This window comes from Lynx canadensis, chromosome A2, assembly GCF_007474595.2.
Source record: "Lynx canadensis isolate LIC74 chromosome A2, mLynCan4.pri.v2, whole genome shotgun sequence".
In the NCBI taxonomy this organism is placed as follows: domain Eukaryota; kingdom Metazoa; phylum Chordata; class Mammalia; order Carnivora; family Felidae; genus Lynx; species Lynx canadensis.
This window is the reverse complement of record NC_044304.2, coordinates 57342148-57414236: the sequence shown is the minus strand read 5'-3', so window position 1 is coordinate 57414236 and position 72089 is coordinate 57342148. Positions and strand designations below refer to the sequence as shown.

Here is a 72089-nt window from a genome sequence, read left to right as displayed (position 1 = left end):
CCAGCCTGGACCGCTCGTGCGTGTTTGACCTCAGTACCTATCTGTGGGTATATTCAAATCAGTGGGTAGAATCAGTGAGACCCTTGCTTCTCAAAGTGTGGTCTGTGGACAGAGCAGCATCAGCATCACCCACGAGCCTATTAGAGGCGGACGATTTCAGGATCCCCCACCATCTACTGAACAGAACCTATATTTTAACAAGATCCCCAGGTGATTGCAAGACGTTCAAGTCTGAGCAGCCCTGCTCTTAAACTTCAAAATGCTAGGGGTGCCTGCGTGGCTCAGTCAGTTAAGCATCCGACTTCGGCTCAGGTCATGATCTCTCGGTTCGTGAGTTTGAGCCCTGCGTCGGGCTCTGTGCTGACGGCCCGGAGCCTGGAGCCTGGTTCGGATTCTGTGTCTCCTCCTCTCTCTGCCCCTCCCCTGCTCATGTTCTGTCTCTCAATAATGAATAAACGTTTAAAAAAAATTGTTTTTAAAAACCTTGAAAATGCTGAAGGACGAGCCCATGTATTCCTTATTCCGGGTCGATGCACACAGGAGTAGGCAGGAGGCATAAATGAGTGAGGTGGCCTGTATGGGGCACTAAGGAGCACTGGGCACCATGGCTAATGAAGGGCACCACAGGCGTGGCCCCGGCCGATTCTGGCCAGTCGGGATCCGAACCCAGGGACTGCCAGAGAGTCTTGTTCTTCAGGACAATCCTGAACTTCAGGGTTTCTTTAGGTGAAATCTGCAAGTTGGTCACAGCTCCCTGCCCATTCTGCTCCCCTTTCCAATGTTTTCATACAACACGTTCTTCACGCTTTCTGCAATGTTCTTATTTGCTACGCTTATTGCTTATCTGCTGTCCTTCTAGAAGGTGGGGATGGTTGTCTCTTGTGTTCACTGTTGTGCCCCAGGAACTTGGAACCAACTATCTCTGGCAGTCTCGGGGTCACGAGTTCAAGCCCCATGTTGGGCTCCGTGCTGGGCATGAGGCCTATTCAAAAAAAAAAAAAAAAAAGAACTATTTCTGGAAGGTAGTAGGTGTCAACAAACAGATGTGGAAAGAATTTACCGTGCAGGACAAGCCAGAGAACGTCTGTGGCTGACATCTAGCTGGCGGCTCCGTGGCTTTGCACAAAGGAAGCTCGGCCATGGTCCTCTAGCAATGGCGCCCGGCCTGGAAGGCCTAGAACCTCGTCCTCAGGAGGATCTAAGAAGCCATCCTCCTGCTTCCCTGTGGGATCATAGGCGTGGAGGAGGCCCTGGGAGGGAGGCCTGTGGGACGTCCCCCTGTGAGCCTTTGAAGAACACTCTGGTGAGAAACCAGCCAAAAGGGGTCTGTGAGGCAACCCAGAAGAGATCAGGGACCATTTTATCTAAGCTTTGCTTTCATGAAGAACCTTAAATTTAGACTTTTTGATATTGTCTCGAAGTAAGGTTACACCTACAAAAGGCTTTTTTCTTAAAGGTATTAATCTGTGCAGTGGAAACACTTCTAAGATCCCTCAGTCGGCCACGATGCTATTCTGTCTTGTTTTCATTGTTTAATATTCTAGAAGGTTCTCTCACTTCTGGAGGGAGAGGCCCTGGACAGAGATCATAGGGGCCTAAGGGGGACACTCTCTTCCTTGTAGGTCTCTTCTCCCTGCTGAACAGGCCATCCCTATCAGGGGACCCTTGGGCCTTAATGTCGTGCCCCTGGGGCCCGGTCGGGAGCCCCTCGAATTGCTGTGAGAGAAGTAAATGCACGCGAGTCATGCTGAAGTCTCCTTTTTGGAGGAAGCCCTTTCCCCAAACCACTGCTCCTTCAAAAGCCACCAGGGCTGCCCTGGACGTAGAGGATAGGGCCCAGCAGTGCCCTCGGGGACCTGAGCTCCTGGCCCACAGCTGCACTGGAGCTGGGCCATCTCTTCCCTGAGCAGTGGCTGCCCCCATGAGGGCAAAGATGGCAACCAGGCCTTCACCTTTGCAGGGAAGCTGGCCGAGGCGGTTGCCAGTGGAAGAGGAATGGAGGACGTCTGGGGTGGGGAAGCTGTGTGCAGCCTGCCAGGATGTGTGGGCTCCAGAGATTCCCGTGGGATTTATGAGGAAAGGCCCAGCCAGATTGCCTGTGTGAGGGGAGGCCTGTGGTGGGAGAAGGTGAGCCTTAGGGGGACCCTCCACAGGGGGACAGGGAAGGGGCCAAGTCAGCTCTGCGAGAAGTGTTATGTTTTTGGTATGTGTTGTTCATCTTTTCGTCTTGTTACCTTTGTTATCAAAAACTTCAAGCTTTTACATAGTAAACAGAGTGCTCCAATGACCCCTCGCATACCCATCAACCCATGTCCAACAAGTATCAACCCAGGGCTGATGTTCTTGCCACTTGCTGACTGACTTATCACCTTTCCATATTACTGTGCAGCAAATACACATCATAGCATTTCACTTATACATATTTCAGTATCTTTCTCTGGAGGAAAAGGAACTTTTAGAATATAACCATAATACCATTATCATACCTTTAAAAGATGAACATTATTCCTTAATATTACCAAATATCTTTTTTTTTCTTTATTAAAACAAAAGATCAGAATGTGACCTTATTTGGAGACAGGGTCCTTATAGAGGTGATCAAGTTAAAATGAGGTCATTAAGGTGGGTCCTGATCCAATCGGACTGGTGTCCTTATGCAAAGAGGGAAATCTGTCCAAGAGACAGACCAGCCTGGGGAAAACATTATGGGAAGAGATACAGAGAGAACGCCAGGTGAAAACTGGAGATATGTAGTCACGAGCCAAGGAGTGTCAGGGGCTATGGGAGCTGGACGAGGCAAGGAAGGACCCTGCCCCATTGCCTTCAGGAGGAGCATGGCCCTGTCAACACCTTCATCTTGGGCTTCTGGCCTCCGGAAGTGCGAGACAATGAATTTCTGATTATTACGCCACCCAGTTTGCCATACTTTATTAAGACAGCCCTAGAAGGGGCGCCTGGGTGGCTCGGTCGGTTAGGCGTCCGACTTCGGCTCAGGTCATGATCTCGCGGTCCGTGAGTTCGAGCCCCGCGTCGGGCTCTGTGCTGACAGCTCAGAGCCTGGAGCCTGTTTCGGATTCTGTGTCTCCCTCTCTCTCTGCCCCTCCCCTGTTCATGCTCTGTCTCTCTCTGTCTCAAAAATAAAAAAATTTAAAAAAAATTAAAAAAAACGTTAAGACGGCCCTAGAAAACTACTCTTGTCAGAGTTCAAATTTCCAATTATCTCACGAGGGTCACCATTTTTTTTTGTTTGTTGAAATCAAGATCCAAACAAGGATCACCAGTTGTGACCAGCTGATAGGTCTCTTAAGACGTCTCTTAAAACAAGTTGGCAGTGTATTTGTCAAAGAAACTCATGTTGTTTGTCCTGTGGCGTTCACCACAGCATGGATTTTGCTGTCTGCATCTCCGTGTTGTTGTCTAGACCTCACTTCTCACGGGGAGCACGTCTATAGGTCAGCAGCAGCTGCCTCACCTGGGAGCTTGTTGGAAATGAGGAGGATTCCAGGCCCACCCCAGACCTGCTGGACCAGAACTTCATTTTCACAAACTCTCCATAATTTGTGCACATGCTGGAGCCTCAGAAGCCCATGATTCACATTCTTCTCTCTGCCACCTTTCCTATAATTGGTTCTTGGAGCTGAGCGTTTGATCAGAATCAGGTTTGATTTTTTTCACCAAGACTGTCACAGGTGGTGATTTTTCTTCCATCAGGATGCATACCATGCCTGGCTGTCTGTTATAATGTTAGCAGAAATTGACCACCAATACTTAAGCCCATTCCTTCTTTAGGGTTGCAAATGGTGGCCTTCTTTTTTTTTTTTTTTTTTAATTTTTTTTTTTTTCAACGTTTATTTATTTTTGGGACAGAGAGAGACAGAGCATGAACGGGGGAGGGGCAGAGAGAGAGGGAGACACAGAATCGGAAACAGGCTCCAGGCTCTGAGCCATCAGCCCAGAGCCTGACGCGGGGCTCGAACTCATGGACCGCGAGATCGTGACCTGGCTGAAGTCGGACGCTTAACCGACTGCGCCACCCAGGCGCCCCGTTTTTTTTTTTTTTTTTTTTTTTTTGCAAATGGTGGCCTTCTATTCCCATTATTTCTCTTCATTCATTAGTAGGAATGCATCCATAGAAGAAAAGTTTCTCTCACCTACTATTTGATTACCCAGTGGTATAGAGATATAGGAGATATAGGAAGGATAAATGCTAAATTCTTTTCCTCTCATGGGCCATTTTGCAAAATGGCAGGTAGATTCCCAATGGTGATGGTGAGTTTTGTTATTTTGGTTCTGTTTTTAGCATTGAACTCACGGATTTAAGCATAAGTGTTTACGATCCATTACCATTCTTATTCTTATTGATGTTCATGTGGTTGTCCCATTTTTGGCTACTGGGAATCATTATAGTTGGCTCCTGAGTCTTTTGAACAGAACCCTACTAGTCTTGGATAACATAGCAATCTCGTGTGACCAGATGTTCCAAACTCATCTTGGGCATCTCCTGCCCTAGCACTGGAATTGGTTATTTCTCCATAGACCCCTAGTTTCATTCAGTGAAGAAAGGTAGTTAGAGACCACAATTTGAATGTAAGGGTGCTCACTGCTATGGGTTGCCCTTGATTTGGGGTCTTTCATTGAATAAAACACATTTAACATTTTAACATAAAATACGTGAGTTTGTACTTCCAACCAAATTCAATATCATGGGATTTTTTTAAGTTTTTTTCAGTTTCAGATAAGTATTGCCTTTCTCCTAAGCAACGAATCCAAGTTCACAGTGACACTGGGTATGACAGAATTAGGATATCCCATATTTGCTCATTTGCTTTGCCCCCCATGGCACGATCAGTGATACCACGTGAAAGGATCTCCAGTCAGGGTGGTGCCCCAAGTACTCCAGGAGGAAGCTCTGCAGACTGGCTGGGAGGGAGGCCCGCAGGATGACACTGTTGGGTGAGTTGGGACAAAGTGACATGAGACCTTGAAGGTCACAAAGGGGACAACAGAGGGGAGGGCCATCTCAGGACTGCACAGAATGGGAAGCTTGGGTAGGACACCACGGGAGGGAGAAGGCCCAAGGGGTGAGACATCGCCAGCCTATGAAAGGGACTGAGGGTGGAGCCCCTCATACTCGACTACCACTAGCACATAAAAATTTAAAGAAATACCAGATCGCCTAGGTGGCTCAGCGAGTTGAGCGTCCGACTTCGGCTCAGGTCATGATCTCGTGGTTCGTAACTTCAAACCCTCTGAGCTGTCAGCACAGAGCCTAGAGACTGCCTCTGATTCTGTGTCTCCCTCTCTCTCTGCCCCTCCCCTGCTCACGCTCTGTCTCTCAGAAAATAAGTAAACATTTTTAAAAATTACAGAAACGCCAAAACATGGTTACATTAATTAGAAGATATTTTAAGTGTTTCCATTTAACTAATAATTAAAGCTCTTACAATAAAAGCTATGCCATCATGTCATTATACTCACACAAGATAATTAGGAGATTTATACAAATATGTATATATTAATCTGGAGACTCTATAAGGAGTGAGAACAATGGTGAAGCACAAATTTAAAGCCAAATGAGGAACATCATCTTCTTTCAACCCTGTCACTGGAAAGTTCCCCTATACCCCCTGCCCCCACACATACATAACCCCACCAGAGTGGTGCATTTGTTACATTCAGTGAGCCTCCACTGACACATCGTTATCACGCAAAGTCCATAGTTTACATGAGGGTTCATTCTATAGGGGTCAACAAATGCATGAGGATATGTATCCACCATTATAGTATCACACAGAGTAGTGTCATTGTCCTGAAAATCCCCTATGCTCTACCTATTGATCCCCCCCCCCCCCCACCAACAACCCCTGGCTGCGGCTGGTCTTTTTATTTCTCCATAGTTTTGCCTTTTCCAGAATATCATATAGTTGGAATTACACAGTATTTGAGACTAGCTTCTTTCTCTTAGCAATGTGCATTTAAGTTTCCTCCGTCTCTTTTCGGGGCTCGGCAGCCCATTTCTATTCAGCGCTGAATAATATCCCATTGTCTGGATGGACCACAGCTTCTCCATCCACCTACTGGAGGACAACTTGGTTGCTTTCAAGTTTTGGCAGCCCTGAATAAAGCTGCTATAAACATCTGTGTGTAGGCTTTCGGTGGGCGTAAGTTTTCAACTCCTTTGGGTCAAATACCAGGAAGCGTGATTATTGGGTCATATGGGAAGGGGATGGTTAGCTTGTAAAAAACCGCCGAATGGTCTTCAAAAGTGGCTGCGCCATTTCGCCTCCTCACCAGCAATGGATGAGACTTCATATTGCTCTACATCTTTGCCAACATTTGGTGCTGCCAGTATTCTGGATTTGGGCCATTCTGATAGGTGTGTGGTTAGAATCTCATTTTAGGGGCACCTGGATGGCTCAGTCAGTTAAGCATCTGACTCTTAACTGACTGGGTTTCAGCTCGGGTCATGATCTCACAGTTTTGTGAGTTTTGTGAGTTCAAGTCCCACATTGGGCTGCGCACTGGCAGCAAAGAGCCTGTTTGGGATTCTCTCTCTCCCTCTTTCTCTGCCTCTTCCCCACTCACACTGTCTCTGTCTCTCTCAAAATAAATAAATAAACTTAAAAGAAAAAGAATCTCATTTTAATTTGCATCCTCCTGATGACATATGATGTGGGGCATCTTTCCATATGCTTATCTGCCATCTGTATACCTCCCTGGTGAGATGTCTGTTCAGGTCTTTTGCTCATTTTTTAATTGGGTGGTTTGTTTTCCTTTTTTTTTTTTTTTTTTTGAGAGAGAGAGAAAGAGAGAGACAGAGCACAGGCAGGGGAGCAGCAGAGAGAGATAGAGAGGGAGACACAGAATCCAAAGCAGGCTCCAGGCTCCAAGCTGTCAGCACAGAGCCTGATGCAGGGCTCAAACCCACGAACTGGGAGATCATGACCTGAGCTGAAATTGCACACTTAGCCAGCTGAGCCACCCAGGTGCCCCTGGGTGGTTTGTTTTCTTACTGCTGAGTCTTAAGAGTTCTTTGGGTATTTTAGATAATAATCCTTTATCAGTTATGTCTTTGGCACATTTTTCCATGGTTTGTCTTTTCATCCTCTTTCTGTCGACTTGGTTTTTTTTTTTTTTTTTTTTTTTTCAACGTTTATTTATTTTTGGGACAGAGAGAGACAGAGCATGAACGGGGGAGGGGCAGAGAGAGAGGGAGACACAGCATCGGAAACAGGCTCCAGGCTCTGAGCCATCAGCCCAGAGCCCGACGCGGGGCTCGAACTCACGGACCGCGAGATCGTGACCTGGCTGAAGTCGGACGCTCAACCGACTGCGCCACCCAGGCGCCCCTCTGTCGACTTGTTTTAAGGAGAATGTTGAAGTTCTGAGTTTGAGACCTATGCACGTGCAACACCAGTGGGACCCCCCACCCTCTCGTGCCCCATGCGTGGCCCCTGAGGGGAGAGGAAGGGTCCATGAAGGAAAGGACCAGACCTCACAGGAGCAAGGAGGAGGAGGCTCGTGGTTGGCAATCTGTGAGAGGCTCCTCTCCAGAAGGAGACGTGGACATGGGGCATGGAGGGGAGCTGCGTATGGGAGAGCCAGGGTCCCCCCTGAGAAAAACCTAAGTCTGAGAAGGAAGACATTCAGAGGGTGGGGGAAGTGAGGAGACACTTGGAGGCAGCCAGGCACAGGCAGGGAGAGCCGGTGGGAAACAGACTTCAAGTAAGGCTATTGTCCCCGAGGCTGGGGTGACAGTCCTGGGACGTCTCGGAGGCAGATCCATGTGGACTTTCCTGTGCCAGGGCAGGTGGACCCTCGAGCCAGCCAGCCAGCCAGCTGGACCGAGTACAGAAGCGGCACAGCCCCAATGTTGTCACCAGGGGTCCTTCCTGAGCCACCCCAAAAGCTTGTTGTCTGCCCTAGTCAATCCATTTCTCACACAAGAACCACCCCCCCCCCACTTTCAACAGACAGATCCTTAAAGAGCCAGTAACCAAATATGAATGTCAGGCTTTACTATGTTCACCTGGACATCCTGGGAAAAACCAAGACTTTCTAAAACACACACTCCAAATCCAAACCCTTCCCAGTGCCCCGCATCAGGGAGTTGCATTCTGGAGAGAACCTTCACTGAAATATTCCCTGACTCGACAAAACAGGCTGCTTTAAGGGCACGTCCATGACATTGTTAGCATTTGATTTCCTTTTGCAAAACCCACACCACGAAAAATACTCAGAGAGGTAAATATGACACGAGGCTGGAGCCCAGCTGGTCTCTTCAGTCCTGAGTTGTTGCCAAGTTCACACAAATTCATCAACTGTCAGAGCAGAACCGTAGCTCTATCCCCACCGCCCCAGGAAGAACAGAGGCTGTCACCATGGCCCCTGATCACAAGATCTCAAATCAGAAACCTTAGCCAAATTCTCTCCACTCCCACCTACCTGGAAATAACCCCAGGAAGGAACCTAAACTCTAATAGTCTGGTTCAGGATGACCTTTTCGACTCACTAATGCCAGGAGATCCCCACAGGATCTCAGATTTGCTACCACTCGACGGGTAGGAGGGTGGGAGGCAGGGAGGCTGGAAAAAGTGAAAGGCAGAAAGGAAGTAAGATTGATATGGAACAGCATTCTGAGTCACCAACCTGCAAATGTCACGGGTAGGAAATGCACTGACACACACAACCCCGTGACGACTGGGCACAGTGACTCCCTGGGCCTCAAGGACACTTGACTTCTGGCGGTCACATATGCTCCAAAGAGCACCGGGAGCCCCTGCCCCCACACAATTTCTCCATGCCTGTCGCTGTAGCTGATGTTCCACATAGGACAACTGGAATCAGCCTGAATGGACGTAAATAAGAGACTTGTGATAAATTACGGCACACCCCTTGCAATGGAGTACTATGCAGCTGTAAAAAAAGAGGAAAGAGAATCCATCAGTGGATCCCTAAGAGACACTGTTCAGGGAGACAGACCAAGGTGCAGAACCCATTATTATTCAGCCATAAGAAAAAAGAAGGATATCCTGCCGTTTGTGACAACGTGGACAGACCTTGAGGGCATTATGCTAACTGAAATAAGTCAGACAAAGACAAATGCAGAATTTAAAGTTAAGACACACATGGGGCACCTGGGTGGCTCAGTCGGTTGAGCGTCCGACTTCGTCTCAGGTCACGATCTCACAGTTCGTGGGTTCGAGCTCCGCATCAGGCTCTGTGCTGACCGCTTGCTCAGAGCCTCGAGCCTGCTTCGGATTCTGTGTCTCCTTCTCTCTCTGCCCCTCCCCCACTCATGCTTTTTCTCACTCTGTTTCTCAAAAATAAATAAAATGTAAGAAAAAAAAATTTTTTTAATTAAAACACACACACACACACACACACACACACACACACACAACTGAGCTCAGAGTTACAGACTGGTGGTTGCCAGAGGTAGGGGGGTTGCAAAATAGGTGAAGGATATCAAAAGGTACAGACTTCCTGTTATCAAATAAACAAATCCTGGGTAGTAACGCCCAGCATGGTGACTATAGTTAATAATACTCTAATGTGTGGGCACCTGGGCGGCTCAGTCGGTTAGGCATCCAACTTCAGCTCAGGTCACGATCTCGCGGTTTGTGAGTTCAAGCCCTGTATCGGGCTCTGTGCTGACAGCTCAGAGCCTGGAACCTGCTTCGGATTCTGTGTCTCATTCTCTCTCTGCCCCCCCCCCCCCCCCCCCCGGTGCTCTGTCTCTGTCTCTGAAAAATAAATAAATGTAAAAAAAATAATGTTTTTTTAAATAATACTGTAATGCGTGTTTGAAAGTTGCTAAGAGAGTGGACGTTAAAAGGTCTCACCCCAAGAAAAATGAATTCTGTAACCATGCATGGTGGTGGATCATTTTGCAATATACACCAGTGTCAAAGCATTAGGTTGTATACTTAAAGCGAATACAACATTATATATCAGTTACACGTAAATTTAAAAAGGAGGAGGAAATAAATAAATAAATATTTAAAAGAGGGAGGGGGAAAACTTACATGCCTATATGCTTGTCCAGGAAAGCCGTCTCCAGAAGGATTCCTGAGTAACTAGAAACACTGGCTGTGTCTACACACAGCATAACTAGGACAGGGGCAGTGGAAGCAAGGGGCTTTCTACCTTTCGGATCTTAAACGACAGGAATGCATTATCTTTTACGATACATTTAGATTTAGGGGACGCCTGGGTGGCTCAGTCGGTTAAGCGTCCGACCCTTGATCTCAGCTCAGGTCTTGATCTCAGGGTCATGAGTTCAAGCCCTGCATTGGGCTCCAGGTTGGGCATGGAGCCTACTTAAAAGAAGAAGAAGAAGAAAAAGAAGAGACATTTAGATTTAGAGGAGGGGAATGAAAAAGATCTAGATATGGAGACCTGGAGAGATACACAAGATCATGATTAAATGAAAAACAGTTGTTGACAGGGGGTCTCACGGGAGTCGATCTGTGTTGGGTTTTTTTTTAATGTATATTTATTTTTGAGAGAGAGACAGACAGAGCATGAGAAGGGCAGAGAGAGAGGAGACACAGAATCCGAAGCAGGCTCCAGGCTCTGAGCTGTCGGCACAAAGCCCGACGCGGGGCTGGAACCCACGAGCTGTGAGATCACAACCCGAGCCGAAGTCAGACACCTAACTGATGGAGCCACCCAGGTGCCCCTGTGTTTTTTGTTTTTTTTTTTTAATTAAGAGGAACTTTCATTTAGACTTGTAAATACAGAGAAAAAGACTTGAGGGGTACACAGGAAAACAGAGCTTCCCTTGGGGAGTCTGGAAAAACAGAGAGGTCCTGTGATTTCCATTGTGTCCCAGTAATGTGATGGTTGAGGCAAATGGAAAGGTGCGCGGACATCACATGGTCCTGAGCCAGTCTGGGTCCCACCACCCCAGCAGGGTGATGATGCCAAATTTCACTCCACGGTGGGCCGCCCGTGTAGACCTCCAGGGCTGCCGAAAAGCTCAAATAAGGAGCCCGGCACCGGGAAGTCCGCCACCTACGAGAGCCCGTCATTGAACCCCGCGCGTGCAAGGACAACCGAGGAAGAGCCGTGAATCCACGATCACGTGAACACAGATTTCCAGTTTTAAAAGTGCACATGCGTCTTGCAGCTTCAGAAACTTAGCCTTGGTTGGGAGAGAGTTTCTGAGTGTCAAGGACACAGGCCAGATGGGATCAAGGAGACGAGCCCCCGAAAGACACAAGAGGACAATCAAGGCGTCACCAGCCCTGCTGTCGCGCAGAGCCCTCCGAGGAGGCAACAAAGGAGCCAGGGCGGTGCCCTCCCTCGGTGGCACAGGGAGCCGGGAGACTGAGAAGCAGGCCTCAGTTCCGGGAGGCTCGGTCCAGTGGAACGGAGGGCGGGGGGGGGGGGGGGGGGGGAAGGACAGGTGCCAAGGAGCTCTTTGTCCGCTCCCTTGGACAAAAGTGGAAATTTCGGGGTCTCCCATCTGGGAGGCAGGCCCAGCTTGAGCCCTGGGCACACCTTCACCCTGCGGTCTCTGCTCTCGGAGCCTCAGCCCGCCTCGCCAGTCTCGTGGGGTCTGCACGGGGACCCTGGCAGTGTGCTAGGGAGTTAATGACACACAGGGCCAAATATTCTAGGGGCATCTGGGTGACTCAGTTGGTTAAGCGTCCAACTTCGGCTTAGGTCATGATCTCGCGGTTTGTGGGTTCGAGCCCCGCGTCAGGCTCTGTGCGGACAGAGCCTGCTTCAGATTTTGTGTCTCCCTCTCCCTCTGCCCCTCCCCTGCTCACGCTCTGACTCTATCTTTCAATAATAAATAAAAATTAAAAGAAAAAAAATAAAATAATATAAAAGAAACAAATATTCTAACAGTGTCTGCTGAGTCCTCAGGGAATGTCGTTTCTTTCTCCTCGGAAAGCCAGAGTGATGGAGCAGAGAGTTCTGTAGTCTTCTGAAGGGCATCCCTCCCACCTGTTCCTTCCAGCAGGAATCACACCCGGAAAGACAAAACGTGTGTGTTTGGATGCCCAAAACACCAGCAGGGCATCCCTTCACAAGAGATGCTTGGCTGGGGCAGGAACCCTTCGTCCTTGAGAACTTGCCCGCGCCCCCCTCCCCCCCGCCCCCCGCCACGTGCGAGCACCAGGCTGGGAATGGCGGTGTGTCTGGCCTCTGTCTCCTTCAGGCTGTGTGACCCTGGGCAAGGCCCTTAACCCATCTGTGCTTCTGTTTCCTCATCTGTAAGCTGGGGCCCAGGATGATTAAATGGAGATGATATAGACGAAAGGGGCGTGCATTTGCCATTATTATTATCAGTCCCTTTGGTTAAAGACTGTTATCTCCTGTCCTCTTGCTGCCACGTGCCAACATGGACCGACGTCCCAGTGGATCCAATATGTAGGGGTGATCACAGGTGGGCAGGGTGGACCCTGTGGGTGCTGGCCATTGCCACATGGAGGCCAGACAGTGCTGTTTCAGCCCCCGGGGGAGCCAGTGATCCAACCACAGTGTGCTCTGTTAGGCCTAAGCCTCCAAATACACCTGAGTCAGCATGTAAATGCTGAAGGATCACACATTTTTAAAAAATCCAAATTTGGGGGGTGCTGGGTGGCTCAGTTGGTCAAGCATCCGACTTTGGCTCAGGTCATGATCTCACAGTTCATGAGTTTGAGCCCCATGTCAGGTCCTGTGCTGACAGCTCAGAACCTGGAGCCTGCTTTGGATTCTGTGTCTCCCTCTCTCTCTGCCCCCCCCCCACAAAAATAAATGAACATTAAAAAAATATTTTTTTTAGGGGCACCTGGGTGACTCAGTCGGTTAAGTGTCCAACTTCAGCTCAGGTCATGATCTCACAGTTCGTGAGTTCGAACCCTGCGTCGGGCTCTGTGCTGACAGCTCAAGGCCTGGAGCCTGTTTTGGAATCTGTGTCTCCCCCTCTCTCTGCTCCTCCCTGACTCACACTCTATCTCTCCCTGTCTCCCTCTGTCTCTCAAAAAGGAATAAACATTAAAAAAAATTTTTTTAATCTAAATTTTTGATTTCTCTAGGGAAAAAATGGACGGTCTGCTAGCCCTGGGCCCACATCCCGCATAGCACCCATCAGCTGGAGCTGAACAACAGTCACCTCCTTATACATTCCCTATTGCCACCAGGACACAGAAGCTGCAATACTGTTTTCACTTCTGAAGGCCTTTATGCCGTTGCTCTTCCTATGGGTGAGACACGGCTCTTCGTATCCGTGTCTGGAAAGTAAATCAAAGAGCCATGGGTTTTACTTTATGGAAGTGAAGAACATTCCTGTGGAGTCAATCTGCAGACACGTGTCCTGTTCACTCATGCGCACGACCAGCTGGGCAGGTTGTCAGGGTCGTGCACTGCTTATCTCCAGGGGGCCCCACTGGGCCATAATTCGCCGTGAATGGCACCTCCTGTAAGTCACAGCCTGCACAGCCTGACATGGCAGTGGCCCAGCACTCAGGTCACAGGGCCCTCTGCCCCTCTTCAATCGTGCGTCCAAGATTGTCCTCCTGTGTGTTCCATACTCCCCTTCTGTGGTGTGCACCCTCTCTCACAAGAAAGCCCCAGAGCAGGGCTGTCTGGGGCTGTGTCAGTCTCTCCCAGGCCTTCACACTTCCTGCAAGTGCTTTTGATAATGCAGTGAAGACCGCCAGAGATAATGATGCCTGGGAACTCAGTGCTTCCCAGAAGCCTCTGAAAAGTGATCTAAGATATATCTTCTGATCTGTGAAACCCCCATATTCAGCCTCCACGAATGGGAATTCCCTTGTTCAAGATTGGGCCTCACACCATAGCTACCACAAACCATTAAAAAAAAAAAAAAAAAAAAGTAAAAAAAAAAACAAAAAAAAAATCTTACCCCCTTGCCCCACATGTCTATTTCTGGAAATCTAGCCTCAGAAAGTCAGAAAACAAGAGAAAAAGAGAGAAGGAGGGAAGGAGGGAAAGAGGAGGAGAGGAAAAGTTATATCCATGAAAATGTTCACGGGGCATGCCCAGCGAACGTGCCTAATTGATCACCATGGGTAGTTTAGTGGAAAGATTTTGTTCGTTCATTTTGTTTTCGTTATTTTGAAAACTTTCTGCAATGCTATATTAGTTTGATAATTCAGACTAAGCCAATGGAACCTTAAAACTTGAGGGATCTCAAGGGCTCCAGACTACCCCCAGTAGCCCCTTTTCCATGCAGCTGGTGGCCAAGAGCAGACCCCAGAGCCAGAGTGCCCAGGGTTTCTTCCACTCCCCTGCTGAGTGTCGCTGGCAAGCTCCTTGAACTCCCCCACCCCCGGCTCCATTTCCTTATTTTTAAAATGGGTGCTGGGGTGCCTGGGTGGCTGTGTCAGTTAAGCATCCCGACTTCGGCTCAGGTCATGATCTCACCGTTCCCAAGTTCAAGCCCCACGTCAGGCTCTGTGCTGACAGCTCGGAGCCTGGAGCCTGCTTCAGATTCTATGTCTCCCTCTCTTTCTGCCCTCCCCCTGCTCTGTCTCTCTCTCTCTCTCTCTCTCAAAAATAAACATTAAAATAATTTTTTAAACTTTTTAATGGGTGCTATAATAGTATCTATCTCATAAGACTGTTGCAAGGACCAAATGAGTTAATAAATGTAAAAATGCGTAGAATAGTACCTAGTAAGACCTTAGTAAGTCCTTCTAAGTTGCTATTAGTAACGATAACAGTGGGTTGTGCTACCACTTCTTACTCAGCAGCGAAAACCCCAAACCCCCACTACTCCCAGCATCACCTTGACCATCTTCCTCGCTCAAATGTACTCCAAACCCAACTCTGCCCTGGACCACCTGCAGCATTCACCTCCAGCTCCAGCAGAGGAGGAAAGATTGGGTGCCAAAAGGCCACCCCCACGCAGCCACCCTGCACCCCCGCTGCCTCCTGCTGGACCCTCTGGCCCTCTCTGCTCCCTCCAACCCCACCTCCTCAGCTCCCCTGTGCTCTGCCTTTGACGAGCCCTCTGTCTTCGGAGCCACATCTTCCTCGCCCTGTCCTCAACTTTATGACCTTCGTCGCGAAAGGACTGACGTGAAACTCTGATCCAAAGTTAAACAGCAGAAGGAAGCTTTAGTTCATTTTATTTTTGATTTATCGTTGAGAGAGAGAGAGAGTGAGTGGCAGAGAGAGAGGACAGAGGATCCGAAGCAGGCCCGATGTGGGGCTCGAACTCACAAACTGTGAGATCGTGATCAGCGGTGAAGTCGGACACTCAACCGACTGAGCCACCCAGGTGCCCCAATTCATTTTATTGTTCATGCTGACGTGTTTCAAAGTAAATCACAGATCTCACATCACCCCACCCCTGTGTGGTATTTGAAAACAATACCACCTTTTTGGTACATAGTCGAAATACATTATCACTAGCAAAACAATATTTCACTGCTTTGGAGGCTTTAACAAGTTCCAGGAAAACTAAATGCGGTCCATGACCCTCCACTGGGTCTGTCTGGAGGCAGAACTGTCAACAAGGGACACTATTGGCTCAACTAGTGGGACAGGATCACAGCTAGTAAATTAGAGAAAAGTACAGCCCTGAGACTAATAACTGTGTTGTGTTCAGGTAAAAGATCCCTACTCTTAGGAAACATACACGGAAGTCTCTAAGGAAATCATGATACATACAATATATTCTCCAGTGCATACTATATATGCATAATTTGCATTATATATAATACACATAGGGAGGAAGAGAGAGAGAAGGGGGAAGGGGAAAAATGATAAAGTAAAACCTAAACAACGGGGGCACCTGAGTGGCTCGGTTCATTGAGTGTCCGACTTCGGCTCAGGTCATGACCTCACAGTTTGTGGGTTCGAGCCCCGCGTCGGGCTCTGAGCTGACAGCTCCGAGCCTGGAACCTGCTTCCGATTCTGTGTCTCCCTCTCTCTCTGCCCCCTCCCCCATTTGTGCACGTGCTCTCGCTCTCTCTCTCTAAAATAAATACATGTAAAAATATTTTTAAAGAAACGTAGACAGTGGATGAGCTGGAGTAAATTGTATACAGGCAACTTTTACACTACTCTTACTCTTTTTTCTAGGTTGGAATTTATTCCTTTTTTTAATGTTTATTTTTGAGAAAGACAGAGCATGAGTGGGAAGAGACAGAGAGAGGGTGACAGGGGGGTCATCCTCATTTAAAGGACAAGGAAAAAGAAATGGGTGTGAGGACTCAGCCCTCAGGGACTTGACAGAGGGACAGGAGTCCTGGGTTCGCTGGGACCATCCTGACTCCAAATGTTCCTTCCACCCCTTGTTAGTGCCCTCAGACATGGCCAGCTGGGAGTCTCGAGGTGGGGCTTACAAACTGTGCAACCATAGTTTGGGCATGTGGCCAGACGGCCCCTGCCAGCCCTGTCCTCCCCTCAGCCCTGAACAGGAAGGACAGGACTAGTCTCCCAGACTCAGGACCTGGAGCCCCTTTCAAAGCTCACGGGCTGGGCCACCACCAGGCCTGGCTTTCAAGGTCTTTGCGGCAACCCCTTCTCCCCGCTACCGGGTGCTCGGGCCTAGCCTGGCCAATGCTGCCTGGTAGCATCTTGCTGAGCAGATGGCCCGAATCCCGGACCCTTGTGGGAAGGATTTCCTGTGCCAGCCAAGCCCAGGCCCCACTATCGCGTCCCTCCCGGGGCTGGGGCCTCCTCACTGGTGGTCGGTGGGAAACCTGCAGAGGAGGAGATGTGATTGGCTCCTCCAATCCCTGCCCTGCTTCGGGCCCTCCAAGAAGGCAGCTTCCTAGAGGAAGGGCCAAGACTTTTCAGAGGATTTTAGGGAGCAGGAAGCAGAGTGGGGACCCCTTGCCCTGCCAGCTTACACCACTCCCATCAGTTGGGGCCAGAAGAAGAGAGAAGCTTCTACCCGTGTGCCTACTCTGGTCAGTTCATAGTGCTTCCGGGCACCGTGAGAGAAAGAACCTGAGGCCCAGTCCAAGCTTGAAGGAAAGAGTGTACCGGTGACATATTGGCCATGTCGGCACGACGTGGCATGGGAGACTGGCAGGGTACAGACTGTGTATTTGTCATCCCGGAGGTACGGTTTTTCCTCTCCCGAAATTGTAGGCATCCCCTCCACTAGAGAGAGGTGGGAGAGGTTATTAGCAGACTAGCAGGAATGCGATTACTACCCTCCTAGCTAACAATATCTAGCACCTACTTTTAGCCAGGCACTTCGCAGATGCTGTCCCTGGAACAGTCTTAAAAGCGTGGGGACAATTAGGAAGGGCTGGAGTCTTACTGACCTCTGACACTCTGGAACTGAGGGGTAGGTATCATAACCCCATTTTATAGCTGAGCTGAAGCATCTGAGGCTTACGACATACTCGCTGAGGTCCCAATGCTAGTAAGTGATAGAGCCAAGAATGGACCCCAAACCCAGGCGCTCTTGAGCCCCCCCCCCTTCGCTTCCCCCCATCCACTCTTCCCATCCCAGGGCCCGGCCTCCTGCTGCCTTTCCTGAACCGCCCTCCTCCCACAAGTCCCCTGCAGATATGGGGGGCGTCAGCCTACAAAGCTGTGGATGCTGCTGGGAGGGGCAGCAAGGTGGGCAGGGGCTCACCACCCCCACAGGCAGCGGACAGGGGCCTCCCTGCATCCGTTATTCGCCCCCCAGCCCAGGCTCTGCCCACCACACAGCAGTGATAGATAGTTTGTGAAATACCCCAAGCTTGCGGTTGACCAGAATTCTGAAATAATTCCATTGAGACCGGAATTCATGCAATGTTCTGTATCCTGATGTGGTAAAGAAGGCAGCCCGCAGGGGGGCGAGGGGATGTGAAGTCCCGAGGATGGTGAGGCAGCCTCCAGGCCCTGAAGCAGTGGCTCCTGCCAAAACCCCCCCCTTGCCCACGGGCTCCGGAAGGCCCATCTGACAGGAGCGGAACCCTGATAAGCACCACCTGACCAGGAGGCCCCAGGCAGAGAGATTAATGCACAAATTGTCAACAACCTCCCCACGATGCACCCCCACAGGGGGAGCAGGGGCAGATGGGGGGGAGCACTGGGAAAGGAAGGACAAAGAGGCCTCAACCAGAGATAGGCAACAGGACAGCTCAGCCCACCCCAATCCCTCGGCTTCGGACTCGCTCCCCAACCTGCGGCACCCCAGCCCTGGGCACCCTGAGCTGGAAGGGGCCAAGGCGTGAGGCCAAGCGAGCATCATGGCGGCCCTGGGGCCTGAGCAGGCCCTTGTTGTGCAGGGTGACGGGTGGTTGTCTGCGGAGGACCCCCGCCTTGGCCTAGAAGCTTCCCATAGCGGTGACTTTCAAGCCCCCATGCCCACGACTGAGCCCGCGGGGCCCCAGGGGTTGGGGGGGTGCTCCACCTGGCCCTGCCTGCCTCCTTGGCCGTTGGGCTAGATGGGGATGTGGGCTTCTCCTTGGCCAGCCTCCTCTTCATGTTGTAAAGCATCCCTCCACTCCTGTAGCTGGGCAGGGACTCCAGACCCAGACTCGGTCGTGTGGGGTCACCGCAGTTCGGGGTCCCCCCACCACAGGTCAATAGGTTTAGGCCAAATGAAGTTTCCTCTCCTCACCTGGAAACCAGAATCCTGAGGGCAACCTCACAGGCTTTCCATAAAGCAAAATGAAAGGACTACCATGGTACATTGAGATTATGAGACCCCCCACTTTTTAGGGGGGGCAAAAAAGCGAAACCTTTTCTCTGAAGAAATGATGGTACGAGCCAATCAGACACAGCAGAGTGAAGGCCCACGGCTGCCCGGCGTTTGCTGGGTAGCTGGGTTTAGGTTGTTATTTCCAGCTTTGTTTAGAAGCTCTGAGCCGCATGCGTCCCCATGTGCCCAGGCCCCAGCCCTCTCACTCGCTCCCTCCCCCTCTTCCCTGCAGCAACCCCGAGTTACGCTGGTTATTTATGATTCACACTTTGTGTCACGTAGAGTTAGCCATGCCGCACGGCTGTCCCTCACCATGGCAGCCTGTCCCTAGCCCGTGTGTTCCAAGCCAGGGGGTTTTGGCCCCTGACCCATCCCTCGCCCTGGAACGCCTCCCTCGTGTGTCTGAATCCCTCCATGGGCGAGGTACGCCAGGGTCCACCTGTCCAGTGCCCATGGCATCCACAGCGGGACAGGCTGAAGGTGCTACCCTGCGTTGTACCTTGCATGTGCAGAGGGTACTGCCTCCAGAACAGCAAGGACCCAGACTGTAAACCCCGGTGCTGTCCTGGGCGGCACCAACCTAGAAGAGAGGCTCCTGGGGAGCCTGGGGACCGCAGACAGGCATGGCCAAGTCCAAAGCCACAGACTCAGGGACCTTGGGCCAGGCAGGGGGTGCGTACAAGTGTATAGATGGAAGTGGGAGGTGGGAGCACAGTCAGTATGGACCGGGCACACAGGAGCAGCCGCCGCTCTAGCCCAGGGCCACCAGGCAGGGGCACAGGCCCCCCCACGGCCCGATCATCGGAATTTTTTCAAGAGACGTAAAGAAGTCAGATTTTTAGGGGCGCCTGGGTGGCTCAGTCGGTTAAGCGTCTGACTTCGGCAGTTTGTGGGTTCGAGGGCCACATCGGGTTCTGTGCTGACAGCTCAGAGCCTGGAGCCTGGAGACCCAGAAGTGTCTCCCTCTCTCTCCGCCCCTCCTCTGCTGGTGCTCTGTCCCTCTCTCTCTCAAAAATAAATAAAAACATTTTTTAAAAAATTTTTTTAAATTTTTCACTGGGACGGCCAGTGAAAACACAAGGCCAGCCTGGGCAACATCATCCAGGTGTGTTTTCTGGGCCTAGCCCAGGGCTGGCTCTGGGCAGCCACCTAACTCAGACCTTATCCCAGGCCTCATGGAGGTAGACATGTAGATCATTAAAGTGCAGTGAAGAAGGGCAAGCATTCTTGTACAGGCATAGAGTTTTCTGGAAGCTCACAAAGAATTGCCAGCAAAGTTTTCCTTTGGGAGAGTGGTTGGCCACTATGGGCAGGTAGGAAGGAAACCTTTTACAGGGTTTTTGTTAATTTATTTTGAGAGAATGAGAGAAAGTCACACATACACATGCGAGTGGGAGAGGGACAGAGAGAGAGAGAGAGAGAGAGGGTTAGGGAGAATCCCAAGCAGGCTCCACGCTGTCAGTGCAGAGTCCCACACGGGGCTCGATCTCACAAACCGGGAGATCATGACCTGAGCTGAAATCAAGAGTCCGAAGCTTAAACGATGCCCCTACTTTCACAATTTTTAAAACACAAGGTGCACTTCTAATGAATCTGTCTGTAAAGCAATGCAGTGATACTTGTAACTCACATTGCAGAACACCCAGCAAGGCAGTAACTGTCCTCATCTAGGAGAGGAGAGGAGGATGGCAGTAAGCCCTCCCAGGGGTAATGTTGGCAGCTGGATTTTAGAGAAGAAATAGGAGTTTTTTCCAGGCAGACGAGGAGGGAAACTTCCTTGCAGACCAAGGAAATCAGCGTCTGTCGGGGTTGCTGGGGAAGGTTTTATGGCGTGGCACAAGCACGGACATGGAGGGAGAAATGAACTTGACACATGTCAGGGACCTGGAATCGAGCTGGAAACCACAGAGTGGTTCCAGAGTAGGGCCTGCAGCCTGAGAACGGCCCTGGGTCCTCACAAGTTCTGGCCCAGAGCTACCTCTCAGAGGTCCAGGAGGACCTCGGTCCTTCACTGGAGGATGAACAGCTGCCTCGGGCCGTGCGGGTTCTCAGGGAGCCTGGGCCCACCCACTGGGAGTCGCAAAGGCCCGAGCAGCATAGCGTGACTAGCCGCCAACTAGGAGCCGGTCACCAGGTCTGAGTCTTGCTGGGACCTTCCCTCACCACAGTGGGACCTTTAGCTGTCTTTCCTAAGCTCCAGTTTTCCTTAGTAAAACCTCCAGCTGCATGGTAACTGTGAGGAACCAAGGGTATGAGGATGCCAAGTTCTCACCACTGGTCCTGACTTGCGGTGCAGAGCGGAACTCTGGGACAATTGCTGATGTCTATCCGACACCCACTTTTCTAAGTGCCCTACCACCATCGATTTGTTCAGTCTGCGCAAGAGCCCTAAGCGGCAGTTCCAGCGATAATCCACATGACAGAGGAGGAAACTGAGGCAGGCAGGGTGACACACAGCCAGGGAGTGTGGGAGCTGGGATTTGAACCCTGACGCAGCTGGCTCGGGCATCCCGGCTGTCACCCGCCACATACCTCGGGCTGGTGCCATGTGACTGCGTCATTCCAAAGTAGAATTTGGCCACCATCAACAGAGGTCCTCTGCGCCAGAGCACAGGCCACCAACTGGCAAAAGCAACCCAGAGCCGGGGCCAAATGCCCGGGCCTGCCTCCTCCAGGCGAGGAGAAGAGTGGATTTCCTGGGCGGGAGGTGCCCTCTGGTGGCGAAGGGCTCAGAGTCCCCGCCGCCTGGGAGGGTCTTTAGAGCAAGGGGAGGCGGGTCCAACTCTTACCTGAACCTGGCTCACACTCAGGGGCCAGAGCCCCGCAGCCCCACTTTGCAAAGGGGGAAACCAAAGCCCTGAAAATGGAGCAGTAACTTTGTCCGGGGCCACAGAACAGTTCATGGAAGAACTGCAGGAAAAAAACAGACTTCTGTCTAGCTGATCAGATACACAGAGTGGAGGATTCTAGCTACAACTGGATGTTGCAAAAGAAGACAAAAGCCCCAAAGTCAGGGCCCAGTTGAGGAGAGACTTCAGAGGAGCCCGACCAGAGTTTGGTCAACCATGGGATGATCCCATTCTATGGAGGAGACCCAAGGCTCAATGTCAGGCTGATTCCAAAGCCACCCTGCAGGCTAGCCTCCCAGAGGGAGGCCCAGGGGGCATCTTAATGGCCCCCGTGTCCCAGTGGAGGGTCCAGTGGAGGGTGGCATAAGTCAAAAGGGACTCAGTTTCCCCTCTGAAATAGGAGCTGAATCAGATGGGTGCCTGCCAGCATTCCAGCCCCACCGTCACACCCTGTGTCACACACTCCGGTCCTGTAGTCTGTGTTCCTACAGGGACAACAGACCTACCTCATGCCCCCCGTGGGCCAGCGCCCGCCCAGCCCCTGCCCGGTCATTTGAGCCTCACACCAATGACGGCTCTCAGAGTTAGGAATTACTATTGCCCCATTTTATGGATGGGAAATTCGAGGCTCAGGGCACCAGAGTACCTTGCCCAGTCACACTGCTCGGAAGTGGCAAAGCCAGCAGTCCACCCCAAGGGCCTGCCCAGAGGTCACCTCCCTGCTCATGGTCTGTCTCATGGTCTCAACTAGCTGTAATGAAAATTTGTAATCTACCATTTCACTGGCTTAAGTAAAAGATACTCTAAAAAAAAACCCAAAGAGAATGTACATCGAATGAAGGGATTCCATCTGACTACACGGAATCGCGAATGGAAAGCCTGGCGTTTGGAAGCAGCCCTGATTTTGTGAGATTACATGTTGGGGGGCTGTGATATTCCAAGCTGCCCCACCTGGCAGACCCTCCAGACCCGCCCTCTGAGTCATTATGTCCCATCTCTCCCAGGGAACCGCACTGCCTAGTACCTCCTTTCCAGGCTGTGCTCTGGGGGCACAGATACCTCAGAGCGGATTGGAGCTTAAGACCAGAGCTCCCATCTTGCCCCAGGCCGGGCACAGCCCCGCTGCCGTGTGCGCGGCACGATGTAACCACCATTCTGCAACCAGACTTGCCCGATGGCTGTTTGGCCCCAGAAGAATCACTCATCTCTGACTTCCAGTCCTCACTGTAAATGGGAAGAAATCGCCCCCACTTGCCAGATTTGCTGTAGGGACGAAACAGAACCCCAGCCGAAGTCAGCAAAGCAGGGTGACACCACCGCGGGGGAGGGCGGTGCACGCTGGTGACCACCTTGCCAAGCCTGTGTGACCCACCAGTCCTCCCACCCCAGCTCCTTTGGCCAGGTCTACTCCCTGAAGCCTCCTTTGGGACAGAGGGAAGATGGGGGTGTGGGGGTCCATCACTGGGGATTCGAGGGTGGGACATGGGGGGGTGTGGCACCCATCACTGGGGGTAGACGGTTGAGGGGTGGAGGACGCACAGTGAAATAATCTGGGATAGTACGTTGTGGATGCACACAGAGCAACACGGGCAGACCCCCAAAACTGAGCCAAGTACGGTCAGTAAGAATCAGAGTATGATCTAGAGCCAAGTGGACACATCCGCATGAAAACATACCACATGCTTTCCCAGGACATGCACTCTACACAGTGGGGCTGTCTACGGGGACAGAGGAGGGGAAGAGGGGTCAGGATGAAGGTACTTCGAGGACAGAGGCAGTGTGTCCCAATCTGAGAAAAAGAAACAAGTAGGGATTAATAACAGAACGCCCAGCCCAGAATCTAACCTATCAGACCATGGTTAAGGACTAAGTACCCGTGTCCGTGTCTAACAGATGGGAGTCCGGCGGGCAGGAGAGCAGGTGACTGTGGGTCCTGGGTAACAGATGCGCAGTGCCCCTAGAATCACAGGACAGCCACATTGGGATGGGGCCCTCAAGACCAGCTCTGCCAGGACCTACAATTCACAAGCCCTAAAAGGGCCCCCAAATCCTCCCTCTCCCCCTCTCTCTCTCACACACGCTCACACACACACACACACATACGCGCGCGCGCATACAAATTGCAACTACTATGTGTTAGGCACACACGTTCTTTGTGCTGGGATGTTTACTTACATGTTTTTCATCCTGTAACATCATTTGGCCCACTGTTCGGGTGGAAAAGTTAAGTGACTCCCAGAACCAAGTGATTCCGGGTAGATCTGGTTCCACCCTCTTCCAGCTGTCCCAGGGCTGCCTCCCACCACCACACACACATACGCAAGCATGCGCACGTGCACGCGCGCGCGCACACACATACACGGGTCACAGCATGGCAGAACACTTTCTTGGAGCTGCCTCTTCCCCTCCTGCGCCTCGGGTGTGCACAGATACCCTGTCCCAGTCCTCACACCCCCAATCGCCCTCTCTAGCTCTCCCAAATTCAAACAGGTCTCCTCCTCAGGACCCAGTCTCCATCCCTGACAACATCCCCCCTCCCCCCCCCCCCGGCCATGCTGCTGGAGTCCCTCACCTGGGTCTCCAGGGGCCCAGTTCCATCTCCTGCCCAGTTCCCTCCTGGCTCTGAGCTTCCTGCTCCAGTGACCAGGCCTCATAAGGGGGAAGCTGGGCTCTCTGGAAGGGCTCTGTGGGTGAGAGGCTGTGCCTTTGTGTAGTGTCCCTCAACATCCCCTAAGCACAAAGACCCACTTCTACTGCAGGCCTTGTGCTCAGCACAAAACCCAGGGCCTGCCCTGGACTCAGCCTGGTGGAGCGGGTGGCCAGGCCTGGGGGCTTCTGTGCCAGCCCCTAAGGGGGATGGGCCAGAGCCGCAAAACCAGCTTCTGAGACTAAGTAAACAGAAAGATGCCCTCCGAAGAGAAGCCCATGTGAGTCAGGACGGAGGAGGGGGTGTGGAATAGCTGTGTGATGGGAGGGTGCATGGAGAGCCCCACGCAGCAGGCCTGAGGGTGCAAAGAAGTGTTTCTGCTCATGAGGGTGCCCTGGAGCAGCCTACTTGCCTGGAGGAGAGAGTCTGTGGGTGAGAAAAGGCCTAGAATGCCAGGCCTGCCTGTGCCAGCCCCGGGGCTGCAAAGTGAGGCAACAGTGCCCATCGACAGAGTGACTCAGGGTTAACAAAGGTGGACAGGTGCGTGCCCTGAGTGTCAGCGGTCATTATGACCGCGACTTGGCCTTCTAAGGTCCTTAAGGGCGGAGACTTTGCCCACTCCCCACCTAGCACACGATGCACGCCCCGTGAACATCTGACACCCTCGACCCAGCCCAGCAGCGGGTGTGCATGTCGGTCTGCAAGTCTCGGTGAGAACCATGGTGAGGTGGGCAGGTGCTCCCAGGTGCTGGATGGCCGCACGCCCGAGGCCGTGTGCCTTCTCTGCCCCCCATGAGGGTACACGGGAGACAGAGATGGAGAGAAAGCCCTCACCCTGCTAGTGCAGGTCATGAGGAGGCTCGGGAAGGATCTGCTTTGCTCACGGTGCCTCCAGAGCTCGCTCACAAGGCAACCAGGAGCCAAGACGGGTCCTGCCTCAGAAAACCAGGCTCGGCCTCTCCCCTTAAGAGCCGAGCCCAGCCCAGCACTGGGAAGAAGCTGGAATGGGGAAAGAAAGCTCTGTGACTCTCTCCTCAGCTGAGGCTTCTCCCTGCCTGGCTGGCCCCAGCATCAGGTGTCCATGGTAGGAGGGCCCTCAAACACCCATCATTGTGCAAGACGACTTGAGTCCCAAAGGGGAGAGGGAGCTGGGACCCAGGCCCCCGTCTGCACCTGAACCAATGAGCAATGGATGCTCATAAAGGCACTTTGTAAATAGCTAAGCTCTTCGGACAAAAGTGTTAGGCTGATCATTCCAGCAACTGTTGAGGAGAGACTCCCATTTCTTAAGCCACTGCTCAAAAAGGGTTTCACTTGTGCCATGTCACTTGGTCCTTACAGACCTCCAACCATATGGTCCCCGATCTCCATATGAGCAAGGTGAGGCTCAGAGGACAGGACAAGCCCTGGGTCTGGAGTGGGTCACACGCCCAGTCAGGAGCCCGGCCTGGAGCACCAAGACAATGATGGCCGAGGGCACCAAGACCCGGGCCTCAAGGGCAGGGAACAGGGAGCCAGGAGCTAAGGATCTGGGCTGCCCTGGAGAAAAGGGGTGCCATGATACCTGACTTGGAGGCAGGAATTTCTGCAGCCACCAGGGCCCAGCTGGGACGGGGCAGGGCAGGGAGGGGTGAGGTGGTGGGACTTGGGGTGTTCACTCAGCCTTCCAGTCAACACTCTGCCATGCCACCCTCCAGAGCTCTTGGTTCAGCGGTCTCCTCCCAGGGATGCCTCCCAGCCCTTCAGACTAAATCCAGTCGTCACTGCATGCTATTTTGTCCCTCAAAACATCCATCGCTACCTGCCAACATTTTTCTAGTTTATTTTTTTTTATTAATGTTTATATATTTTTGAGAGAAAGAGACAGAGCCCAAGAAGGGCAGTGGCAGAGGGACAGGGAGACACAGAATCGGAAGCAGGCTCCAGGCTCCGAGCTGTTGCCACAGAGCCCAATGCGGGGCTCGAACCACGAACCGCAAGATCATGACCTGAGCCAAAGTCGGACGCTTAACCGACTGAGCCACCTAGGAACGCCTTTCTAGTTTCTTTCTGAAAGTCACACGCAGGACGACTGGGCGGCTTGCTCAGTTAAGCATCCAACTTTGGCTCAGGTCATGACCTCACCATTCAGGAGTTCAAGGCCCCCATCAGCCCGTCTGCTGTCAGCACGGAGCCTACTTTGGATCCTCTGTCCCCCTGTCTCTCTGCCCCTCCGCCCACCAAAAAAAAAATATTAAAAAATAAGTAAAAACTAAAAGTCACACAAGACTGTGTCCTACGTGCAATGTCCCTGGTGTCTTTCAGGCACAGTGTCTGACACACAGTAAAGCTATGTGTCAAGTGAATCAGAAGCATCGGGTGTGACACTTGACTCTGCTCAGAATGAGCTCCCAGTCTAGGGAGGCAAGCACCTCAGAGAGCAATGCCAAATTCCCAGGGGAAATAGGGAAGGCGGCCCAGGCCTCAGAGGGCACTGGTGGGAGGCACAGCCAACGGCTCACAGATCTCCCCAAGGTCTCCCCCTTCGGCCCTCAGTCCCATCCAGTCCTGCTCTTCAGGCTCCCTCTCTCCTAGATCTGCAACCTTTCCCTCCCCATGACCTCTTTCCTTCTCTCAGCATTTAAATGGGCTCCTTTCCATCACCCCCCACATGCAAATGCTTCAGGCCCCATTATTACTCCTCTTGACTATGCCCCCATTCTGTTTTGTCTCATGCCCGGTCCCCTGCATTTCCTTCTGGGCCTACCACAGAAAACACAGAACCAGTCACCTGAAGGAGGTTGGGAATTTAGAGGGCTGGGTTGGAGGCACCATGGAAGGACTGGCCACAGGAGGGGAGAGGCTCTGGTTCACGTCCAGCCCCATTTGAAGGTTCCCTCTTCCCTCTCTGTCATCTTCCAAGCCCATCCAGGCAGGTGACAGACGAGTCAGCAGGTCTCACGCCAGAGTCCGAGAGTCCAGCCCAGCTTCAAAATGGCGCCAGGGCCAGGTCCAAGGCAGCAGGCCTGTGCGGAGGCCATGGGCCCTGGGGTACGCTTGGGGGCGTTTCCTGTCTGGGCCTGCGGCCCCCAACCGCTGGCAGCGCGGTTTCCGGCAGGGCTGCGGCCGGGGCCTGCACTATCAGCTTGGTACCAGATGCCCGGTCAGGATACTTGTGGTGAAACTGTGAGGGTGCACTTGGTCCTTTGGGGTTTTCTCCCGTGTCAGCCTCCAAGACAAATGAATGAGGGAAAGTGACATCCCGCCCTTCTTCAGCCGTGTTTTCCCCCCTCTGAGCCAGGGGCCGGGCTGTGGGCAGCCGCCCAGGGCTGGGGGCCTGCCACCCAACCAGCTATGGCTGCAGGGACAGCTCAAGGCTGGGGCAGGGAAGGAGGCCAGGGCCAGGTCACTGGGGTCAGGAGTCTTGGCCAGGGTTGGGGGTCTCAACAGTGGCAGGGAAGCCCCAGGAGAGCACTCCTCTCCGCCAGCCATGAGGGCCACGGAGAGGGCAGGCTCAGTCTGAGACCAAATGAGAGTTATTAGGTGTCTGGGGCACCTTACCCTATACCGGGGGGGGCTAGGCCTGGGCCAGGGCTTCATACTCAGGACCCCACTTTACTGCCCATCCCAGGACTTGTAAGGAGAAAATTGGGGCCCTGTTTGCCACTAGGGAAATCAAGGACCCAAGAGGCACAGGGCTGTCAATGGACTAAGACGCTATGCCCCAGAGCTACGAATACAAGGAGGGGCTAGTGGAGAGTGTGGGGTGTCTCATCTGTGGTCCCCAGCCCTGATGCTGGGTGAGCTATGGGCCAGTTGGCCCCTAAACCCTACAGGGCATCTGGGAGCCCAAGTCCTCATTGTCCTTTGACAGCACCGCGGCCCGGCTTGCACGTAGACCCCAGACCCAGGTGTAGTCCAGGCCAGGGCTGTGGTTCCCGACCTGCACCCCTAGATGGCGCCACAGCCGGAGCATTGGCTTTGGGGAATGTCGGAGCTGCCCAGCCCTTAAAGCAGCTGCAGCCCTGCACATGCGCCGCTTTTCAACCCCAGCGGGCCCTCTGCGCCTGTGCATTCCACCTTACTTCCTGGTGCCCCAGTGACGTGTCCACAGCTTCCACAGAGACAGAAGGGCGCAAGCGCAGCTCCCTCCCCAGGTCTGGGAGCAGCCCAGCAGCCCAGCAGAGGGCGCCGGGCGACAGGGACCTTTGGTTCCGGCCAAGTTGTCTTTTCCCGCTCTAAATTGAGAAAAGATTTCATCAAATGCAAAAGGATGGGGAGGGCTAGGAAGAAACTAGCCCAAAGGCCTGAGATGGTACCCACCCAGGGTAACCAGGTCCCCACTCTAAGACACACAGCTGCCCCTGGGGCTTCCTTAGAGAAGTAGAGGCAGCGCGGGGAGGCAAAGGAGAGGTCAGCCAGCGCAGGGCTGCTTGCTGGGCAAGTAATCTGACAATTCCAGGGGAACAAAGGGAGGCCCAGCTCGGTCCCACCGAGGAGCGCCAGAGACTGGGCAAGTGTGGGGCCAGACCCACGAGAACACAACTGTGAACACCAGTCAAGTGCCGCCTCTACAGTTTCCAACCCTTGAGGCCACAACACCCCAAAGACGCACCCAGGATACTGCCAGGAACATTGACTGGAGGAATGGAAAGAGATTAAGCGATGGGACGAAACCAATAGTTAATGTTTAACGAGCAGCTGCCCTATGACACTCCATGTTTATTACCTCACGTGATCCATCCTATGAAGCATTAACAAAGCACTGTTCCATTTTACAAATGAGGGAATGGATGCCTCAAAGACTCACCTAAGGTCACGGTGAGTGAGTGGCCTTAATATGCAGTCGGTCTGGGGTGCCTGGGTGGCTCAGTCAGTTGGGCATCCAACTCTTGCTTTCAGTTCAGGTCAAGATCTCACGGTTCATGAAATCGAGCCCCGCGTCAGGCTCTTGGGATTCTCTCCCTCTCTCCCTGCCCCTCCCCAGCTCGCACTCTTTCTCAAAATAAACTTTAAAAAAAAAAAATGGTGAATACGTTCTAAAAACACTATGCAGTCTGTCTGACTGCACGCCCCACTCTTGAGCCAACATTCTCGTGCACATCCAAGTCCTCTCCTTCCACTGTCCTTTGGACTCCTTATCTTCCCACCGCCGGAAAAACCTCTCACACTGCCATGTCTTCTCACCTCTATATTCAGCCTCTCATTTTCCACCGGACCCTTCCCACTGGCACTGAACACACTTGAGTCTCCCTCCCCGCTCCCTCTCACAGCCTCTGACAACATTCGAAGGAAGCCTCAGCCTCGCCTGGGTCCCATTCCCATTCCCGCCGCTCCACCCACACAGCGCTCAAGTCCCTGAAGGCCGATGTCGGTGATCTGCTCCCAGCACAGGCTGACCTTTCCCAGCCTTCCTGTCACATGACCACTCAGCAGTGCTTGCTCCTGCTCCTCGTAAAGTCACCCCTTCCCTTAGTTTCCATAACCTCATACGTTCTTGTTCTCTTATTTCACAGGCCAGTTCACAACCTGTGCACAGATGGGGGGCTCCAAGTGGCCACTGTGCTTTGGAGCCCTATGTTGACTTCTGGGTCTCTTCTTCTTGACACCCTTCCTAGACACCCTCACCCACCACAACCTCTTACCTCGCTATTCCCACAGCCAGCTGCATGTTGAACGAACCCCACATTTATCATTTCCACACCAGGCCCCTTGGAACTCCAGGCCTAAATATCCAACTGCCCAGACATTTCCATTTGGAAGTCTCAGGCACGCCCACCTCACCGCCTCTGAAACAGACCTCATCATCATCCTCCTCGAAACTGGTCTTTATACACCTCCCCCTGTTAAATGAATGGCACAACCATCCCTCAACCCACCCTGCCAGTATGTCACACGCTATGTCACATGCTGATCTGTGTGTCTGGCTGATAATAGAAGAGGCCCTTATCAGGCAAAACCCTCGCCCCATCAGAGCTAGTCCAGTAATTATGCACATCCCAACTGTGATATGATGTGCAGACAGAGTAGAACAAGAGGGGCTGGCTGGGTGTGGGAGGTCATGAAAGGCCTCCCTGAAGCTACTACCTGAAAGCTGAGCAGGAACTACCTAAATGAAGACAAGGCATAAACCTCAGGCAGAGGGGCACCCGAGTGGCTCAGTCGGTTAAGTGTCCGACTTTGGCTTAGGTCACGATCTCGTGGTTCGTGGGTTCGAGCCCCGCGTTGGGCTCCGTTCTGACAGCTCGGAGCCTGGAGCCCGCTTCAGAATCTGTGTCTCCCTCTCTCTGCCCCTCTGCTGCCTGCACTCTGTCTCTCGCATTGTTTCAAAAATAAATAAACGTTAAAAACAAACAAAAAAAAACCCTCAGGCAGAGAGGAGAGGAGAGGAGAGAAAGCATGGCATTCATCTCACACTGTCCATTCCCCCACCTAGATCTCTCAGCTACACCCATGTGGGCACATGGCCACCCTTGCCCAAGGTTCTCTCCCACACCCATTTATGGCCTTCAGCAGTTTGTTCTCGGCCAAAATGCAAATCTAAGCATGTCTCATACAGTGGTTGGTCTTCCCTTGGTTTTAGCGTAAAACCAAAAGCCTCGCCAGATCTACAAAGCCTGATCTCATCTGGGCTCTCCCACCTCTGCAGCCTATGCCCTACGCTTTCGGATTCCTTTCAGGTCCTCAAGCCCTAGCCTGTCCCAAGGCCTTTGCACATGCTATGCCCCCTGCCATCTATGTAACTCCTACAGAGCCCAACTCCAAAGTCACTGCCTTAGGGAAATTGCCCAATTCCCCTCTCGACCCAGATTGTGCTGGGTACTCTCCTGTAAATACTCAGAGAACCCTGTCCCTTTTCTTCATGGGGTTTTGTCACAGTTTGTGATTATGAATTTGTATTTGATCATCTGTCCTCCATAAGAACCACCTCTACCTCATCCATCATTGTGTCCTTAGTGCCTAATATAGCATGGGATGCAAAATAGATTTAAAAAAAGAAGTTTAAAAGAGCATTCATTCCACCACTCTGTTCGATGGTTACATAGTCCACTTTACCTCTGTGGCCTTAAGTGTTCTAACATGTAAAATGCAGCCAACACTTGCCATGCAAACTTGGTCTAAGGAGCAAATCCACTATTTTTCAATGAATAAAAAGCACCTGATAAAGGACTATCCTCAGAGTTAATAAGTTACGAGACTGTCACCAGAACAAACAAAATGTTCACAGTCCCTGCTTTATTTTCATTTAGCCACACACGCTTTTAAAAAAAACAAACATACACTTACAAAATACCCAAACATCAGGAATTAGAGCAAAAAACAAGGGGCTTTGGGCTGAAACAATACCCTAGGTTTCAGAACAAAACAAAATCAATCACTACTGAAAATTTCTTTGTTCAAAACACAAAAATATTTTGTTTTTAATGGGATTTAAAGTGTTTTTGTTTCGTTTTGTTTTTGAAAAAAGGAACCCTTTAAGGACAAAAACTAAGTTTCTTGTATTGCCTGCAGCAGGGCCTGGCTTCACTTCCTTGAAGGCCTTTTGTAAAATACAGATGCCAGCATTCAGTGGTCTTGATGATCACCTCCCCCTCTTCGCCCCCAACCTGTCATCTGAAAGTGCAGCGCCCCAGGCCCACCCTGATGACGATGGGGCTACAGAGCATCTAGGATGTGGTCGATCTTGGTGACCAGCTCCTGCCGCTTTCCAGAGATGAGCTTCTCATTCTCAATGTATGTGTCTTTCTTGAGCTTGCCGGCCACCAGCCGCTCAGCTTCCACCGCAGACTTCAGCACGAGCTCCTTGACCTGTGCATCCAGCTTCTGCATCTCGCTTACCTGGCCGAGGCAAGAGCAAGGCAGAGCTTGAGAAGGGTCCTCCCACCCTCCCTCAGCAGGGCCACCACCTCCCATGCCTACAGACCCTGGAGGCCCAGGGCAGACGGGCTGGCTATGGAAGGAGACAGGCCTGGCTTCAAATGCCAGCTCCACTCTCTACTCCTTCAAGATCCGACCCTGAGTGTCAGCTGTAGAGGAGAGTTGTGAGGATCAAGTGGGAACAGATGGGTCACCCCCTGGCACGGTGCCAGGGACACAGCAGGTACTCGAGGTACACTCCTCCTCTTCCCTCTGGCTGGCCAAATCAGGTCCAGGGATTCAGTTAGACAAGACCAATGGCAGCGATATGGCAGAGAGACTGAATGTGATCTCACGGTCACAATCATTCAACACGACAGTTATGTAGTGAGCCACAGTCCCAGGCACACTTCGAGGCTCTGGAAAAGAGCAGCAAGGACAGACTGGGCATCTCGCCTTTGCAAAGCTGCCAGGTACTCCTTGAGCACATAAAGAAAAGCTTCAGAAAGAGGGAGGAGCCATGAAGAACACAGCAAGGAGACTGCGTGCTGGGGAGCGGCATGTGGAGAGGGGGATTGTGGGACACTAGGAGGGGCACCTCTGGCAGGGAGGGAGACTCGTCTTCATTTACAGCCAACAAGAACTCACTCACAAAGCTTGTCCCAGGCACGGTTCTCAGCACTTGACGTGCACTAACTCATTTCACACTCACAACACTGAGAGGTAAGTACTAAGACATGAAGAACGGAGACACAGAAATTAGGTAACTTGCCCAGGTTTACAAAGCCTGAATCAGAGCCCGAATTCAAATGCGTGATTCTAAGTCTAGGTTCTTCTCAGCACACGCGAGCGGCCTGGAGCCTTGCCCAGGCTGGTCTCCAGCAGAGGAAGCAGCCACTCTCCATGCCGGCCATGTGGACAGACAGTGAAGTGGAGGCTAGAAGAGCTTTCTGATCCCAGCCCACAACCAACACCCCCAAACTTCTTGTTCCACTGTGAGGGTTGGCACCACAGGACCAGCCAGCGGTGAGCGGGAGCTGCCTGGTGTGTGCTCTACACAGAGCAGCCCCACGGTGCTCTAGCAGGTGGGGGACAATCCCTGGAAGTGTGACCAGGCAGGCAGAGAGCCGAGTGACTCCGGCATGGCAGACACTTACTTTGTCGCACAGGTCAGAGCCCTCTGTCTTCAGCCTGGACTGCAGCAATGCAATCTCACTGGTCAGGGCCTTGTGCTCTGTCTCCAGGCTCTTCTTGCCGCTGTTGAGGGTGGACACGTCCCGGGACTGCTTGTACCTATTGATGGTCTCATCAAAGTGACGGTAGAGACCTATTCTCTTATTGACCAGGGTCAAGACTTGCTCTGTGATGCAAGCCACCTTCATCCTGGCCTCTGCGGCCGGATCCTGTGGGGGAGACATTGTGCATGACAACATCCAGGCCTGAGTCTGCCCCAACCTTCACCTTCCAAAAAGCACCCACCACCAGCTGTGCAAACAAGAAAAACCATCTGAATCAAACCTTTGCTGACATTAAATCCACTCCAGTTCCGCAAAGGGCAGGACTGGGGACATGAGAATGAAGGAGACATTCACTTCAAAGTCCGGCAGGGCATACAGAGGGATGTGAAAAAAGATACTAATGCCAGAATACACCATGAAAGGGACAGGTGTGGTCCCAGGTGAAGAAAGAGAAGTCTCAATGCAAGTCAGGGAAGGCTTTCAGGACATTTATTATGTCTCTCTCCTTAAAACCTCCAAGAGTTTCCCAAGGCCCAAAGAATAAAGCCCAAGCTCTTTATCCTGCTATTCATGACCCTTTAGATGCGGCCCTACATACTTTCCAGCATTCTCTCTCACCATGAGTCTACTTCAAAAGTCCTAACTTGGTAGCTCAAAGGCTGAATCTGGTCTACAAATGGTTCATCTGGCCCACGATTATTTTTTTCTCAATGAATTATCAAAGCTTTAAGACAGGGAAATGTATACATAAGAAACTGATCGAATAAACTGACCCATTCATTCAACGAAGTACTCTGCAGCTATACAAAAAATAAAAAATTTTTTTTAAAAAAGGAGGAAGCTCTCTATGAACTGGTATGGGTAATTCTCAGAATGTGTTTAGTGAAAAAAAGAGGTACAGAAAATATGTACTAGTGCATGCTTTGTGCAAGAAAGAAGAAATGAGAATTAAAACATCTGCTTATTTTTGCCAGATAAATCAGGGAGGATACCCAGAGACTGATGAAATTGGTTATCCACAAGGCAGGGTTTTACAAATTCATAACCAAAATTAAATACTTAACAGTGACAGAGAGGGAAACTACAGCAAAATTCAAACAAATAAATGAACTTAGTTATATTTCAAATGAGTTAATACAGGAAAACTAAGCCAATTACCTTGGGAACACAGTACTTTGATAAGACGTTCTCAGTCTAAAGACAAAAAGAACTACTAACGAATCCTGGGACTCTACTTGGTAGATCTGGTGTTTGTGGCAGCATGACTGCAGCAATTCTGAAACTATTTTGTGTGTTTACACAATTCAACAAATGAATAAATATATTAATGTTGGGATCCAGGAGAGAAGGAAACATGGTGGAATGAGGGAGTACGGCAAGAACCCTGTGGCTTCAGAATGGAGTGAACATCGGTGTTAACTGCTATTTTAAATACGTTTCTCCCCTGGCTCTGTCTGCTGAAAGGCCCAGACCCAGTGATACTCCAAAAGCAATGATCACACCTAGCTCACAGATCATAGTCCCCACGTACCATTCCACACTAAAAGGAACCAGGGCTGCCTGGAGAAAGTGCAGGATATGCCTGGAACATGCTGTTGTGCCTGACAATAAGGAAGTGCTCAAAAAAATGATGAGACAAGAAAAAAAGTCCAATCAGGAACAATTAGAGCATCAAAGGAAGTAGTGCCAGTGGACAGCAGCCCATAGAATAAGGTAAGGCGCAAGTCGACACAAGCAACTAGCCAACCAGGAAGAAAAGCCTTCCCTACAGCACAGTGCCCGCAAAAGGAATCACAGTTTCTCAACCACCACATAACAGACTCAGACAAGAATCAATGGTAAATGCTCTAATGGGTGAATGTATATGAGGGTATTTACATAGCCTCAAACAAATCATATATTAATTGCAAAGAGAAAAACAGTAACTTTAACATGAAGAAATCAGGCAGACATCAACTTAGCCCAATAAGGAGAGTTAACATCCCCAGCACTGGGACCAGCTGACATCAGGTACCCCTGATGTGATGTGCCGCAGACACAGCAGCACTTAAGTGCATTCCTACCAAAAATGCAGGGCCTGAATTTAATCAGGGAGAAACATACGATACACCTAAGGGACGTCCTACCAAACTGGTCTCTACACGCCAAATACGTCATGGTCATTAAAGACAAAGAGAGGCGGTGGAGCTGTTCCAGGTTAAAGGAGTCTAAGGAAATGTGACAACTAAATGCAACGTATGATCCTCAGCTGGATTCTGGAGGAAGAAAAACAATTGCTAAAAATGTCACCGTCACTGGGACCATCAGCCAAATCTGAACAGAGCTTGCATGCTGGTTAACAGTGTTATGGCAATGTAACATTTCCTCAATTTGATCATCATACTGTGGTTCTATTAAGAGAATACCCTTGGGGCGCCTGAGTGGCGCAGTCGGTTAAGCGTCCAACTTCAGCCAGGTCACGATCTCGCGGTCCGTGAGTTCGAGCCCCGCGTCAGGCTCTGGGCTGATGGCTCAGAGCCTGGAGCCTGTTTCCGATTCTGTGTCTCCCTCTCTCTCTGCCCCTCCCCCGTTCATGCTCTGTCTCTCTCTGTCCCAAAAAAAATAAACGTTGGAAAAAAAAAATTAAAAAAAAAAAAAAAAAAAAGAGAATACCCTTGTCCCTAAGCTACACGCACACTTAAGTACTCAAGGAGGGGAAGGATAAAAACGTCTGCAACTTACTCTCGAATGGCCCAGGAAAAATAATTATATATAAAGAGACAGGCCAACGTTAATTGCTAGGTCTAGGTAAAGAGTATACAAGTTATTTTTACTACACTTGCAAAATTTCCCTAACAGTGGAATTATTTTAAAGCAAAGTTTAAGAAAAACAAAAGCAGGGGCACCTGGCTGGCTTAGTCAGTGGAACATGTGACTCTTAATCTCAGGGTTGTGAGTTGAAACCCCATGTTGGGTGGAGCCTACTTAAAATAAAATTTAATATATATATAAAAAAAATCAGCTTTTAAACTTAAAAAAACAGGGCTATTTTGTAATAAAACCTAGACTCAGCCCTTCCGTCTGACAAGATTTGCTAGTAGCTGCCTCACTGGGCAGCCTCACCAGTCTATGGACCAGCCAGATCAACATCTTTGCTGCCCCTCATGGGTTCCACTCAAGCCCTTCCTGTTGTCGCACAAACTGTTCTGAATGCCCTTCTCCGCCTTCTCTGCCTGTCACCGCCTCAGGGTAGTCCCACCACCGAAACACATACCTCCAGCTGCCCTGTTTCCACAGTACTCACCCGTCAGTAGCACCTGGCTCATTTAACACAGCGCGCTGTGATCGCAGTAAGAACAAGGTGTCTCTTTTCATGGTAAGGGTTAGCAGAGGCCACAGGCAGGGACAAGGCTTCTGGGGGACAGGGTTCTGCCTTGAACTTGTTCAAAGGACTGGTGCTCAGAAAAGCTAATGAAACACATGACCAAGGGTGCAAGATGACTAGCAAATGTAGGGGGAAAGCCAAAGGGTACCTTTGTGATGGAGAAGTCCAGCCTGACATAGATGATGACGGTGAAGAACAAGATGTAGAACGCAGCCACCACCAGCAGCGGCTCCTGCAGCATTAGCACCTTGTTGAATGTGTAGTGGACCTAGAAGAGAGAACGAGGAAGACGGGCTCTGATAGTCTGCATGGACGCTGGGGACAACACAGGGGCCTCAGCAGGCCAATGATCACCCAGGCTGCCCCACCTACCCACAGAGGGGACTGTGCTCAAACCCCTACAGCCCAAGGAAGGAAAGATAAAGACAGCAAGTCCCTGGCCCCCAGGACCTCACACTCTGAGGAGGAAGGCCCAGAAGGCAGAACTGTGGAGCCACTTACCACGATGTCCTGAATGTGCTGTTCCACCAGATTTTTCTTATAGGCAACAATCACAGGGCGGCCAAATGTGTCCAGGTAGGTGTAGTGCAGCTCATCTGGGGCACGGCTGATTTCATAGGGACTGTCAACTTGGATGTTCCTGGACGCAGGTAGGAATGAAATACAGCCTTAGACAAACTGCACTGATCTACGTACGAGGTTTATTTAGGGTTGGAGAATTCTAAGGCTCAAGAGGCCTTTCAGGGTCATGAAGTTCACACTCCACTCTGCTCCCCTCCCGGCACCAGGGACCACCAGACCTCCCGAGACAGCTAACCCACTGCCAGAAAACCCTGAGTATCAGACCACTTTCCTGCCAAGGCAACAACCATCCCCCTGCACCTTGTACTCGCTAGTCCTCGCCAGTGCTGGCCAACCCCTCGGAGTCACATAGCCCACACAGCCCTCCTGCTCATTCCACCCAACAAGAGCCTCGCCGGGACTTGAAGAGGCCCCTGAGAAGTTACTTCGAAGTACCTTCTCTTCACATGACTGAGAACTTCTTATAAGGTATAGTGGGACAGGCCCTGTTTTTGTCTGCCTGGATCCATTCTCCCTCCTCCAGGCTCTCACACTCTAGTTTTGCTAAAACTCCCCATCCCCCATGGAATGTCTTCCACAGCAGGAACAATCAAGGTGACTCTCTCTGGTGATCAGAGTGGACACATGACCTGAGAGGCCAAGCAGATGCTCCCCTTTGAAATGAACCCAGAGCAAAGTGACACAAATATGCACATAGGTATTTGTCACTCATGCCAAGGGCGGGTCCCCTGTGAACATCCATCATCCATGGATGGATCCATCCACCCGGTTTCCACCAACTGGATTCCCAGAGACTCTCTGGATCTGCAACTTACGCTGCCATTTTATTAGAGATGCCTTACCCTTCAAATGCAGTCCTTTCTGCTTCAACCGGCCAACGACTGCCTACCGTTTTACGCACAGAACCCTAATACACCACCAGGACCGCCCTTTCTGAACCTGGTCTGATGGGCCCGGGATAAAACAGAGCCATTACTCCATTGCTTTTTTTTTTTTTTTTTTTAATTTTTTTAATGTTTATTATTTATTTTTGAGAGAGATAGAAAGACAGAGTGCAAGCAGGGGAGGAGCAGAGAGAGAGGGAGACACAGAATCCGAAGCAGGCTCCAGGCTCTGAGCTGACAGCACAGAGCACAACGTGGGGCGTGAACCCACGAAATGTGAGATCATGACCCGAGCCGAAGTCACATGCTTAACCGACTGAGCCACCCAGGCGCCCCCACTGCTCTTCTTTTTTATAGTAACACAGCACAAGCGCTACCTGGCTGTCCTGACTCTGCATTTTGTCCTCTTATAGATCATCCCATCCCCTCTGGAGGCTGCACCTGTCACACACAGGGACTCTGTTTGGGGAATAGGTTTCGTAAACAGGGGCACCTGGGTGGCTCAGTCGGTTAATCGTCCAACTCTGACTTCAGCTCAGGTCATGATCTCACAGTGCATCGGGCTCAATGCTATCAATGCAGAGCCCACTTCAGATTTTCTGTCGCCCCCCCCCACCTCCCCCCCGCCTCTTCCTCACTTGCACTCTCTCAAAATAAATACATCTTTAAAAAAAAAGAAAGAGGGGCGCCTGGGTGGCGCAGTTGGTTAAGCGTCCGACTTCAGCCAAGGTCACGATCTCGCGGTCTGGGAGTTCGAGCCCCGCGTCAGGCTCTGGGCTGATGGCTCAGAGCCTGGAGCCTGTTTCCAATTCTGTGTCTCCCTCTCTCTCTGCCCCTCCCCCGTTCATGCTCTGTCTCTCTCTGTCCCAAAAATAAATAAACGTTGAAAAAAAAAAATTTTTTTTAAAGAAAAAGAAAGAAAGTCCCTACAGGCCTCTCAGTCAAAGGTATGTACTGAGCACCTATTCTACACCCCTAGGACACAGTTTCCCCTTGAAGTACCACAAGGCCACCACCAGAGAAATGGGAAGCCGAGGAAAGGAACAGTCACACTCACTTGGCCCCCTCAGGCAAGATGATCTTCACTGTCAGAGAATCTATCACTTGCTCATCAAACACATGGTCCACAAACCTCATCTTCAGTGCATACTGGTCACCTGAAGAAAGAGCAAATACACGCAGTGATGTGAAAAACAGAGAAAATGGCACAGGAGCTAGAGGGATGCAGAGGGTATGGACGCTCTCATCTTCCAGAGAGGAATGAACAGATGCCATCTGAAGTTAATGGACGAGGAGACTCTGGGAGACAGAGGTGTGGTGGCAGCATGGTTTTGGGTCTTCACCGATTTCTACAGAAAGAGCAACAAGATGGCAAAACCAAAACCCCACGGAACATACTTACAACAAAACTGGATAAACTAGGGATCTCCACAAACCCCAAAACACAGAGGAATCACAAAACACCAACAGTCACACAACCTGCACATTATTAGTAAGGCCACCAGTGTCTGTAGAGGACGAAGAAGGAACCAACAGGGCAAGTGACAGACCTGAGAAGAGAAGAGCCCCAAACAAGACATATTCACTAGAGAGCGAAGCAGGCCAACTGGAGAAGAGCGGCCAGAGCTCTGAGTCCTCCTCCCCCAGTCCCACATAGCAGAGAGCAAAATGGGCCCACAGACCTGCCGGTCTAGAGGCATCTAGCCCCTGAGAACTTGGAAAAGCCATCAGAGCTCCCCTCCAAGGACAGCACCATACACGGAGGAAAACAAAATCAAGCCTAACAGGAACAACAGAGCTACAGGACACCGAGCCAGGGCAGGCTCCGAAAGCAAGCCACCATTTTTCATACTACATTAAATCAAATGTGCAGTTACGATACTTCGTCTTAATTGCTCACATTAAAAATGAGCAACAGGGGGCGCTGGGCTGGCTCAGTCAGAAGAGCATGCCACTCCTGATCTCGGGGTCGTGAGTTCGAGCCCCACACTGGGTACAGAGATTACTTAACTGAATAAATAAATAAATAAAAGAAAACCTTTAGAGGAAAAAATGAGCAACAAAAAAGGATAAGGGTGTCCCTCAGTCTTAGAGTAAGTTATGTTTTTAAAAATTACTAAAAAAGACAACATCCCTACAGAAAATGAAAACATGCCAGAAATACATGCCACAAAACTAATCAAAACTGTTCCTGCTTCTTAAAAACAGGCTAATGTTAAAGGTATTCTAAAAATGACACAAGTCATGAAAAAGTAATATAAACAAGAATTCTAGAAATTCAGAAATGACAACTCAGAAAAAAATTTAGGAAATAACTTTTAGAAATTAAAAAAACTGTCTTAGAAATGAAGGCAAAGCTAGAAAGAACAGGAGTGAATAAACACAACAGGTAATGTCTTCTAATAAATCAAAAGTAAAAGGAAGCAAAGTTTTCAATGAAGGAAAGATTCAAGAGAAATTGCCAAATATTAAAAGCAGGCAAAGACTCTGGGGCGCCTGGGTGGCTCAGTCGGTTAAGCAGCCGATTTCGGCTCAGGTCACAATCTCACGGTCCGTGAGTTCAAGCCCTGCATCGGGCTCTGGGCTGACCGCTCAGAGCCTGGAGCCTGTTTCAGATTCTGTGTCTCCCTCTCTCTCTGCCCCTCCCCCGTTCATGCTCTGTCTCTGTCTCAAAAATAAATAAATGTTAAAAAAAAAAAAATTTTTTTTTTAAATAAAAAAAAACAGGCAAAGACTCAACATAAAAATAATCGGGAGCGCCAAAGGAAAAAACTTACAAAAAGGTTTAAAACTGTAAGTTGAAAAACCATAATGCAGACCCAAGAAGAGCAACCCAGAGCAACCACTGCCAAGATGTGTTCTAGTAGAAGTATTAGGATTTTTTTTTTAATGTTTACTTTCAAGAGACAAAGCGTAAGCAGGGTGGGGCAGAGAGAGAGGGCGACATTGAATCTGAAGTAGGCTCCAGGCTCCGAGCTATCAGCACAGAGCCCAACACGAGGCTTGAACCCACAAACCATGAAATCATGACCTGAGCCAAAGTCAAGACGCTTAACTGACGGAGCCACCCAGACGCCCCAAAAGTATTAGATTCTAAAGAAAGAATCCCTTTCAATATTTAAGACTTAGAAGGGAAGTGACTCACAGAGGGGAAAAATTAAATCATCAGACTTTGACAGCAACACTTTATACCAATAAGAGTGTAACACATGTAAGATACTCTAGGAAAGATGTGTAAGCCAAGGATTTTATATTCATCAAAGTGACTCACATGCACAAAAGGCACAACCTGTTAACATGTAAGAACTCATTCCTACCAGCCCTTCCTAAGGAATCTACTAGAGAATGAGCTTCAGATCATCAAAATGAATAGAGACCTATCAGTCGATGTAAAAACTGACATGGTGAGCATTAACTACACTTACTGCAGAGCTAAGACCAGAGTTAAAAGTGGGGAGGTATGCTGTGTAACAGCTATTTGTTCTGATGATATATACATAGTATACATGCAGCACACCAAAAAATGGGGTAGAGGGGCACCAGAGTGGCTCAGTCAGTTGAGCATCCAACTTCGGCTCAGGTCATGACCTTATGGTTTGGGAGTTCGAGCCCCATATTGGGCTGGCTGCGGTTAGTTAGCACAGAGCCCACTTTGGATCCTCTGTCCCCTTCTCTCTCTGCCCCTCTCCCATCTGCTTTCTCCCTCTCTTTCTCTCTCAAAAATAATAAACATTTAAAAACTTAAAAAAAAAAATGGGGCAGAATGGGGAGAGGATATTCCAAAAATAAATAAATAAACTAACTCTTTTCAGTAACCATATTGGAAGTGGCAGTGTGATCGTTTTTATTCTGAGACTGTTGTGTAGCAGGTGTGGCATAAAACAATTGTAGAATGCTCTAATTCTGTCACCTTCTCTGTCCTTCAGAACAAGAATTCTCAGTATGGAACTAAGTACAGATATAACAGGAACAAAATCCCTATAGCTCATACTATTAAGTAACTATAAAACTTCATAGTTTTGTTTATACAAAGACATAATATATATTTAACTCTATTAACTGAAAAGGCCTAGAAAATTTTTTTTTAAGTTTATTTATTTTTGAGAGAGAGAGCAAGCGAGCATGCACATAAGTGGGGGAGGAGCAGAGAGATGGGGGAAAGAGAGAATCCCAAGCAGGCTGCACACTGTCAGCATGGAGCCCAACGTAGGGCTTGAACTCACGAACTGTGAGATCATGACCTGAGCCGAAATTAAGAGTCAGATGTTTAATTGACTGATACACCCAGGCTCCCCGAAAAGGCCTAGAAATTGACCAAACTAAGCGCAATGAACATTCCTAGTTCTCAGGTTGTGGTCTTAAAACACCCTTTTCCACAAGAAGAAACCAGAGCTTTAAAGAGAAAGAGCTGATTCCAGGTCTGGGACAGAAAATAAACAAGTTGAGGAGAGCCTGACTGGCTCAGTCAGAAGAGCATGCAACTCTTAATCTCAAAGTTGTGAGTTTGAGCCCCACTCTGGGTATAGAGATTACTTAAATAAATAAAACTTAAAAAAAAAAAAAAAAACAAGAAATGAAAATATACAAGTTGAACCAAGAATGTCTTTTCATAAGACAGCAAGGAAGGTTAACAGCTATCAATTTGCAAGAAATACAGAAGATACAGGAATACACTGAATAATATAGGAATAATACAGGAACAGCATTTTGAGTAAGCAGTCAGCAAAATCCAGACTGGAGACTACACTACAAGTGGCTCAAATTCTTCAACAGATAAACTGTATTCAACACACACACACACACACACACACACACACACACACACACACACACACAGGAGGGACTGTGGATTATTAGAGACTGATAAGACATCGAATTTTTTGAAAGGGCAAGACTAAAGTAGATTATCTAGAGAAGTACACTTGGGTGATAAAGCTATGAAGAAAGTCAAGAAAGTGGTTACCAAGAGTCAGGATGGTAACTACGGTTGTGGGGAAGGAAGAGGTACAGGGAGAGCCTTTTGGCTGGCTGGCAAAGTTCAACTTCTTGACCTGAGTGGTGTTTACAAGGTGTTCTAGTCATTTACTGAGCTATACATCTGTTTTGTATGGTTTTCTACATTCAATTTTGTGTTTAAAAGGTTTTAAAAAGAAAGACTTGAAGAAAATATGGCCAAATCATTATAATGATTAGTTCTGGGTGCTCGCATAAAAGTGCTTATTATTCTGAGTTTTCCTTAATTTTTTAAATGCCTCAAATTAAAAAAAAAATTACACACCTCTGTCTTATGATGGAACCGGGGGTTAGAAGAGGATTTTGACTAGGCTGTGTGAACTATTATATGCAGGCATTACTTTTACAACAGTAATTTATCTCCACCCATGAAAAGTTGTTCCTGCTATCCCAGCCTTCCAAAAAATGATAATTCTCTCTTCCCATCAAAAACGACTGGTAATTCTCAAAACAAACGAACACCAGTAGAAATAAAAATGCAGGAAATGAAAGATAATGATAGTCTCTCCCCTAAGCACTAAGTACTAAAGACTGACCCAAATTATAGAGGTACTCATAGCTTGGGAGGTTGTAGCCAACAATGTAATGAGTCTTCCACCCGCCAAACAGAGGGAAGCGAGGCCGGATTTCCATCTCTACAGAGTCGTCCAAAATAAGGAGGTGGCTGGTGGAAACGTTGCCAATCTCATCCCGGTAGTAAACATCCTGGGCAGCAGCAGGGAGGATAGTCTGCAAGAGAAGGGACATGCCTGAAAGGCTCCAGAAACTTACTCACAGGAGATGATCCTAATGACAGAAAAGATTTTCTACACCAAGAGCCTCCTTGTAGCAATATTTAATTAAAACAGTCCCCAAACTGGAAACAACCTAAAAAGAAGTCTAACTACCATCCCCACACCCAAGGCTTCAAAATTTCTAGATATTGTAACTATTTCTCAATCATGGTAAATAGCCAAATTCTCCTGAACAATAAATAATGAAGAGAATTGTAAATACCTTTACGAATACTAAACGATTAATACAAAGATAAAAATAATCTTTAAACTACTCTGCAGGGAGAGAAACATAAAAATGGAAGAAATTACATCAAATCGCTAGGTGGCAGGGTTATGGAGGGTTTCTCCACCTCTTTACTGTGGCTTCCAAATCTGTAAGTATCTTTTCGTAATCAGGAAGAAATAATGCTAACACTTCCATTCACATAATGAGCCCTTCTATAAAACAGAAGAACAGCTGACCCTTGAACAACATGAGTAGTTCATAAACTGCATGAGTCCACTTATATGTGGATTTTTTTTCAGTAAATACAGTACTTAAATGCCATGTTCTCTTCCTTATGATTTTCTTAATATTTTTTTCTCTAGCTTACTTTGTCATAAGAATGTAGTATATAATTAATACATACAACATACCAAACGTCATAATGGACTGTTTATGTTATCAGGAAGGCTTCCAAAAAACAGGAGGCTATAAGTAGTTAAATTTTCAGAGAGTCAAAAGTCATACACAGACTTTCAACTGTGTGGGGGGCTAGCACCCCTAACGTCTGTGTTTCTCAAGGGGGTTTTCTTTTCTTTCTTTTTTTTTTTTTTTAACGTTTATTTATTTTTTGAGACAGAGAGAGACAGAGCATGAACGGGAGAGGGTCAGAGAGAGGGAGACACAGAATCTGAAACAGGCTCCAGGCTCTGAGCTGTCAGCACAGAGTCCGACGTGGGGCTCAAACTCACGGATGTGAGATCATGACCTGAGCCGAAATCGGACACTCAACTGACTGAGCCACCCAGGCGCCCCTCAAGGGGGTTTTCAACTGTGCACGTTTTCAGCTTTCCACTGTACACGCTCTTATTTACAAGACAAAAAATATATACAACTTCATATGCAATATAATCACGTATCTTTTTAAAAGAGCATTATAAAAGAAAAAAGAAATATTAAAATAGGAGCAATAGTAATGTCTGGGTGGTGATTTGGTCTTCCTTTTTCTATTATTCAAGTTTTCTTTTAAAAACATGGCCTACTTTAGGGCACCTGGCTGGCTCAGTCATTGGAGTATGCGACTCTTGATTGCAGGGTTATGAGTGTAAGACCCATGGTGGGTGTAGATATTATTTAAAAATAAAATCAAAAAAACCCCCAAAAACAACAAAAAATAAATAAACAAAATCATTAAAAAAACAAACAAACACGTGGCCTACATATACAAATGGGGGCACTTTTTTTTAAAGATTCTTTCTGCTGGTTCTAACACTGTGAGCTCAACTACCTGAACACCAAACAATCCCAAACAACGGTCAATATTCAGATACTTTAAAAAAGCAAAAGAAAGGGCAGATATGATAAAATGATACTTTCTCCCACTGTCTGGTTGAAGACTCCATACCTTAAATGAGCGGATGGAGGCTATTCCACTATCTGGCTGTCTCTGGTAATCATAGCGTGAAAAGGGCCCCTTCAGCACAGCCCCTGTATGCTTCAAGTCCACATTTTCTTCCACAGCAATGTTACCCCAGTGAGAGACCTCGATGACTCGGGTCATGCTGGTGATGGTCAGGAAAGGGCTGTTGTTCTCATAATGTACTTTAAAAGTATCCTATAAAGGAAGGAAACAAGTGACAAATGAATCAATACTAGTTTCAAATAAAGTGGAGACAATCCATGTATCAGCAACAGAATGGTTAAATTATGGTATATCTACTGTGGGCCACATTCTAAAATGATGCTTACTAGGACTTTTTACTGGCATAGGGAAATAAACATTCAGGATATATTATTAAATAGAAAAATAGGATACACAAAATTGCTTTAGGTTCCAACATAAGTATCATTTGTGGTCTTTTTTATTTTGTTTTGTTTTTAATATAAATTTATTGTCAAATTGGTTTCCATACAACACCCAGTGCTCATCCCAACAGGTGCCCTCAATACCCATCACCCACCCTCCCCATCATTTGTATTTTAAAAACAAAAACTTCTATGCTCCACTCATCTTATAGCCACCATATGAGTAAAAGGAAAAAAAAAAAAAAAAAAAAAAACTGGAATGAAATACATGAGAATCCCAAGTAACAGTTATAGATTATTTCTTTCTCCTTGTACGTTCTATTTGCAAAATTTCTACAATGAGCTTTTTAAATTGCCTTTTAAATAATTTTTCCGGTTTTAACATAAAATGAAACCTTAAACTATAATAAAGAAAAAGCGTGACTAGGTAATATTCATGATCTAATAAAGACATGATCTCTACCCAATGAGCTAGCAAATAACCTCAAAACTGAGGATGATTCATAACATTACTGAATTTTTCTAGCACATAAGAAGACTTATACAGAAAAGTTCATGGAAGACTTTTTCAGCTAACATGTATGGAGCTAACATGTTATCTGGTAGTCACTTTTATGAGCTCTAAACAAATGTATGATCATTTAATGCTCAAAACAACACAGTGAGGTACTACCCATCTCATTTTACAAATTAAAAAAACCGAGGCCAAGCAGTTTTAACATATTCAAGGTCATAAATGAATCTAAGTGGCAATACTAAGTCTTCGGGTCTTCAACTCTGTAGTTCTGGCTCCGCACTCCTCCACAGTAAATACTGCCTCCCAATGACATCTCAGAGAATTAAAGGAAATACTTTTGGCAATTCCTCCTCCACTTTGCCAATTTCACCACTGAAATTAGTATTCATTCCTCCCAATCACTAAGTTAATATAAATGCCCCTCTATGAATACATACCTGGAACCTTAAAAAATGGTATCTAAAAGGACAGAAGGATCAGAAAAATACCCTTCTTCCCCAAAAGACCACGAAAAGGACACTGTATTCATTCTCATATATCCTACTACTTTATTCACTCATTCTAGGACTGGATTTTTAAAAGTTCAATTTCATCCATATCGTATTATTTAATGCCAATAGTGACAAGGGTGCAAGGAAACCAGCAGTTTCTGACCGCTGATGCCATGATAAATTGGCTTAACCTTTTGAAAAACCACTTGGCAATATACATCAAAAGATTTTTAGGGGCACCTGGGTGGCTCAGTCGGTTAAGCATCTGACTTCAGCTCAGATCATGATCCGGCGGTTTGTGAGTTTGTGCCCCACATCAGGCTCTCTGCTGTCAGCATAGAGCCAGCTTCAGATCCTCTGTGTCAGCCTCCCCCCCCACCCCGCTCCTCCCCCACTTGTGCGTGCGGATGCCCTTTTTCAAAAATAAACATTCAAAAAAAAATTTTTAAATGTTCATATGCCTTAATTTGAAAACTTTTACTTCAGAAAATCTATCCTATGGCTGACAAACACATGAAAAGATGCTCATCACCCAACATGAGGGAAATACAAATAACTACTATCAGGTATCACCTCACAACTCTTGAGAAAGGCTAAACTCAACAACACAAGAAACAGGTGTTGGTGAGGATGCGAGAAAAGGGAACCCTTGTGCGTGCACTGTTGGTGGGAACACAAACTGGTGCATCCACTCTGGAAAACAGTGTGGAGGTTCCTCATAAAGTTAAAAACAGAACTACATTATGATCCAGCACTACTGAAACTACGGGGTTCTCACCCCAAAAATACAAAGACACCAATTCAAAGGGATACATGCACCTCTATGTTTATAGCAGCATTATTTACAATAGCCAAGATATGGAATCAGCCCAAGTGTCTGTCAACCAATGAATGGATGAGATGTGGTATACACATACACAACATAATATAGTGCTTAGCAAAATAAGTCAGCGAGAGCAAGACAAACACAAAACAATCTCTCTCTCTCCTTTTGAGAAGAAGGGCACTGCCAGCACAGAGACCCATGCGGGGCTTGAACACACAAACCATGAGATCATGACCCAAGCCGAAGTTGGATGCCTAACCGACTGAGCCACCCAGGAGCCCCAAGAAACATGTTCTTAACTATAAAGAACTGGTGGCTATCAGAGTGGAGGAGGGTGGGGGGATGGGTTAAATAGGTGAAGGTGATTAAGGATTACACTGGATGCAATGAGCACTAGGTGTTGCATGGTTGAATCACTGCATCGTACTCCTGAAACTAATACTACACCGTATGTTACCTAACTGGAATTAAAGTAAAAACTTTAAAAGAGGGGCGCCTAGGTGGCTCAGTCAGTTTAGTGTCCCACTTCAGCTCAGATCACAATCTCACGGTTCGTCAGTTCGAGCCCCGCATCGGGCTCTCTAGCAGCGTGGAGACTGCTTCAGATTCTCTCCCTTCTCTCTCTGCCTGTCCCCTGCTCTCTCTCAAAAATAAATAAACATTTAAAAGAAAATCTACCCTGACAATATATAAAAAGTCACATGCAAAGATATTAACGTTATAGTATTAAACTTTTTTTTTTTTAATTCAAGTTAGTTAACATACAGTGTAGTAGTGATTTCAGGAGTAGAACCCAGTGATTCATCACTTACATATAACACCCAGTGCTCGTCCCAACAAGTGCCTTCCTTAATGCCCATCACCCATTTAGCCTTTCCCTCCTCCCCTCCAGAAACCCTTAATTTGTTCTCTGTGTTTAAGACCTCTTCTTACGGTTTGCCTCCCTCTCTATTTTTATCTTATTTTTCCTTCTCTTCCCCTATGTTCATCTGTTGTGCTGCTTACATTCCACATATGAGTGAAATCATATGAGACTGATCTTTTTCTGACTGGCGTATTTCATTTAGCATAATACACTCTAGTTTCATCCACGCTGTTGCAAATGGCAAGACTGCATTCTTTTTGATTGCCAAGTAATATTCCATTGAGTATATATACCACATCTTCTTTATTTGGGCTCTTTCATAATTTGGCTATTGAGTTCTATTTTTTTTTAATAATTTATTTTTTTAAATTTACATCCAAGTTAGTTAGCATAAGGTGCAACAATGATTTCAGGAGTAGATTCCTTAATGCCCCTTAACCATTTAGCCCATCCCCCCCTCCCACAACCCCTCCAGTAACCCTGTTTGTTCTCCATATTTATGAGTCTCTTGTTTTGTCCCCCTCCCTGTTTTTATATTATTTTTTCTTCCCTTCCCTTATGTTCATCTGTTTTGTTTCTTAAAGTCCTCATACGAGTGAAGTCATATGACATTTGTCTTTCTCTGACTAATTTCACTTAGCATAATACCCCCTAGTTCCATCCATGTAGTTGCAAATGGCAAGATTTCATTCTTTTTGATTGCCGAGTAATACTCCATTGTATCTATATACCACATCTTTATCCATCCATCGATGGACATCTGGGCTCTTTCCATACTTTGGCTATTTTTGACAGTGCTGCTACAAACATTGGGGTGCATGTGCCCCTTCGAAACAACACACCCGTATCCCATGGATAAATGCCTAGTAGTGCAACTGCTGGGTCGTAGGGTAGCTCTATTTTTAGTTTTTTGAGGAACCTCCATACTGTTTTCCAGAGTGGCGGCCCCAGTTTGCATTCCCACCAGCAGTGCAAAAGGGATCCTCTTTCTCCGCATCCTTGCCAACATCTGTTGTTGCCTGAGTTGTTCATGTTAGCCATTCTGACAGGAGTGAGGTGGTCTCTCATTGTGGTTTTGATTTGTATTTCCCTGATGATGAGAGATGTTGAGCATTTTTTCATGTGTCGGTTGACCATCTGGATGTCTTCTTTGGAGAAGTGTCTATTCCTGTCTTTTGCCCATTTCTTCACTGGATTGTTTGACTTTTGGGTGTTGAGTTGAAGTTCTTTACAGATTTTGGATTCTAACCCTTTATCAGATAAGTCATTTGCAAATATCTTCTCCCATTCCGTTGGTTGCCTTTTAGTTTTGCTGATTGTTTCCTTCGCTGTGCAGAAGCTTTTTATTTTGATGAGGTCCCAATAGTTCATTTTCACTTTGGTTTCCCTTGCCTCCAGAGACATGTTGAGTAAGAAGTTGCTGTGGCCAAGGTCAAAGAGGTTTTTACCTGCTTTCTCCTTGAGGATTTTGATGGCTTCCTGTCTGACGTTTAGGTCTTTCATCCATTTTGAGTTTAGTTTTGTGTATGGTTTAAGAAAGTGGTCCAGGTTCATTCTTCTGCATGTCACTGTCCAGTTTTCCCAGCACCACTTGAAGAGACTGTCTTTATTTCATTGGATATTCTTTCCTGCTTTGTCAAAGATTAGTTGGCCATACGTTTGGGGTCCATTTCTGGGTTCTCTATTCTGTTCCACTGATCCGAATGTCTGTTTTTGTGCCATAGTATTAAACTTTTTAAAACCTAACTGTCCACCATATAGGAAACTTGGCAAATATACTATAAGATACACTAAATCATAGGATCTTAAGTGGCTATTAAAAACGGTTTACAAAGGTAATGTAAAATGTTTACAGAATATCCTAGGAGGCAAAAGTATCACGCAATACTTTATACACAATATGATTCCCACATTAAAAAGTCCCTATGCTTAGAAAGGACTCAGTTACGACAATGTCAAAAGTGGATGTCAACTGGCATCACATTTTCCTCTATATTTGCCAAGTAAGTATCTCATGAACATTTTATTATTTTAAAATGAAGTAAGAGGGGTGCTTGGGTGGCTCAGTTGGTAAAGTGTCCGACTTCGGCGCAGGTCATGATCTCTAAGTTTGTGAGTTCAAGCCCCACATCAGGCTCTGTGCTGACAGTTCAAGAGCCTGGAGCCTGCTTCAGATTCTGTGTCTCCCCCCCCCCCACCGCCTCTCTCTCTCTCTCTCTCTCTCTCTCTCTCTGCCCCTACTCCACCTGTGCACACACATACATGCGTTCTCTCTCAGAAGTATTAAATGAATAAACTTTTCAAAAAATATAAAAATTGTTAAGTAAATAAATAAAATAAAATGAAGTCAAAAATCCAAAATATTCAAAATTTAAAAGCCTATGTAGGAGAATAAACAAACCTCTGTCCTTAACATGAAATGAATGGTCACTCAGTTTTAAGAAAAAGAAATAAATATGCAGTTAGAGGAAACACAACCCAGAAAGTGGCCAGTCCCTCAGCTCCAGAAGTACGAGCCCCCAGGACTCTCTATCCACATGGTAACTACACCAGGAATCACAGAGCGTCACTCTCACTTACCCCCAAAACCCATGGGGCCACAGTAAACACAGGGTGCTAATTTTAGAGAAATGGGGGAACATAAATACATTTACTACAGTCTACATATATTCATAGAAAGAAAAATTAGAGGGGTGTCTGGGTAGCCCAGTCGGTTAGGTATCCGACTTGATTTCTGCTCAGGTCATGATCTCACCATTGTGAGATTAAACCCCACATCAGGCTCTGCACTGAGCATGGAGCCTACCTGGTATTCTCGCTCTCCCTCTCTCTCTCCCTCCCCTGCTCACACTCTCTCTCTCAAAAATAAATTTATAAACTTAAAAAAAAAAATTTAGAAAAATAAACCCAAAACTAGTATACGTGGTCACCAAGGACAGAAGGTAAAAGTGGAAGCTAAAGTTCTCCCAATATACCATCATTTTATAAAATTAAATTAAAAAAAAATCTTAACAGTTGAAAATGACCCAAAATGAATAGCCCTATGTCAAACTGACATCTGAGAAAGAATTATTTCAAGTGACATTAGAACTATTTTGACTATACATCCTCATTAACATATGTTCTAAACACAGAGATGAAAAGAAGTCTTAAATATCCATGTTTTTTTTTTTTTAATGTTTCTTTTTGAGAGAGCAAGTGAAGGGGAGGGGAGCAGAAGATCCGAAGCAGGCTCTGTGCTGACAGCAGACAGCCCGATGTGGGGCTTGAACCCATGAACCATGAGATCTTTACCTGAGCCAGTCAGGATACTTAACCAACTGAGCCACCCAGACACTCCTCCATGTATTTTATTTTATTCATTTTTTTTTTCCTCCATGTATTTTAGAGATGATAAACAAGTACATGGGTTGGAATGACAGGATTCCTCCTAAGATTTGGTTTAAAATATTACAGCAGAGGAAGAAAAGCAGTAATATTGTGAAAACCACTGAATCTAAGTGATCGGTGTATGGGAGCTTATACTATTTTCTATACTCCTGGATATGTTTGAACTTTCCTGTAACAACAAAGTCTTTTTTAAGCCTTGACTGCTCCCTCTGTATTTAAGGCCCAACGCCTAGGCTCAGTAAGGCAGACTGCTTTATGACCCCAGCAGCCACCCCAGCCAGCACAGCGCCCGGTCTCCCATCTCCAGACCTCTACCCACAATGCCTTGTCCTTCTCCCCCAACCCCCACTTCAGCTCTCCAAATGCTACCTCCTTATTTTGTATTATTATTTTTTCATGTGAGTATATTTGCTAAAACTGTGCTACACACAACTGCCCACCGTCCCCGGAAGCTACTTTATTTGTTACTCTAGTCTTGGAGGAGTCATTTAGCTTCACCGAGTCTGTTTCCTCCTCTATAGCTAGAGGATAAAAACAAATATTTTAACTATGTTTTTTAACTATGATTCAATGAAATGAATGATCATACTGAATACACTAACTACAGAGCCCCGGAAAAAAGACAGTCAGCAAGTTGTTCTCCCTTCCCAAATCCCTTTCTCCTCCACTGCCTGCATGCATTTAGGAAGTTAATGCTTCTGGGCTCACATTTAATTTCATGTGATGGGAGTTCTGTTAGTATAAGACTCTGGGCCTTTTTGTCCAGAGGACCCATACACCCTAAGTAATTGTATTATTTGAGAGGAACGGACAAGGCATGCTCTGTCCAGCTCCTCTTCTCTGTCTGGCATACTTGCCCACAGGCAGTTTTTGAGATCTCACTTCATCTGTTGGCAAGACTTCCAAGGGGAGGGGCGCCTGGGTGGCGCAGTCGGTTAAGCGTCCGACTTCGGCCAGGTCACGATCTCGCGGTCCGTGAGTTCGAGCCCCGCGTCAGGCTCTGGGCTGATGGCTCAGAGCCTGGAGCCTGTTTCCGATTCTGTGTCTCCCTCTCTCTCTGCCCCTCCCCCGTTCATGCTCTGTCTCTCTCTGTCCCAAAAATAAATAAACGTTGAAAAAAAAAAAAAAAAAGACTTCCAAGGGGAGAGGCCTGCCTTGGCCCATCTTATTTGTACAGACACTACTGTCTACATTTGGGGTTCGGTATTAGGAAACCTCCTGCAGTACCTGCAGATAAACTCTGTCTCCTTCAACCTCAGCAATCTCTAGTAATCACTGTCACTGGCTAATATTAGCCTTTGTCAGGTCCTAAATTCTTATGCAGTAACTCGGCTCAGCTCATGTGTCACTGCCCGAAAAACTCCAAGTTGCAAAATTTATAAGGTTCATTTGCCATGTTCTTCCTTATTAGAGCCTTTTTAAAAAATCCTCCTAAACCTCCGAACCTCTATCTGTACTCCCAAAATGAGAAAGGTGACCCCCATGGAGTCATTTCACAGCAGGTGAAACTAGTAGTTTCACAGCCGGTCAACTAGTAGTCCCTCCAGAAGAGACTCTCTGAAGGAAAGAGAGACAGAATGGACTCCACACAAGCCTACCTGACTATAAGCAGGGATGTCTCTGAAAGGTCCATAATCCAGGACGTCCTCAGAGCGCGTGGGATTCCCCAACTTGGTGTAGCTCTCCACATTTCGGGAGGCAAGCTTCACACGCATCGTCTGTGTCTTAGTCGGATAGGGAGAGTAGAAATAATGGTTCCCCTCGAACACTACAAACTGTTTCTCTGCCTGGGTGATCTGGGTCGGATACGGCTGAAGCACATGGGTATAGACTGTCTCCACGATGACTGAAACCTTGGCCCCAGGATCAAGAGCAACCGGGAGCTTGACTGTGAAGAATCTCCCACTGGAGGAAGAACAAGGCAAGAGAATTAAGAGATGAAGGGTTTTTGAAAACAGGGCTAGCAACTCAAGGTCACAGCAACATTTTGTACCAAAGATCTTCAAGAGATCACCTTTAACCTACTAATTTAAGCCTTTTAAGACAAATGTATGGGTATTATTTCAAAGTTGTTTATAATAATAATGGAGTACAAAACATAAAAGTCCAACAACAGGATAATAGCTAAAAGCATTACAGCAGAGGAATTCCTAAAAAAGAATTTAGGCAGCCACTAAAAAAGATGTTTGGATCTGTAGAGATATTAAGCATTTCCACATCCGATGCAAATAACAGAAATCAGTTTACAAACAGCACGGTATGATTCCTTCCTAAAGTATAAACATATAAATATATGTGAAGAGAAACATTACAATGAATGTTTCCTAAATGTTAATGGTAATCGTCTCGTGGAGGTTAAGCTTCATTTTGTTATTTTTTTCTAATCTGTTTTATGAGCTTGTTATCACTCTAATAACTAAAATAAAAATTAAGCTACTAGCATTTTAAACAAAAAGAGATGCCCTGGAAACTACTAAAATCCAGAAGATATTAACTCAAAAATGAACCTGAGTTTTCTAAGCCAGGAGATAATTTTTGGTAGACTCAGAAACCATCAGTGGAAAATTAAAGGCATTTAACATGCTTCCATGCAATTTGTCCTCCAAGGTCAGAACGTGGATCACTTTTGCTGACACGCCTTGAAGAACTGACATGTCTTCATCAGTTACACCATCACACATCCTATCCCTACTCTGAAGTACCCACTCAAAATATAATAAGCCCTACACCTTTTCCCAGGGTAGTCTTAACCAATTCTTGGCTTCAAGTTGCTTCTCGTCCCACACTCTGCCCTGAGCACTAAACTCCTATTTTCAAATGTTCACTAGACAGCTCTACTGACCACTGAACACACCTGTATCATTCATGATCCTGATTCCTTACTCTGTTAATATTACCACCATCTAACCATTTCTAAACCAAACCCTCTGGCATGTTCTGATGCCTCACTCTACTCCATCCTCAATATCTGGTTAATTCTGCCTTAGAATGTCGCTCAAATTCATCCCTTCCTGGCTTTCCACTGCTGCCCACCTCAGTTCAAGCAACTCTCCCTTGCCTAGATCATTGCATCTCTCCCTAATTAACCCCCAAACTCTTTCTCCCTCCAGCCCATCGACACAATGTGACACAACCCCACCTTTTCACATGACATGTCCCAGTGAAACTGAATCTCACTTTAACAACCTTTCAGTGCTCCAGGGTCATCATTAGAAACAACTCTTACTGCAACTCAGAAGCACCAGCTAATGAAGGTTTCTGGTTGGTAAAAGGCTGGGCAGACAGCACAGAGCTGACTATACTGGTGTATAAGGAGTAGATTTTTTCACAGATCAGAACAAAGATATTTCAGTGGTCGCATTAGGGCAGCAGGATAAATGACTTGTTTAATGTTGCCATTAAGCTTTATATAGACAGATCAATAAATTTAAAATGATCCCATTGATATACCATTACATAAAATTTTGTATGAATGAGCAAATGCTTAAGAAAAAAATTGTTATTGGGGCACCTGGGTGGCTCAGCCAGTTAAGTGTCCGACTTCAGCTCAGGTCATTATCTCACGGTCCATGACTTCAAGCCCCGTGTTGGGCTCTGTGCTGACAGCTCAGAGTCTGGAGCCTGCTTCAGATTCTATTATCTCCCTCTATCTGCCCCTCCCCTGCTCCTACTCTGTCTCTGTCTCAAAAATAAACATTAAAAAAAGAAAGAAAACAATAAGTCATATTCTCATTTTTTAAAAAATTCAAAACTAATGAGAAAAGATTTTAAAACTCTGCCAAGCAAAAAAAAAAAAAAAAAAAAAACCACACACACACAAACAAAAAAAGCAGAAACAAACAAACAAAACCTCTGCCAAGCAGGGAGACCAAACTTAACACTTTCTAAATTGCATGGGGACCAATAGCTGTAAGGCTCAATGGTTTGCTAGTTAAGAATCAAATTATTTTTCTTCTTTTTATGATAAACTGCAGCATAAGCTAAAGCTATTTGCCTGAGCAAACAGGATTTCTTAGCACTACTGGCATTTGTGAGTGGAGAATTCTCTGCTGGGAGGAGGGACTCATCCTGGGTATTATAGATGTTTAGCAGCATCCCTGGCTCTACCCACTAGATGCCAGTAGCACCCCTCAGCTGTAACTAAAAATGTCTCCAAAGATTGCCAAATGTCCTGGGCAGGGTGGGAGCAGGACATGACCATTCCCTCCCCCAGTTAAGAATCACTAATCTAGGGGCACCTGGGTGGCTCAGCCAGTTAAACGTCTGACTTCGGCTCAAGTCATGATCTCACAGCTCATGAGTTCAAGCCCCACGTCAGGCTCTGTGCTAACAGCTCAGAGCCTGGAGCCTGCCTCTGATCTGTGTCTCCCTCTCTCCCTGTCCTTCCCCCGCTCGCTCACTCGCTCTCTCTCACTCTCAAAAACAAAATAATAAGCATTAAAAAAAAAAAAAAGAATCACTAACCTAAAAAATTTCTTTTGGGGCTCCTGGGTGGCTCAATTAGTTAAGCATCTGACTTTGGCTCAGGTCATGATCTCATGGTTCGTGAGTTCAAGCCCCATGTTGGGCTCTGTGCTAACAGCTCAGAGCCTGGAGCCTGCTTCGGATTTGGTGTCTCCCTCTCTCTCTCTCTCTGCCCCTCCCCGGCTTGCACTGTATCGCTCCCTCTCAAAAATAAACAAACATTAAAAAAATTAAAATATGGGAAGGCAAGCTGGTGCAGCCACTCTGGATAACAGTATATGGGGGTTTCCTCAAAAAATTAAAGATAGAACTACGCTACAACCCACTAATTGCACTACTAGGTATTTATCCAAGGGATACAGGGATGCTATTTCGAAGGGGCATATGCACCTCCATGTTTATAGTAGCACTATCGACAACAGCCAAAGTATGGAAAGAGCCCAAATGTCCATCGACAGATGAATGGATAAAGAAGATGTGGTATACATATACGACGGAATATTACTCGGCAATCAAAAAGAATGAAATCTTGCCATTTGCAACTATGTGGATGGAACTGGAGGGTATTATGGTAAGCAAAATTAGTCAGAGAAAGACAAAAATCATATGACTTCATTCATATGAGGACTTTAAGAGACAAAACAGATGAACATGAAGGGAAACAAAAATAATATAAAAACAGGGAGGGGAACAAAACATAAGAGACGCTTAAATACGGAGAACAGAGGGTTACTGGAGGGGTTGTAGGAGGGGGGGTGGGCTAAATGGGTAAGGGGAACTAAGGAATCTACTCCTGAAATCATTGTTGCACTATATGCTAACTAATTTGGATGTATATTTTTAAAAAATAAAATTTAAATAAGTAAGTAAAATAAAAATAAAAAATGTTTTCTTCCTACATCATTCATTCAACAAATATTTCAGTGCCCAGTTGACACCATGCAACATACTGATAACTGCTGAAGCTGTGTGATAAGATATACGAGGGTTCTGTATTCAATTCTTCCTGCTTTATATGTATTTTGGAAAATATCCTTAACAAAGTGTTTTACAGTAACTAAGAAGTGCCAGGCCCCTTGCTGGGTGCTGAGGTTAAAGCAGAGAACAAGGTAAGCCCAACCCCAGCCTTCACAGAGCTCAGTCTACCTCATGCAAAGAAACATCACTTTCAGTGCCCTGAAGGCTCAAGAAGAGGTAAAGGGGTAAGAGCTGTCTGCCCTTTGACAAGAGAACGGTAGCAACAACAAATGGGTGGCTATTTATTGAGGCCAATGGCCTGGAGTTCTCACATACCAGCTCTCTCCACCCATTGGCTGGTGATCCCTATCCCCACAGGGATTAGCAGACCCGATCTGGTATGGAAAGTAGCTACCTTCTTGTAAAACAAACTGCCACTTTTAGGGGCAATTTTAGCAGGAGAAGTCAGAAAAGACATAAATGGGCCCAGAACATGTCACAGCATCTTGCTCACTACCACACACTATATTAATTGAAACAGCCTCTAAAACACCGAACACTGTATTCATTTCCAAAGCAACTATCCTATCTTATGATTCCCACCGCGATCTGATAACCTGTAACAAAAAGAAGATATGTAGATATTCTGACTGTTTGGTAGCTTACCTTTTACCCTTAATTTTGGTTTCTCGTACTTCTAGATTGTTCTCCTCCTCATCTTCTCCCTTCACCTGTAACAGGACAGAAGAGGTTATTCTTTTTTTTTTTTTTTTATGTCTTTTGCCTCTAAGTTTGAGTCAACAATTAACTAACTGCCTCAGAATGTCCACAGTGAAGTATTCAAACTACCAGAACTTTTTAAAGACTGAATTCTGGTTTCTGTAATTTTTTTTTTCATCTGAAACATAAGAACATTGCCAAAGACTTACTTTTGCACTGAATAAGCTGTATAATGAGCTCTATAAGTACCTAACATTCTCTCCTGAATGATCAAATACACACATATAAATAAAAATTAGGCTTGTGGCGGGTACTCTCTCTCAAATAAACTTTAAAAAACAATTTATACTCACACTTTACATTTCCAAATATAAAGGCGACATTTTCTTCTTCATTTACATTCAAATACACATTTGCACAGAAAATAAATAGGATCATTTACTGTTGTGGTAGAAAAGTCTCCCATGGGGCCAAAACTGGTTACACTTGCATAAAAGAAGTTAACAGTGGCCTAAGCCCTTGGGGAGAAGGAGCCAACAGCCACTGCTTATCACACTCTCTTATTCTTATCCTTCACTGCACCAGATGTATAACCAGGAAGAAAATATTAACTCCAGCAGGCTGCAGGGTCTATCTCAGAGTAGACACCCTGAATCGTGAGACTGTAGAACAGACTATAAGGAAAACACTTATGCACACTGATCTCTCTGCCAACCCAACCTCTACTAAAAAAAAAAAAAAAAAAAAAAATTAAGGCTACTTTTTGGGCTGAAGAACTTTTTCCCAGTAGGGTACACAGAACTATAACAAAGAAGCAGCCATTTTTAACATTTTAAAAAAATTTTTTAATGTTTATTTTTGAGAGAAAAAGTGACAGAGTACAAGTCGGGGAGGGCAGCGGAAGAGGGAGACACAGAATCCAAAGCAGGCTCCAGGCTCTGAGCTGTCAGCACAGCGCCCGTGGGGCTTGAACTCACAAACCGTGAGATCATGACCTGAGCCAAAGTCAGATGCTTAACCAACTGAGTCACCCAGGAGCCCCTATTTTTAATATTTTTAAATGCCTAGGGCATCGGGCTGGCTCAGTCAGTTAAGCCTCTGACCCTTGATTTTGGCTCAGGTCATGATCTCATGGTTCATGTGATCATGGTTAGCGAGACTGGAGCCCAAGTCAGGCTCTGCGCAGCTTGGGATTCTCTCTCCCTCTCTTTCTGCCCCTACTGCGCACGCGCTCTCTCTCTCTCTCAAAATAAGTAAACATTTTATAAATAAATAAATAAAAAGGGGTGCCTGGCTGCCTCAGTGGGTAGAGCATGCAACTCCTGATCGCAGCATTGTAAGTCCCAGCCCCACTTCGGGTATAGGGATTAAAAATAAAATCCTTTAAAAAAAAATTAGATAAAAATAAATAAAATGCCTAAAAGTAATTATACAGCCATCCTCAATAAAGCTGTACAGGCTAATAAAAACAAACTTCATCACTTTGGAATTTTATCACAATGGTAACATTCTAGTACACTCGTGCTTATCACTATTCAATTATATGTTGATTTGTCTTAATAAAAGATATTAATTAATAAAAGATCAGAGAGACAAAAGATCTCAAATATAGGGTCATATGACAGGACAAATACTAAGATGGGTCCTGGTAGTAAGATGAGGAACCACTAGCTCCTCATCAGTAATCACCATTGTCCCTTCAAACCAGTTCCTAATATTCTACATGGAGGGCTGAAGATAACCTACTGAAAAAACTTCTGGCAATCTCACCAAAGCCTCCAAGTCAACCGTTGAAGAGTACACACCCTCTTTGCTAAGTGTAACATCCAGTTACACTTCCCATTGGGACAGGAGTATAAGGGAACACATACATCCATTTAACTTGTGCCTCTCATGAAACTAAGAAATTAACAAATGATTTTGAATAAATTTGGTAATGTGACTACCGCTCTTACATCCCAACACAACCCTACCAGAGACATCTGGACCAAATGAGGCAACGTGGTAAAGCGAAGAGCACACAACGTTTGAAACTAACCTAAGCCCAGGTTCACTCATTGCTCTAAAACCTGACACAGGGAGGTTTAAATAACTCCTAGACTGCACTCCTCACCTGCAGTAGGCCTACACACACCTCAAAGGGTCGTTGTGAGGGTTAAAGAGAATGTACTTAAATGACCTAACCAACACAAAGCAGACTGCCAGTAAGACATGTGGTACGGTCATCTAGCTTGCTCAAAAGCATTCTCCAGCATGATGGCAGACGGCTTCTGCTACCGTCTTGTGGCAACTTCAATAAATCAGGACTAGTTTTAATAAAAGAATGGGATTTAACATTCAAAACATTCAAAGGTGGCAGCACCAACTTAAATGAAGTTTTGATCCATCTTTACACACACCTTTGAGTAAAACCGTGCGTTCCATCATGGACAAGGCACAAAAGGGAACAGGAGTGGTTTCAGAAGTATGATCTCTATAAACCCAGCTTTATAGCTCCAGATTCGGTCAGAGAGAAAGGTGTACTTACAATATGACACTGTAATGACTATTCTCCTCGCAACAAATAATTGGGTAATCACTTAACGGATGTTGTTTAATGAAAATAGTAATAAAAAGCCAAACCTATGAATACGTAAGCCAACGTTTCCTTTCCTCGAGTTGTAAAAGTGTTCACTGAAACGCCATGAACAAGAACAATAGCAAACTTCCAAGCCCTATACTGGTAAGTGCAAGAATGAGAACCGGTAGGGGGAAGGGAGTGAATTGGGACTTTACCTTTCTGTACAGTTCAAAAGAGGTTTCATTACCTATGTGACTTTTTAAAATAACTTTAAGGAGAGGGACAACATTTAAAAAGCATTCTTTGCAACCTTAAGTACATTACAACAACGGTTTCAAATTACAAACGGGAAAACACGCAATGTTACATTTCTGATTGTACGGGATGATGGCTAGAACGAAGCACCTACAATGGGCCAGACACCGAATTAAGGGAATGATACCCATCTAGGCTAACGTCTTGGTCCTCCAGTTGGGCTCCCGCGTCAAGTCGTGGGACACGACAAGTTTGCTGCACTCCCGCGCCCCGCCAGGCCCTTCCAGAGGCGGCCCCTCCCCTGGCTTCCCCGGACTGGGGGGCTCGCACGGCCCGAGGCCAGCCGCGGGGTCCGCCCGGCGGCCCAGGAGGGGCCCGCGGTGAGGACTGGGGGACCGCGGTCGGGGCGGTTGCCCACGTGGGCGGCGGCCGCTCTCCAGCAGCCTTACGCTGACGTGTCCGAGGCGGCGGAACGAGCGCGCGCAGACACCCACGGCTCCGCGCTTCCTCCGAGGCCGAGAGGGGCGCGGCACCCGAGGCCCGCTCGCACTCACCTGTACCCCGAGGTGCGCCAGCCGGGCCTCGAGCTCGGGCTCCAGGGCCAGGAGGAAGGAGGCGGCGCGGGACGAGGAGCCGCCGCCCGGGTGCACCAGGACCACCTCGGCCGTCACCTTGGCCAGATGGCTGCTGAGGTCCACGGTGCGCTTCACGTCCTCGTTGACCAGCAGCGGTGCCTCCGGGGAGGCGCTGCCCGGCGCCGGGGCCCAGGCCCCGAGCAGCAGAAGCAGTAGCAGGCGGGCGGCGGGCGCCTCCATGACCGGGACGAGCTGAGCCGCAGGCCGCGCGGAGCGCCGCCGCCGCCCCGCCTCCGGCCACCGTGCAGCAGCTCATTGGGCCCGGGCTGGCGCCACAAGATGGCGGCGCCCACGGAGGAAGGACCCCATCTCCAGGGCAACGGGAGGCCTGCTGGGCGCCCGACTGCACACGCCTTCACCTTTGCCAATCTCCTCTCCTGGGATAACAATGGCTTTCTGCTCCAGAGAGCGACAGCAACCAAGACAGAAGCCACAGTGTCTTCTGCAAACGGAGAAACTAAACCCTAGGCGAAAGCTTAAGCAGAAACTGGCTAACTGCACGGTCCCAAAGTATCTCCCATAAAATATTTAGTAATTAGAAAAAGGGAAACAATAATAAGTTTATGGTGGAGAATCTTAGAAACCACCACCTTAACCAAGTGATCAAGATTAAGATCACCAATTATAAGACTTAGTGACAGCATGTACTCACTCCTTTGATACACCCAGAAGGACACCTCTCTTCTGTGGTATTGTCAAAGAATTGCTGAAAGTGTACGTTATAACCTCAACGCAACCATAAGAAACCTCAAACCAAAAATTCTTTGACTTTACCCTAGTGAGACCTATTTCAGACTTCTGTCCTCCGGAACTATAGAAATAATAAATTTGTATTGTTTTAAGCCACTAAGTTTGTGGTAATCTATTAGCAGCAGTAAGAAACTATTACAAAAGGCAATCTCTCTGAGGGCAGAAAGTTATCTAGATTGTTAATCCCAGGATCCCAGGGGGTCAATAAATATTGAATGAATACATACACTTTTCATTATAAATATTATTACCCCACGGGGCACCTGGGTGGCTCAGTTGGTTAAGTGTTCTACTCTTGATTTCTGCTCAGGTCATGATAAGTTTGAACCCCATGTTGGGCTCTGTGCTGATGGTGCAGAGCCTGCTTGGGATTCTCTCTCTCTCTCTCTCTCTCTCCCACTCTCTCTGCCCCTCCCCTGCTTGCTCTCTCACTCTCTCAAAATAAATAAATAAACTTAAACATTTTTTAGTAAGTACTATCCCTGTTTTGTTATTAAACTCAAGTATCAAAGCCAATGAATGCCAACTTGTTTGGAAACCAGGACTGTTTCTGAACTGGAGCTCTTTCCACTACCCCCACACCCTTGAATAAAATCCCAGATCTTCATTGACAAAAAGAAACATTAGGGATCCCAATCTAATTCTTATTTCACAGATTGAAATACAGTCCCAGAGAGGGTAGCTTATCCAAAGTCACACAGCTATCGAAGAGCAGACCTCAGACTAGGAAGCCAATCTCCTAACTCTCCATCAAAAATGCCAGAATGGATAGCATTAACCGTGTTAACACAGTCATTATTAAAATACAATACAGGGAAGTTGCTTTGGCCGAGTCTATTGCAAATCTAGGGCCATCCACCAGGTCCCAAATGAAAAAAAACAATTTGATTTTTTCCACCAAGTGACAGGGCAAAGATCCCTGAATTATCCTGGAGTTTCAGACGTTCCATTGTCCCTGGGTATCTTCTATCTTGGTCACAGTCTACTTCTCCCTCACTCACTATCATTTCTCTTGCCAACACCAGTTAAGTGAGCTTAGAGCACTTGGGGCACCTCCTGCCCCACTCTAGTCTTCAGAGGCTGTAGCCCAGCTAATGGCTCACTCATGTGGTTATTGGCAGGAGGTGTCAGAGACAGCGACCAAGACAGAAGCCAGAGTGTCTTCTGCAATGTGTTGATGCCAAATGAGCCAACCTTTTAGAATCTCTAAAATTAAGACAGAGGGTTTCCTTAGATCCCAAGTTAGGGCAGCTGCCCAGGAAACACACTCTTCGCAGGGAAGACGATGTTCCAGAGAATGAACAGCTTTCACACGGTTATATATTTTTTTACACCTTGTAAAAGATCAGAAGATTATAGATTCGCATACAGACAAAAATCACAAGTTTTAACATCAAGAAATGCAGGGAGTAGGAGCACTGAAAGCTATCTTGAGGACAAGATGGTTTTCCCTCAAGCTACTCATTTACAAAGTAGGTGCACAATGCCATGTATGTATGGCGGGCCATCAACTGGGCCTTGGTTTAAATTTTTTTCAACGTTTATTTATTTTTGGGACAGAGAGAGACAGAGCATGAACGGGGGAGGGGCAGAGAGAGAGGGAGACACAGAATCGGAAACAGGCTCCAGGCTCTGAGCCATCAGCCCAGAGCCCGACGCGGGGCTCGAACTCACGGACCGCGAGATCGTGACCTGGCTGAAGTCGGACGCTTAACCGACTGTGCCACCCAGGCGCCCCGGGCCTTGGTTTAAACAAAGTTTATGTCAGGCTGACACAGAAAGAAATCTAAAATGGCTTCCCTTTCAGTTTTCTCTCTTATCAAATGTAACCTCAGAAATGACATACCATCATTTCTGCCATATTCTATTGGTGATAGACCAAACCATAGTGCAGCGTAGGAAGGGATTATGCAAGGCCATGGTACCAGGAGGCAGACAGAGATAGTTGGGGACCATTTTGGAGGGAGGCAACCACAAAGGGTACCAAGTCAGTCTTCATCTTCTGTTCTTCTAGTCCTACTCCTAGGAGGCAACTGCTGCTCCCATTTCTTTGGTTTCCTTGCAAAGATAGTCACAAAGATAGTCACATGACCAGTACAGGTTGTGATCTCACGGTCCGTGGGTTCAAGCTCCGTACTGGGCTCTGGGCTGACAGCGCAGAGCTGGAGCCTGCTTCAGACTCTGTGTCTCCCTCTTTTTCTATCCCTTGCCCACTTGCACTCTGTCTCTCTCTCAAAAATAAATTTAAAAAAATTAAAATCATCTGAGAACAATTCATGAATTTTACACACACACACACACACACACACACACACACAATTAATTCCTCTTACCTCTGTGTCCCCTACTAGGTAGTCTATATACCTGTCTTTCTTTACAGGCAAGGGGAACACCAAACTGTAATTCATCCTTTCCCATGATGTGCATGTGGTGTTGCAGATGCTTACTAAAAAGGTACAGAGAAGTGTTTCCATTCAGTCAAGTGAGTTTAAGAAATAACACTCCGCACATTAGCAAGATCAGGGAACCCTCCTTACTATTCCCTTATTTTGGAAAGACAGAACTACCCAGATATTACAGAAAACAAGGTCAAACACTGAACCTATCAATTACCCATCAATTACCTATAGAAGAATGTTCAGGACAGTTATTTTATTTAGATCCCAAATTCCTATTGTCATGTGTATTAGTCAAAACTCTTTTGTTGGCAAGAGATAGAAACCCCACTCAAAATGGGCATAGTAGTATGCAGTGCAAACTGCTCTCAGAAAATTCCCAAACAACAATGGATTAAACAAGAAGAACGTTTATCTCTCATGTAATAATCCTATAGAGCCCAGGAACCCAGCTTCCTTCAATAAGATTACTCACCCATCCTTAACACATGGCTTCCATGTCATGAACCAAGAAGGCTGCCTCTGCTTCCTCATAATGTCTATATTCTGCCTAATGGGAAGAGAGAAGGGGGAAGAAGAGGGCATGCTCCTTCCCTACAGAGCAAGAGTCTAAAAACTATGGCCTGTAGGCCAACCACCTGTTTCTGTAAATGAAGTTTTATTGGAACATAGTCACACCCATTCATTTACATATGATTTATGACCACTTTCACACTACAAAACAGAGTTGTGCAGTTGCAACAGAGACTGTGTGGCCCACAAAGCCTAAACCACTTACTCTCAGAGATCTTTACAAAAAATGATGCCCACTCCCATTCTATTATTACGCAAGAGGATCACACAAGGGAAAGCTGGGTGAAGGATGACAGGGGCACACTAACAGCTGTGCAGACAGTCTGAGATCAGACCAGAACACTCTCTACTACTCTTTCCAACTCTTCTACAAATCCAGAACTCAAATTAAAAAAAAAAAAAAAAAGATTTTTCAAAAGATGCCATTAAGTGAAACACAACCCATAGAGTGGGAGATGGTCACTGGAACACATCTAACAGACAGAGGACTCATATTGAAAATATATACAAAAATACAAATTAATAAGAAAAAGACAAGACAGTAGAAAAATAAGCAGAAGAATTGCTTATTTGACCAGGCACTTCCAAAAGAAGAATTACTCGAATGGACAATAAGGCTGAAAGGTAGGGGCGCTTGGGTGGCTCAGTCAGTTAAGTGTCTGACTTTGGCTCAGGTCATGATCTCTCGATTCATGAGTTTGAGCTCTGCATCAGGCTCTGCGCTAGCAGCGCTGGGGATTCTCTCTCTCTCATTCTCGCTCTCTGCCCCTCCCCACACTTGCATGGCATGTGCACGTGCCCTCTCTCTCAAAATAAATTTAAAAGTAAACTAAAGGGGCGCCTGGGTGGCGCAGTCGGTTAAGCGTCCGACTTCAGCCAGGTCACGATCTCGCGGTCCGTGAGTTCGAGCCCCGCGTCGGGCTCTGGGCTGATGGCTCAGAGCCTGGAGCCTGTTTCCGATTCTGTATCTCCCTCTCTCTCTGCCCCTCCCCCGTTCATGCTCTGTCTCTCTCTGTCCCAAAAATAAATAAATGTTGAAAAAAAAAAAAAAAGTAAACTAAAAAAAACAAAGGATGAAAGGCATACAGTATCATTAATAATTAGAGAAATGTATATTAAAACCACAAGAAGATGCCACTATATACTCACCAACTGGCAAAACTTTTAGTCTCAGAATACCAGCTGCTGGTGGGTATGTGGATCAAGGGGAACTCTCATACCCTGCTCTCATTTGGTATAACCACTTAAGAAAACAGTTTGGCATCACCTACCAAAGATGTGCACACCCAAGGTCTAGCAATTCTACTTCCAGATATATATGCTAGAGAAATGTGAGCACATGTGCCCAGAGAGACAGACAAAAATGTTCATAGAGCTTTGTTTGCAGTGACCAAAAATTAAAAACATCTTACGTGGTCATCTGTCAAGAGGTGAAAAGAAAGACTTTTGTAAATACTACATGGATAAGACAACATTAGCAGGAATGGCAAAGTGAGGACCTCCAAAACACCTCGTAAATACAATGAGAACTGGGGGGAAATGGTCAAAATCAATATTTTGAACAGAGGAATGAGATGTCCCATCTTCTCGGAATCCAGAAGGACGTGTAGGGCTGCACACATGCCCAAAAAATACCTCATAAGACTCTAAGCTCTCACGTCTGGCTAGGTGAGGCTGTGCGGAAACAGTAAGTGAAGGATAAGGTGGGGTTGTAAACGGCCTTCATGAGCATTGAAGGTGTGGCCAACATACATAACCTCTCGGCAAAGCCTGGGAGATTTAATGGTTCCAGGCACTTAATGAAATCTCTGTTTAAGCATTAGCTGACCACTAAGCTAACTGATCAGAGACTTCACTGGCCACACATGACAAAAAACACAGATCTCCTTCATGAAAGTCACTAAACAAACTGTTGCAACAACAACAACTAGAGATTATGACCTGAGCCAAAGTCGGACGCTCAACCGACTGAGCCACCCAGGCAACCCTAAAAACATTTTTTTTATTTAAATATGTTCAAAGAACTAAAGCAAAGTATGAGAACAATTGTCCAAGCAGGATAAATTCAAAGCAATCCATACCAAGACACATCATAACCAAGCGAACAAAAGGCAAACACAAAAAGAGAATCTTGAAAGTAGCAAGGCAGAGATGATTCACCACGCACAAGGAATCTTTCATAAGCTTAACAGCAGATTTCCCATCAGAAATCATGGAGGCCAGAAAGCATTGGGATGCCCTCAAAAGGCTAAAAAGAAAAAATGCTATAAACCAGGAATTTTTAGGAACAAAATATCCTTCAAAAAATGAAGAACATGGGGGCGCCTGGGTGGCTCAGTCAGTTGAGTGTCCGACTTCAGCTCAGGTCATGATCTTGCAGCTTGTGAGTTAGCTCAGCTCGGGGCCTCGAGCAGGCTTCAGATTCTGTGTCTCCCTCTCTCTCAGCCCCTCCACCACTCGTCTCTCTGTCTCTCTCTCTCTTTCAAAAATAAACATTAAAAAAAGGTTTTTAAATGAAGAACATGGGTGAAGGGCTGACTTCCAGCATGATATGAGGAGGTCATCTGACCTTTGGGGTAAAACTGGTGAAAGCTATAAAAACACAAACACTTACAGCCTCTGGAACACTTCTCAACTCATTTTATAAGGCCAGTGTAACCCTAACAACAAAACCAAAGACATCACAAGAGTCTATAAACCAATATATTTTATAAATATGTATGCAAGTGTTCTCAACAACACATTAGCAAACAAAATCAAGTAATGTATGAAACGAATTATACATCATGATGAAATGGACTTCTCCCCAAGAATTTTCATTCCTTGGTTTAATATCCAAAAAATCAATGAATGAAATACTGTAATAGAATAAAAATGAAAGAGAAACTAAGAGTTTTCTAGATGAACAAAAACTAAGAAAATCTGTCACTAACAGGAGTGCCTGGGTGGCTCAGTTGGTTAAGCATCCGGCTCTTTATCTAGGCTCAGGTCATTGTCTCTTGGTCATGAGATTAAGCCCTATGTCAGGCTCTGAGCTAATGGCACTGAGTCTGCTTGGGGTTCTCTGTCTCCCTCTCTGTCTGCGCCTCCCCCCCCAAAAAAAATAAACAAATTATTTATTTATTTTTTTTACATTTATTTATTTTTGAGAAACAGAGTGAGACAAAGCGTCAGCGGGGGAGGGGCAGAGAGTGAAGGAGACACAGAATCCGAAGCTAGCTCCAGGCTCTGAGCAAGCGGTCAGCACAGAGCCTGATGTGGGGCTCGAACCCACAAACTGTGAGATCATGACCTGAGCCGAAGTCGGATGCTCAACCGACTGAGCCACCCAGGTGCTCCAATAATTTTTTTTTTTTTTTAAGAAAATTTGTTACTAGCAGACATGCACTACAAGAAACGTTAAAGGGAATTTCTCAGGCTAAAATGAAATGACACTAGTCAGTAATTCAATTCCAAATGAAAAAATAAAGAACCTTTTTATTTGTAGCTCTGCTCTTTCCTTCCTCTGATGTACTTTTTTTTATTATTTGAGAGAGTGAGAGTGAGAGAGAGAGAGAGAGAGAGAGAGAGAGAGAGAGAGAGAGAGGCAGAGAGAATCCCAAGCAGGCTCCACACCCTGCACAGAGCCCGACATGGGGCTTGATCCCACAACCCTGGGATCTTGACCTGAGCCAAAATCAAGAGTCACACACTTAACCACGTGAGCCACCCAGGTACCCCTTTTTCCTCTGACTTAAAAGACAACTGCATAAAGCAATAATTGTGCATATTATGTGGACAAAAGTGCAAAGGTCTGACGTTCCTGTTTGTTTTGGTTTGTGTTGTCCTGCATGAATGTTACTCATAAGTTTAAGAGGGACATTGTGGGGGCGCCTGGGTGGCGCAGTCGGTTAAGCGTCCGACTTCAGCCAGGTCACGATCTCGCGGTCCATGGGTTCGAGCCCCGCGTCGGGCTCTGGGCTGATGGCTCAGAGCCTGGAGCCTGTTTCCGATTCTGTGTCTCCCTCTCTCTCTGCCCCTCCCCCGTTCATGCTCTGTCTCTCTCTGTCCCAAAAATAAATAAATGTTGAAAAAAAAAATTTAAAAAAAAAAAAGAGGGACATTGTGGAATTTCAATCCCTTAGTCGTAGAAAAATAGGAAAAGGCTTCCCTATTTCTTCTGCAACAAGACAATAACATATGTGCATTTGCACACCTGCACAAACAAACCTTGTGTATTTCCCATGGACAGAAACAGCACCTTCTCTAGGTACTGGATTCTCACCCAGGATATCGTGATGATGATGATGACAATGACAACGACGATGATATGATGATAAAGAAGAAAATGACTCATATTTGCTCTTAATTAAGTATTAAATACATCCCTGTTGAGGCGCTAATAAACCAATGTAGGAGCTGGTAACAGATGTGAAGTTATTTTTGTACTTCAAAGAGTCCTGAAGACCTGGAATGCATCCAATTTCCAGAAACAGAAAGCTACCCTATTGGAATTGGACATGGTCTAAGTGATGATTTGAGGCAGATAGAGCAGGTAATGATATCTAAAAATCCCTAAAATCACTGTTTATTTGTAACATCTTACTTGGGAAGTAGGTGCTGTGGATCTTGGAAGTGTGAATACCAAAGAGTTCCAGCTCTCCTCCTTCTTATGAAGAGCCTGACAAGTAGGAACCCTCCAAGAGAGTCAGGCTGCCAGACTCCTGAGACAAAGCCAGGACTGTCTCCCAGGTCCTGCCCAACCTCAGTCAACTTCCTGAATGACAGATCTGATAGCCGGGTGGTACAAGAACACCCTCACCATGGCAAACCATCACCAGCCACAGGCAAGGAACAAGGCTATGTGGGTTGGCTTCTTCACATGGGACCTAGGGACCATGCTTCCCTGGAATGTCTCCATAACCACCCCTGGGTGCTTCATAAACCATCTGGGCATATAACCTTCAATATGTGGCTGGCCTCGTTTAGCTTAGCAGGTATGTTCATTCGTCATCTAGTTCCCAGTTGGCCCCTCTGGACAGAAGCTTCCTCAACTCTCATCAGCAATGTCCTGACCCTATTTGCCACAATGCTCCTACCGTCCTTCACTACTTCAATTTCTCCCTGCTCAGGAAGATCTTTCAGTCTGTGCTAGTCCCGGGCAGCCAAGCAGCCATCCTGCTGTTTAAATACTCATTGCCATACTGGTGGAGGGGCACCTGGAAACCATGCCATTCTCCACTACCGCCATGATCAAGGTCGTGCACTTGGACTCTTTCAGTGTCACTTTGCAGGACAGCCCATTCTCCTTGGTTGGCAACTACATGTTTCTTATCATAAGCCGCCAGTGCCTGATGATCATCTCCCTGCCCATGACCAGTGCCAACTCCACGGCACGGCAGCATCAGACAGTGCCTTCGGCTACATCTTCCTGGTCATACTGCTGCCCACCCTGTTTTTCTGGCCCTGTCCAGGCTAGAGTTCTGCCACGACCACAAGCATGTGGACCAATGCAGCAAGGCGGACCACACACAGGATGAGATACTCAGCCCTCAGCCCACGGCCTTCCTCCAACGACCCTCAGCTGGTTCTCAGAAACATCACAGGCCTGGCCCATACATCTGCTTTGTCTCCCCTGGCACAGAAGACGTGTCCCCACTGGGTCCACCACGGTTAGGCCCAGTGTTGAGGGCACCAGAACTTGAGGAAATTACTTTATTCCTGTGTCCTATTTCTTGACTATCATCAACGTCTCTGACTGGTTGGGCCACAAATCCATGGCCATGCTGGAGCTCAGTGCTGGCCTGAATGGCGTTCCTGCCGTGGATTTTGCTGTGTGCACTGTGATTAGAATGAAGCACACCTACTGGGGATCTTCCAGCACAGGGAGTAAAGGAGCAAAACGGGGAGTTTCTGGGAATGCAGGCAGCATTCTCTTTCTCAGCTGAGGTAGTGGTTACATAGGCATTCACATTACAATAATTTACTACATTGCACGTTAATGATTTATGTACTTTTTTATACGTGACTCTCAGTCAGAAAACTTTTTTGCATTAAAAAAAAAAAAAAGAGTCTACATCCCTGAAGGCACACCATACCCATACAAGCCTCAGCTCTAACTATGCTTGGATTATTTACTACTTGCAATAGATGGTCACTTGTCTGTTTAAGCGGCAGAAGAATGTTCCATTATTTGCAGCCAAATGCCATCATAATTATATGTGATAAATATAATCTTGGAGCTCATTCCATAACAGCACTGCTTTGTTCTTTTTAAGAGCTGCACATAGGTCATATAGATAGGTCACATTGTCACATAGATAGGTCATATTTTTTAAATCTAACCAATCCCCTAGTGACGAACAATTAGGTTGTTTCCAAGCTTTTGCTCTTCAAACAATGCTGGATTGTTATCTCTTTGTACACATGTCTGTGCACATAGGGCATATGCCTGTAAGATAATTTCCTAGGCCTTTATGTGGCTGATCGAAAGATTCGTGGAAAGAATTAATTCTATATTAACAGACATTGCCAGTTTGGCTTCTATTGAGGCTGTAAAGATGCACATTCCCTCCACCAGTAGGTAGCGTTGCCAACACAGGGGTCGCCTTGAAAATCACATCAAATGGTAGGGTTGGACACCAAAACTCTCTCTCAAAACAATCTGGCTAGGTGGCTAGGACAGGGATTCCTATTACCCCAGTTTTATAGGTAGGTAAACATTGCCAGAATAGAATAAAAGACCTATTTTTCCAACGTCAACCTCCATTTCTGGGGCTGGATTAACACCTAAGAGTAACTACTAAACGTGTCATAGCAACTATCATCGTGACTTCTCATTCTGCAAGCTGGAAGCCATTTCTTCACCTCTGGTGCAGACAAGACAAAAAAT

The 72089-nt window shown here is 47.1% G+C and overlaps 1 protein-coding gene across 1 annotated transcript; it reads right to left on the bottom strand.

Moving 5' to 3' along the window:
* Positions 1 to 31313: 31313 nt before the first annotated feature.
* On the bottom strand, positions 31314 to 61716 carry RPN1 (ribophorin I). The gene is made up of 10 exons (XM_030307533.1): positions 61419 to 61716; positions 57996 to 58060; positions 53507 to 53813; positions 45419 to 45628; positions 43572 to 43764; positions 39080 to 39179; positions 37058 to 37196; positions 36705 to 36824; positions 33112 to 33357; positions 31314 to 31936 (listed from the first exon to the last, which is right to left on the bottom strand). The coding sequence occupies exons 1-10, from the start codon at positions 61677 to 61679 to the stop codon at positions 31754 to 31756; spliced, it is 1824 nt and encodes a 607-aa protein (XP_030163393.1). The 5' UTR covers positions 61680 to 61716; the 3' UTR covers positions 31314 to 31753.
* Between the last annotated feature and the right edge of the window lie 10373 nt (positions 61717 to 72089).

Coding starts and splice junctions, on each gene's coding strand:
- RPN1 (XM_030307533.1), bottom strand. CDS start 61,679: ATGGAGGCGCCCGCCGCCCGCCTGCTACTGCTTCTGCTGCTCGGGGCC. Junction 58,061..61,418: donor TGGCGCACCTCGGGGTACAG/GTGAGTGCGAGC, acceptor GTCCTGTTACAG/GTGAAGGGAGAAGATGAGGA. Junction 53,814..57,995: donor ACCAAAATTAAGGGTAAAAG/GTAAGCTACCAA, acceptor TTCTTCCTCCAG/TGGGAGATTCTTCACAGTCA.